The sequence below is a fragment of the Gymnodraco acuticeps genome, unplaced genomic scaffold (genome assembly GCF_902827175.1).
Source record: "Gymnodraco acuticeps unplaced genomic scaffold, fGymAcu1.1, whole genome shotgun sequence".
In the NCBI taxonomy this organism is placed as follows: domain Eukaryota; kingdom Metazoa; phylum Chordata; class Actinopteri; order Perciformes; family Bathydraconidae; genus Gymnodraco; species Gymnodraco acuticeps.
The window spans coordinates 558,703-630,791 of NW_022991739.1; the positions used below are offsets into that span (position 1 = coordinate 558,703).

Sequence of the window (72,089 nt, forward strand, 5' to 3'; positions counted from 1 at the left end):
CACCACTTCCTCAAAGCTGTGTAAGTAGATCCGGGCAAAGGAATGGTCCTATTAGCGCCAGCCAGTAGCACCCATGGGAGCCGGAAGGAAAAGTGTCCCACCACTCCGCCCGGCACCATAACATTACTCATGAAACATTCACATCCTTATGTGGCCAGGATGATCACGCCAGCCTCCCATTGGTGGAGACCGGATCGGCCCAGAACAGGAGATGAGGTTCTATTGGTGTGGTGGGAGAGAGGAGAGAGATGGTGGGAGGCGGGTGAGGTTATCACATCGATCGATCCGTCCTCAGCCCACACAGACGAGGGCAAGGACAGCAGACTTTCTGAAGATTGTTATACTTGTGTGAGTTGCAACAGTTAGAGGTCAAGTTAGATCTTGATGTGAAAAATAACTACTTTTAAGGGATGACAAACACATAAGAAATGTAGATTAATAAGCTAAGCAGAGCTAAATGTACTTTTGCCACAGCAGCATTACATTGCATTTAGCTGACGCTTTTATCCAAGAGACTTACAATAAGTGCATTCGACCAAGAAGATACAAACTTGAAGAAATCATATAAGTACATCAGGTTTCATAGAGCCAAACATTTCAAGTGCTACTCAACTGGCTTTAGATAAACCAGTCCTTTGTTAGTATATAAGTGCTTTGTTAGTAATTCTATCGCTCGAAGTGGAGTCGAAAGAGATGAGTTTTCAGTCTGCGCCGGAAGGTGTGTAAGCTATCTGCTGTCCTGATGTCAATGGGGAGCTCATTCCACCATCTTGGAGCCAGGATAGCAAACCCACGTGTTTTTGCTGATGGGAACTTGGGTCCCCCTCGCAGCGAAGGTGCAGCGAGCCGTTTGGCTGATGCAGAGCGGAGTGCAGCCATTGAGACATTTTTGGTTGAATTTACCCCCGTTTTAGATATGCTTGTCTAATATGTTCTCCTCTATTGTGACGTGTTTTTTTAGCATTTTCTGAACATTTGTCGTCCATGTTTAGAATACACTAAAGAGTAGGCAAGATATGAAATATGATCTCATGTAGCATTTTCAATCAAGTTTTTCTAATTTATTATAATATTTCCAACAATCACTCTGCTTTTGATTCTGTTTTTGATCTCTATCAACCTCTTAATGATTCCTTAACTGCTCAATGCTAGTTGCTGATTGTGTTAGCAGTGTGTGGTAAAACATCAACCTGGTGAAGTTTGAAATTAGGTTCTTAAGAGTGGTTAGACTGAATCGAAACAGTACAAGAGACGTAAACATTATTTTTGAGCTGCAGATAGAGTGAGGTTATAATTATCAGTATTTTTTTTAGCAAACTCAAGTTTTACATTCATTTAATACATTTTTAGTATTAAAACATGATTTACTCAAGCTTTAAGGCATGATTGGTGACATGGCAGTAAACTGTCGTCAAAAGATGGTATGTTTTCAATTTGTATCATAAAGTAAAGGTCTTTAATGACATCCACTTAAAACAGACAGGGCAGAACTTCAGTGTTAGTATTATTAGATCTCAGTGCTGCGTTTGACACTGTTGACCACAGCATATTACTAGACCGACTGGAAAACTGGGTGGGACTTTCGGAAACAGTTCTACATTGGTTTGAATCCTACTTAAAGGACAGAAACAACTTTGTTTCTATAGGTAAATACACATCTGAGTTGACAAATATGATATGTGGGGTACCTCAAGGCTCCATCTTGGGGCCTCTTCTCTTTAACGTCTACATGCTACCACTGGCTCAGATAATGAAAAACAACAAAATAAGTTACCATAGCTATGCAGATGACACACAAATTTACGTAACAATTTCACCAGGAGACTATGCTCCAATTCAAACACTGAGTAAGTGCATTGAACAAATCAATGACTGGATGTGTCAGAACTTTCTCCAATTAAACAAAGATAAAACTGAGGTAATGGTTTTTGGAGCCAAGTCAGAACGTATAAAAGTTAGCGCTGAGCTACAGTGTGCAATGTTCAAAACAACAGAGAAAGCCAGAAATCTAGGTGTAGTCATGGACTCTGACCTGAGTTTCAACAGTCACATTAAAACAGTTACTAAATCAGCCTACTATCACCTAAAGAATATATCTAGGATTAAAAGACTAATGTCACAGCAGGATTTTGAAAAACTTGTCCATGCTTTTATCTTCAGTAGACTCGACTACTGCAATGGTGTCTTCACAGGTCTCACTAAAAAATCTATTAGGAAGCTGCAGCTGATTCAGAACGCCGCTGCTCGAGTCCTCACTAATACTAAGAAAGTGGATCACTCCTGTTCTGAAGTCTTTACACTGGCTTCCTGTGTGTCAAAGAATAGATTTAAAAAATATTGCTACTGGTTTATAAAGCACTGAATGGTTTAGGCCCAAAATACATTACTGACCTCCTGCTAAATTATGAACCATCCAGATCTCTCAGGTCTTCAGGGACTGGTCAGCTTTCTGTCCCCAGAGTCAGAACTAAACATGGAGAAGCAGCGTTCAGTTATTATGCTCCAATATCTGGAACAAACTCCCAGAAACCTGCAGGTCCGCTGCAACTCTGACTACTTTTAAATCCAGGCTGAAGACTTTTCTTTTGTCGCTGTATTTTTTCTTTTAATGTTTATTTTATTAGCTTTTCTTTTTAATGACTGATTTTAAATGCCCTTTTCTTAATGTCTTTCATTTTTTGTAAAGCACTTTGAATTGCCTTGTGTTGAAAAGTGCTATATAATAAACTTGCCTTGCCTTACACAATGTATGTGTTGTGTTTATTAACATTACCACCAAGTAATGTTGGACTAAGCTACCGCTGATGAAAGTGATCCGATATGGTCAAAAGTGCCAGCATAAGTAAGTGGAAACTAAATATAACAAGCGTGATCAAGATGTGTCAAAACTGGTTTAATAAATAACTGGGATGATTATTTAGAACCATGAACACTCCACTAAAGAATGGAAACCTTTGTATAAAATTAACGTATGTCCCTTGTAGAATAAAATGTATACAATATGCATATTCAGCTTTTAACACCAGCAGTGATGCATCTTTAATTCTTTATTTTGCTGTGTCCCATTTACAGAAAATACGATGCCTTTTTGAGACAGTGACAAGATATGAAAAACGGGTCATTTTGAACTGAGTTGGTAACTTAAAAAAAAACCCACACCTGCACGGTAGAAAACAAAAACTGCAAATATTGTTCCCTTCATTAAAGCCATGTAACCAAACATGAAGCTAATGCATGATTCAACAATTGAACTACTGACATCCACATGCATGACACTCCAGAGTCATGGTGGACCGCTTAATTTTTTTAACCTCCATCCATCAAGTGTTTTATTCCAGAAATCTCTGTGATAGCAAAGCGACACAAGGAGAGCACTTTACTCAGGCGAATAAAACACGCCACTATACACCACACAACGTTTTAAAGAGTTACTTTCCTTAATATTGAAAACAAACCAACAACATAAAAAGATGACCATTGATACACAAATAACATTAAGGCACCTGAAACAAAAGGGTTTGTGACGGTTTAGAAACAGTTGAGGACTTTTTAAGGCTATAAATATTGGCAGTTTTGCAACACTGCCTGCCTAAAACTCTGAATTTTCTTTATACCAAATCATGATTTAACAACCAAAATCAGTGATACATCTTGTATTAGAAAAGGGGAAAAAATTACTAAAGTAAAAGTAATAATAGAATCAAACTAATAATTTAGAAGTTTAAATGGGCAGAAAATTAACTTTCCATCAATAAAAAGCAGTGACATGTTTTTTTGCCCTTTTTGACTACCAGTTCAAATATGACAGGGTTCAAATTCTATTTTGCAATGCAATTATGAAATATTAGGAACCGGAACAATCATTTATACATCTTCCTGTTCCTAATAAAGGTTTCCTTCAATAGAGAAAGTTAAGTGCACCATTTCTAAACCCTTCAGAAAGTCCTTCATAGGTGGTACCTCACTGTAAAGGTTCTTAACTGTGGGACTCTGGATATGAAGTGTTATAAAACTTTCCTATTTCGACTGGCATAAATAAAAGGAATGACGTTGTAAAAAAAAATAAAAATAATATTAAATCGTAATAATAACAATAATAATAATAATAAAAATGTGTGACTTGTCTTTAAGTTACTTATTTCAAATATACACAGCGACTCCTTTAGTATTTATTTACACATATATACAGAGTATTCATTTCTGTTTTGATCAAATACCTCGAATGGTGTTGCTGTGAAATTGAACTCTCTCGATGTACACTTATATCCCTTTGAGATTTGAGAACATGGAGGTCAAACTGGGCAGCGCGACTCGGAGCCTCAACACGGCGGCTCTTGAAAAGGCACTTGCTACCAACTCAAATACTGCAAAAAATCCTCAAACAGAGCTTTCAGCCAAGACAACTGAGAGACCGAACAAAAATGGAAGGCCACATAGTAGGCACTGGGGTTTCTGTCCCCTCTCCCCTCCAGGCCAAGTGTTTTGGTAAGGCTGGCGCATGACGGCCACAGGTGGATCGGCGGGCAAAGCCGGGAAGAGACAGAGCAAAGGAGGGTTTCTCTGTTACTGTGGCTGCAACAGTCCGTTTCCCTCAAAAACGTTGCTTTACTGTCCCTTTAAAGTGTATCTGCCCCACCACAGACACTGAATAGGAGCCCGCTGACAATTAAACAAAATCATATTCTGTAAACAAAAAAAAGTCTTTATACAGGTTTCTTTTTTTCTCCTTTCCGATGATTCATCGTTTCATAAATGGTATAACTCCATAAACAAAAAATGCAGGAAGCTTCTTTTGCCTCCTGAAAAAGTGTTACATTTCAGCTCCTTCTGTACATAATCAAAGAAAAATAAATGAACAGAAGCAAATTAGGATGTTCACTGTGCTCTAGCTTCCTGAAGCAAAACTAATTTCAGGTGACAGTGAAAAAAAAAACATGAAAATAAATCAAAGAAAGACTTATAAAAACACAAAGCCTTTTTTCTTTCAAAAATAAGTCCGAAAATAAGAATAGCCGCTGCCTTGCTGCTTCTCTCGCTTCCACATCACGAGTCCTTTGTTTAAATGTCTAATACACAATGGTCTTTGAGGTCTTTTTGACCAGTCAAGACGGCACTGACATTTTTCCAGCGGTTGTCTTTGGGGTTGTAGCCTGGGGTCCGGTGGGGCGCTTTGAGGGATGAGCTGGAGCTGTGCATGGTACAGATCACTTCCCCACTGGACTGCGATGCAGTCTTAGAGTACTTATAAACTGGCTGCTTCCCCGCCTCTGCTCCACCACACTCCTCTTCGAGTTCAAGCTCGCCTTCCGTCTCTTCCTCCTCCGCCTCCTCCCCCTCGCCACATGTCCGATAGGAGGGGCCCATGAGCTTTTTGCGCTCCTGCTCGGTGTCCCTGTTGTTTTCCTTCAGCGCCTGCTGCTGCTGCTGACGTCCAACAACGAGCCGAAGCGGCTGCCATTGGTTGTTCACGTTATCATCGGAGGCTGTGTTCCTCTCACGCTCTTTTCTCCGTTTGCGCGTCCACCAAACAGATACGATGATGCAGAAGAGGCAGAGCAAGCAGAAGATCCCACATAGAATAGGCACCAGGTAATCTGTTGACATGAGGATGTACAAGGGATGAGTACATAGAATAGAAATCAGTAGAAAGTAGTGATAAGACACTGATGAGAAACTAATGGGACCCACAACAAACCCCTGTGGGACACCTTTGTTAATTATTACTCACCCACTGAGGGGGGCATGACTGGTGTTTCCACTTTGACCTCAATGACAGCCAACATTACGGTGCTGTTGTGCCGCTTGGACAACGTGCCCACTATAGCGCTGGCTGCCTCCCGGATAAGACTGTGGTCTGGAAGATCCTCTGGATGGAAAGACTGGAAAACCAAACCAGAGAACATTTAAGAACTGAGGACCTCAAACACTCAATCAAAATGGGGTTGTTTTGATATAATTGTACAAAGTAAAGAGTATAGTGGACAGTGGGTCATGCCAAGAAAGGCATAACATAAGAACTTGGATCATTGACTTACTATAGCCACCTCTACAGCATCCTGATTCGACTGAGAGAGGTCACACAGCAGGAGAAGGAAGTGGTCCTTTGCCAAACCTCGGGTATCAGGAAGATACCTTAGCTCATGGCATATGTTCTCCACTGTTGTTCCCTGCAAGTTCACATAGATACTTTTAAGGAACAATACAAAAGACACTGCTCCTTTAAAATGTAGCTTCAACAAGAAAATATTTTACATGAAGACATGACTCACTGTTGGTACTTTGTCTTGTTGAAAATGAGTGTTATGCGGCCACAGCTGTTATCCAAATGCCCGGTGTTTGGCTGGCACTTGGTTGCTTTTGGAGGTGAGGCTCCTGCCATGGAGCAAACCCCCCACTGATGGCAAGGGGGGGAGAAGCAGGTGAGGTAGCTGTGCTCCAGACACTGGCGTCCAGCCGGGCAGGACTGATGTCTCTGGTCTGAGTCTGAAGTCTGGAGCCGGCAGGGGACGACGACCACACAGCACCTGGTCACACGCAATACATCTTCACATACATGTAACCACACACTTATAATGGTTTTCTGCATGTTGAGTTTTAATAACAGCCAACAAATGTTAGGCATGATCTAATTTAAAGATATTACACTGTGGACTGTATTATTGTTGAAGCCATTTTCTCAATAAATGTAATGATTAGTTTATCTTTGAATCTTTCAGAAAATAGTGAAAAAAAGTCCATCGCAATTAACAAGTTGTCAAAACAAAATATGTTCACTATCATTTAAGCCTTAGGCAAAGAATATCAGCAAAACCATTCAATATTTGTTATTTTGACTTAAACAAATGATGTATTGTGAGTTGAATTTTAAACTAATTGAGTTATTGTTTCGCCTTTTAACTCTTTTTTTCTCAGAGCATGATTGCTTGCTGTCGTTTGTGTTTGTAATTGAGATGTAGCAGATATTTGCTGGCGCTGTATTTTAGTAGGGATGTTATTTAAGTAGGGCTAGTTACCTTTGTACATTCCACTTTGCCATTGATGCAATGGCAGCTGTTGCAGTCCTCCTCCCAGTGACTGCCATGTGGAAACTGCAGCCCAGCATAGCGGCAAGTCTTCCCAATACCTATAACTACAGACAGACAGGGACATGTTCAACTTCTGTAGCAGTAATAAGCGCATATATTACAGATTAAGATCAAATTAGGTACAATGGGTACAAATGTTGACTCTATAAATCTTTTGATGGAGTGAATTATAACAGTAGATTGAAGATGTACGCTTACACTCTTGGCATCGGGCTCCTGTTCTACCGAGTGGACAGATGCAGCGGAAACCGTTGATCTCGTCCACACAGGAGGCACCGTAGGCACAGGGCGAAGACTGGCACTCGTTTATGTCTGTGAAGGTAAGAGGAGCATTACATTTAAGTTGAACACAAGGTAATGGATTCTAACATTTTAACTTATTTTAAAGACAAGTAAACACCCGGTCAAACCAGAAAGAGGAATGGCTAAATTTGTCTTTGCATGTCTATGAACTTGGCAACGTAGGAATTGTCTTATAGGGCTTGTAAATTATCTGCTGTAGCTAACTAGAAAACAGCTAACATGCTAGCATTAGTCATTTATGTGGCCTCTTTCTATATTACTGAGTCATACAAAATTGTCAAGTTACAGTTAGCTCGTTAGCTAAAGGGATTATAGGTTGACAAAATGTATGCAAACATATTTAAGCCACCACATCAACCACATTGACATTGTTTTCTGACGGAAGAGGTTAAAAATGGATGTTCCTCCATTTTTGATTTAGCCACCCGCTTTAAAAAGGTCAAAATGAACTTGCTAATAGTGAACTGGGCAAATTGATGTGCCAGCAAATCCACAATACACTGTTTTTTTAAAGGAAATGTACTGATTTTGTTGCATAACTTTGCATTTTAACCAAATAAACTACAATTCTGCATGCATGTTTAAGCCTCTTTCTAGCAATTATGTGAATCATCTCATGAACACTCATAACGGGTCAAGACCATGACGTTTCAGTTTGTGCAAATTAAATCACAAAGCCAAATATTTAGAACATACAGTAGTTTGTCTGAGACCGACAACATAAATGAGTAAATTGTGTATGTTGGACTATGAACACATCTGCTATATAAGAAGCTCTTTGAACGACACATATCAATTGTCCCTTCCCATAGAAATCACTGGGAACCGCTGCCATTGTCACCCAGATTCCACATGAACGCAGTCGGGATGAGGATTCTCAAATTCAAGCCTGACAGAAAAGGTGAACGCTATCCGGCCGAAACAAAGGAGCAGAGAAGAAGAATTTCAGGGTCACTGAGTAATTTGTCTTCCGTGTGTTTGTGTGACTGTGTGAGTATGGAGGAGGGACGGCCTCTGACCCCTGAGGCGTTAAAGGACCGAGAAAAAGGGAGAGGGCGGCGTCCTGGTCTTGCATTTAGGTGTCAATGTGTCCATCTCCTGCTGGTCCCCCCTTTTCCTTTCCTCTCTCCACCTATCCATCCTCCTAATCATACTATGGCTGTTAGGGTCTTGTGCACTATACGTCTGCTGTTTGCCCGTTGCAGTACAAATAAAGGAATTTGATTCAAACAGCATTGAAGTGTTGGGAAAATACTGAATGTTCTCTTCCAATATCAGAGGTGCACATGATAACACAGGCCCTACGTAGCTGTGTACGTAACAGGATGTCTGATTACCTAGAAGAGCATCAGGGCTGTTTGAGGCATATGATAGCTCAGCCCACTCTCTTCAATCTGCGTACAAATGACACGACTTTGCAAAGACGTGCAATAGATACGCAGAAGTCCGATTTTGCGTACTCCCACGTTACGTTTGTTATGAACGTATCTTAAATGCGTTTATTTTCTACATATCTTTGCCATTTATTTAACCCTAACCATAACCCAATAAGCTGCTGTGTCGTTTATTGCACCGCAAACATTAAAACTGTCATTGGAACGGCGATCAAGCCTGAAGCCACAGAGCTCTTTGTTTTAATGTTTGAGGTGCAATATCAGCGTATCATATGAACGCAAAATCGGACTTCTGCGTATCTATTACACGCCTTTGCAAAGTCGTGTCATTTGTACGCAGACTGCGAGACCGGGTTGGATAGCTATGTGATTAACGTGATGATTCAGCCTCTATGGAGAGAGACATATGACAAGCATGATCATTTCTGACGTGGAGCTAATCTGAAGTAAACATTGAATACTGCTTTCTATTCCTCCATCTTGTGACTAACTCCCTCTCTTGGATATCAGCATGTGAAGGACACTGTTCAGGAACTAGCTGATGCTCTGTATGTGATGACTACTTCCATTCTGGAGAGGATCACAAACACATGGATCCTGAGACTGAAGCTCAAGCCGGGGACGAGTGATATTTTTTCAACATGAAGTAACCTCATGTCTTCTTTACTCACTGATTCTGCAGTCTGGTCCGGCGAACCCAGGGGCGCACTCACACCGAAACCAGTTGACTCCGTCCACACAAATACCGCCATTGTAACTGAAGAGAGGAAAAGAAAAAAACGATTACTACAACAGTATTTTATTTAACTGTACAATATTTAAATGTGCATTCTGTTCTGTCACTTACAACATTCTCTGCATTATTTAGCTTATTATATTTATTTATTTTCTGACATGTATATAGTTTACTTCATCTGCATTACTTGCACATGCACTATTTTATTCTAGTCCACTCTGTTTCTTCTAACACTATTTTTACGTTTTATTGATTTATGTCTTATTATGTTGCATTGTTGGAGTAGCCTGGGACTTAAGATTTTCATTGTCATATCTACACTTTAGCTACTGTGCACGTGAAGAAAAAAGCCTTTGAATCTTTGAGTACAGGAGCCACATCCTTTCCAGCTGCAACAAAGCACATATTTTCTGTGTGTGTGATGGTGGAGATGGGGGGGGTCACAAGGCTCAATTCAACTCATCAATACAAGCCTCCACCTTTCAGATGCTAATTGGCGTGTCCAGCGACTCCCCTCCCTCCTCTCATCATGCTTCTCCTTCCATTCCTCCTCAAAGCCCGACTCCCCCCCAGGTCGAACGGGAAGAATGGACACGTACGCCCTCCCCCCAACACCCCCCCGCCACTCCACCCCCACCTGCATTCACCATGGGGTAGGTGGGACTGTTGTCCTCCTCCCTAAAAAAAAACCTCTCTCGCCACCTTTCTCTGTCCCATTGAATATCGAAGACCCCCCTCCTCTGAGAGATGCCCCTTTGAGGCTTGATTTAAAGACAACTTCCACTGCTGTTAGCGGCCCTTCACCCCTCCAGCCTGCAAGCTCTGTGTGAAGTGTGGAGATGAGGGAGAGAAAGGGGTGTGTAGGGTGGTGGGCGTTCATGATGTAGGAAACTGTACTCACCATGGATGAGGGTTGCAGTCGTTTATATCTGTTGAAGAGAACCACAAAGAGACACTTAGAGATAAGTTGTTACAGCACCATATTTGTGTAATTTTTCCATTGTCTTTATAACATTTTTGGATTATTATGGAAGATAAAACATCTACTATACAAGCATTTTTACTGCGTTGCTATTTGCAAGTCCTTAGATAATTATATTTAGCATGTTGCGCAAATAAAAATAACTGGGCATTTAGGCCTTAAAAAGGCATCATAAGTACATTTATAGCTGAAGTATGTCAGTTTCCTGCAAATCCACATAGAGAAAACTCACTCTGCTGGCCGCAGGGTGGGGCCTTCCCAGCCCTCTTTGCAGATGCAGGTGAAAGTGTCTCCTCCTCCGCACACAGGTCCCCACTGTTGGAGCAAGGACTGGGAGGCGCATGTGCTGTTTCTTGGCTGTGGGAAGAGAGGAGGCATTAGTCAAGGATCACATATCCAAAATACAGAAATAGTATACACGGTATGCTTGCACTTAAACTCAAATTAAGAGCATTTCAAATCTGGTCTGAATCCATAATATTGCAAAGAAACAATCCTGTCATTAAAATTAGGCTTGTAGGAGCAGCTGATAAACGGTATAGACATTACCTGGAGGAGCTGTATGTAGTGGTGCATGTGTGAAAGGGGGCTTGACATCAACTCATTCTAATATATGCTACAGTGACTACCAGTGGCCAGCACTCAATAACAAAATAAAAAGCTAAACTGTTACTGTGTTGTGTCCTTGAATATACTATCAGTACAAGTAGTTTAAGCAATCTATTAATATCTGATTTGAATAGGTTATGTAATAGAAGCAGTCCTCAGGCCTCACCTGTGTTGCAGGTGTTTCCTCCCCATCCAGGAGGGCAGGCACAGCGGAAAGCGTCTACGTGGTCGTAGCAGGTTCCTCCGTTACTGCAGGTGGTCGCGTCACACTGGCTCTCACCTGGTCAGGAACACAGAGAAACACTGAGGTCAGACACTTTGTATAACTATTCATAACATCAGTAAGAAAAGACACTTCTTATGCTTGTGTTGAGATACACTCATTACATTTAGTAAAGTACTGGTCTTAAGTACAACTTTGAAGAGCTAGTAGTTAAGCTGAACATTACGAATTCCATGCTACTCCACTACAATTCAGAAGAAAATAAATTCTACATTTATGTGTAACTTTACTCAATTTCACGATTCATATATATGGGGGCGTGTGGTGCAGTGGGTTGTGCGTAGGTGTTCGGATCAGGGGTCACAGGTTCAAACCCCACTGCAGTCAGCATGTCGTTGTGTCCCTGGGGCAAGACACTTCACCCCAAATTGCTCCTGTGCCACATTATTGAGTATGTAAGTCACTTTGGATAAAAGCGTCTAACAAGTGACATGTAATATAATATTCAGATTAGTGATAAAAGAATAGAATAACAAATAATAAAACCCAACAGTATATGTAGTAGAAATATTTATCTCCTCCATTAACAACATTTTAATGCATCAAAAAGTCTAATCTATATTATTCTGAAAAGGGGCCTTTGCGCAGGTACTAAGGTACTTTGCTCAAGTAAAACATTTAATGCAGGACTTTTACTTGAGTTACACCAGTTATTCCTACGCTGCGGTAATAATACTTTCAGTTAAACAAAGATCTGAGTGCTCTGTCCACCTCTGTTCTTGAGATCAAATGTACTCATAACATACAAAGATGTGTAAGCATGGTGGCGTCTGTGCCTCAAAAGCCTACAGAACATAAACACACACATTAACACAGACTCGACATAACTCACGGGAATGGCAGGTCTTGCCCTTCCAGTTGTCGGCACACTCGCAGTAGAAGTCGTTCACCAGATCCACGCAGCGCCCGCCGTTCTTACACGGGTTGTGTCTGCACTCGTTGACATCTGGAGGAAGGAGGAAGGAATACATGATAATAAAAAAGCTTTATTTATATAGCTTTTCATACAACACATGCAGCTCAAAGTGCTTTACAAAATGACAAGTTAAAAATGAACAACAAGAAATTCCACTCAGATTATTTGTTAAGAACTTTAAGGTACATGCAGCAAAATATAACACGTTATCAGGTTAATAGAGAGGAGGTAAAATGTATGATAATACAAATAAAATAAATAACTGTCTCTCTGACAGATAGACAACTGATCGATGCAACAATATAAAACCCCATAAAACAAAATGAACATATAGGTACAACAGAAATACAAAAATAATAGTAATACAAATACCATTATTTTAATAAAGGTTTAAACGATTAGAAATAAAAAAGACCAACGTAAAAATAAATATTGCTATTGAAGCATGTTAGATTAATAAAATAAGATAACATCCTTTAAGAAAAAATATATATAAAGGTAGGTAAATAATAAAGACTAAAAGAACATTTAAAGTGGGGGGTTGCTATAAAAAGCTAATCTAAAAGACATGTCTTTAGCTGGTGATGATGAGACCTTTACCAAACTTGTCTTCCATTTAGAGGCAAATGAATACACAGAAGCTCTTCTGTAAACTATCTAAAATGCTGCGTGGTTGAAGGTAGCTGCAGTGAGTTATGTTGGCAGGCGATGAACTCACTGAGGTCACAGAGTCGACCCTCCCAACCATCGGGACAGACGCACTGAAACGAGTTCACTCCATCAATGCAGGTCCCTCCGTTCCCACAGGGGTTGCTGGTGCAGTCGTTGATATCTAAAAAGAGTCGAGGGGGAAGTTAGATGGATTCAACACTTTTGAAGTAGTAACATTCAGACCTAGATTACTAGTAACACTTTCAAACCCTCCCCGTTTAGAATTTATAACTGGTTCATAAACACGTCATAAATGTTTATTAAAGCTTATGCATCATGCCGTTTTTATTGGTTCACAATAGCTGTAAATCCTTATGGTATGGACAAAGCTTTGATATATTGTGTTCACATTTAAAATGATTTCAACACTTTAAAATACTTATTTCTGCTCATACCATTATTTAACATACATTTGAGTGTTTGACATTATACTTTGTTAGAAACTACCTATTGTTAATTTTCAATGATGAAGTTAAAAACATGTTACAGTCCCATCTTCATTTTTCAAATTTAAGTTGACACATTTTGTTTGTTAACCCTTATGTTATGTTCGGCTCTCCCGTGACCCGTTTCAAGTTAAAATTATATAATAACTACGCTCTAGTTTTTTTTATCGGAACAAGGCTTCATGATATCCTCCACAACAGCTAAATACTACAAAACAGATTGACCATTTTAGCCAAGTCTGAAGGTCTCTTAAAAAAGTGTATAATTTGGTGTTGGTGTCTGGGGAGACCTGGCAGAATTGTTGTGGGTGACTCAGGGTCAAATTTGGCCCAATCAAGATTCATCTTTGACTTTAGACACCCCTCCCCCTCCACCTTCATCCACTGTAACAAAAATCTTATTTTGGGGAGATTGTATTCTAATATTAGTCTACTATAGTCAGATAATGTAATGATCCACTGTCTTCACTATAGGAAATATAATGAGTGAATTGAATCACATGTTTAACTTAAATATGTGGTGTAATGTTTTTTGGATCGTACGGTTATGAATGTATAATAAGTTAGTTATGATGTAGTTAAAACAATATTGGATGAGTAATCATTATTTTTGAGTGTTTGGACTGAGATAAATCATGGGTCAAAATGTACCCGCGAACACCATGAACAGTAACAGCTTTTTGAACACAACACAAGGGTTAATAATTTAAGAAAATCTTTGCAGGAAGAACTACATGTTTAGTTTCAGTTGTAGGCATGATAGTATACAAAAGAGGTCGAAATCTCAATGCAAGAGTCTCTACGTACTCTCATGGCAGTAGATGCCGCTGAAGCCCGGGTCACAGAAGCAGGAGAAGTTTCCGGCGGGCTGGCTGATGCATCGTCCTCGTCGGCCCGCAGGACGTTTGAGGAGATGTGACGCACTCCGGCTGAGTCGTTTGTCGCCACAGCACAGTGCAGCTGTCAATCAACTGAGGATAAAAAGAAAAACAGTTAAAATTGCATAACTTTTCTATTGAGTAGTTTGTTACAGTCCGGGTATATCTATTGCAGACAGTTCAGTCACCTTGACACAGGGCCGTGTGGCAGTTCTCCTTCAGACGCTCACAGTGTTTTACCCTCGAAGCCTTCGGGGCAGGCGCAGTAGAAGTCCTGCTGCCATGCTGTGCACTGGCCTCGTTCTCACAGGGGTTTCGGATCACACGCATCTGAGGGGGTCCAGCCAGAGATCTGAGGAAACCAAGACGAGAGAAAGATTACTTTACAATAAGGGGGACACAAAGAAACAGACATTTCTTTAAAACTGCACAAACAAATATTTATATGACCTCTTTATTAAATGCCCTGTAGGTTCATCATCATGAGTGACACCGATTACCTAGTATTTAAGTGTATTTTGATTTTGGTTAGAAGGCAGACAAAGTGAGAAAGTAACTGCCTCTTTATCTGTTTATTACTTTCACGAGTTGGTGGAGACATAAACAGAACCAAAACGAGTGTAAATATTGAGACTCAGATTCACCAGGTGCTCAGAAACACAACTCCAAATGACGCTAATGTTAATCCACGTCTAATGGGTGTGAATTATCATATTTGTTCACCATAACATATCAATGTTGTGTCAAAACGTGTCAATAATCAATACATCTAGGCTTGATTTAGTATGATTAGGAAAGTAAGCCTTCCATTTTATATTTATTTCTATAAGAAAGTAGATCCAACCAATTGGACTATTAAACAGTTGAACTCCATCACTTCATTTCCAATTAGCAGTTCCACTAGATTAGTACGTTAACTTGCCAAAGGCCACTCACTGAAATGGTTCTTAACTAATTATTAAAACAAGTGAAGATGCAAGTAAAGCCAAATGAGCAGATGTTAAGTCTGTGCAGGTGACGGCTTAGCTTGGCTCGCGCCTCCGCCGCAGTTCAGAACAAATGGAAATTAAGTGGACGAGCAGAGTAAGCCTCAGAAACTGTCCCCAAGCTCATCAAGGGAATCTACGCTTTTGGTTTTACATCTGTGTGCCCCGCTAAATCTTGCAGGATTACTCTGAGACCTAAGCATGACAGAACAGAGAGAGCATGCATGAGAAAAAACAGCCCATTATGAGCGCAAATATTGACTCTGGTCCAACATGGTGCAGAGCCACAATGAAGATAAATCATCCGTCATACCACCGTGACACAGAAACTAGAGGCGGCAGTGACATATTTTCCCATTTCTACCTGCAGCAATACAGAGGTTGGAGTAAAAATCTCCCAGTTTATGTAAACAGAAGCCTACTGTGCATAAACTCTGTGTTGCACCCCTTCCCATTTAAGGCGCTGAACGTAGAGTTAGAGTAGGGTGAGGTCTGCGGTCACACACAGTTTATTTTACCTTAAGTGTTTTCGGGCCAGATACATTTTTTTCTTTGACTATTTGCCTGTGTGTGGTCAGGGGAGCGTGTCTGAGGGCAAGAGCATCTATAAATCTTCAGCACATTAACGCGACTGTTTGGACTATTCACAGCACAAGGGAGATTTCTCATTGCGGCAGACAGATCGAGGCTTTATTTATAGCAGAAAGCCACCAGGCAACGTCATATGAATTACTTGAGGTCAACTTAAACACATTCTGCAATAAAAAACAGACTTTTGATGGTCGATAGCAACATTAAATTGGCCTTACTCTTCTTTTACAAAGCAAATGGTCCTGGATATTTGAAACAAAACGTGTAAATCCATAAGGAAATAACTAGAATACTGCTTATTTAAGAAAGCAAATGCATGTTGGAGCAACTTTATCAAATGAGGTCCTTTTTTAACCTTTAAAAAAAAAAGAAGCAGTTCACATATCATTGTGAGGTCCATATAGTAATTCACCTGGAGCTCTTGATCACATCTCATCATTTTTAAAAGCATGGGTAATTCAATTTGTCATATCTATTTTTTTCCCTCAGCAGTTTTTAATACTTTCTGACAATTTCATGGACACTAATTGCAGTTAAAGATCATGTGATTTAATCGAAACCTCTAGAAATCATAGACAGTTCAGAAATAAAGCCGCTGGGTGGTTATTCCTACCCCTTAAAGGGGCCCTATTATGCTCATTTCATGTTTGTATTTTGTGTAAACAAGTGTGTGGGAGAGACATTCCCACTGGAGTTTTAACCTTTGCAGACCATTTACATGCACACAAATATATATACAACACATTACAGGAAAGGAGAACCCCCGAAAAAACATAATAGGGCCCCTTTAACCCTCCTATTGTCTTCGTGTTCCCCCCCTTACTTTGGTGTTCGGTCAAATTTGACTGGTACTGTTTTAACTGCTATTACATTAACACAAAAACCATTAATCACCAAATTTCATTTAACACCCTTTCAAACTGTAAATATTGTATCGGACTACTGGTACACATGAACATCTGCAGTACATATACAAAGAATAGACACTGAACATGTATTGTGTGTGCCAGGTGTGATCCATGTGGGGGGATGGGCACATAAGAGCGGGAAATGTGTCAAATTGTTCTGTGTGTGTGTGCCAGGTGTGATTCACATGGGGGGATTGGGCACATAAGGGGGGGGGGGGGGACACACACATCTAGAGTATGTGTGTTTTATCTGATCCGGATGGTTACTAATTCCTTTTCTTTATGGCGGTCATTTTTGACCGGGAACACCATGGGTTTTACAAAGTTGACTAAATCATCCAAAATTCAATGAAAGTGGTGATCAGCATTATCATATGTTCAAATGTCTACTGTGAAGGATATCATAAAGCCTTAATGCAATCGAATGTAAAACAAAAAAGTTATGATTGATGAAAGTAGTAAATCGGTCAGATTTGACCCGAAGACAACAGGAGGGTTAAACCTATACAATAAAGATAAAATGCATTACAAAGGATGTCACTTTCTTTGCAATGATGCTAACATTTTCTCATTTGCAGAACAGGACGAAAAAGATACCAGTAGGCATTATTCATAAATCAAAGTATTATAGTTTTGATCCAACTAGGTGAACTTGAATGTTTGTACCAAAGTAGAGTTTTTTTTTAAACAAAATGACTTCATAATTTCAATTTGTTGGTGGCGCAAAAAGAAAACACCAGGGCCAAAATCATTAGGATACATCATTTAGGGTTCATTACTATTGTGATATGCGAGTCTAAACCTCCATTAAGGAGGCTGTTTTTAACATTATTCAGACTCAGCTCTCTGAACTAAAGCTTCTTTTAAAATGTTGATAAAACCAAGGTAATGCTCTTTTCAAAAGCTAAAAAGACACCAGAGGCTGTTTTGGATATTGTAACTACGCAAGGAATAATACTTGAAGTGGTTGCCTGTTATAAATACCTTGGTATCAGGCTTGATGATTGTCTCACTTTTAAACTTCAGGTCAATAATCTGCTTAAAAAGCTGAGGGTTAGGCTAGGTTTCTTTTTCAGAAACAAGTCCTGTTTCTCTTTTGAGGCCAGGAAAAGGCTAGTCACTGTGACCTTTTTACCTGTGCTGGACTATGGTGATCTGATCTATATGAATGCACCTGCCTATTGCCTGAACAAGTTAGATGCCGCCTATCACAGCGCACTGAGATTTGTCACTAATTGTAAAGCACTTACTCATCACTGTACCCTGTATGCCAAGGCAGGTCTGCCATCACTTACTGTAAAGAGGCTCAGTCATTGGTACACGTTTATTTATAAAGCTTTGTTGGGTAAACTCCCGTATTATATCTGCTCTCTGATAACACAGAGAGTTGCAAGCAGCTATCGTCTGAGATCGCATGATGTAGTATTGTTAGATGTGCCAAGAGCAAGGACTGTCTTAGGTAAGACAGCTTTTATGTGCGCAGCTCCACTTGCTTAGAACAATTTACAGCAAGAATTGAAACTGAGCAATCTCATTCCTCTGCATGTTTTTAAAGCTAGTCTAAATGAAATGCTTTTTGATACCATGGGCACTTGTAAATGTCGATAACTATGTACTATGTAAATATAATGTATGATGTCCTTTATTGTTTTATGTTTGTTTCGTGTGGAACCTATTTGCTGCAGGTCTCCCTTGAGAAAGAGATATATGATCTCAAGGGACCAATCTGGTTAAATAAAGGTTTGAAATGAAATGAAAAAAAAGGTTATTGAGCCACCAATGCTGCCATCCATAGAGCCACAATGACCAAATAATTACACTTTTTCGGGTAAACAAAGGAATACATTCATAATCTGACTTTACATGATCAATACAGTCATATCACCTACAGTACTAAGAGAATAAGACACCGTTTACACGAGAACAAAACGGGTTGGATCCTAATAGTTTCTCTTGCGTATAGCCCTTTCATTTACACGAGGCCGTAACAAAACGATAGAAACGGACCCCACAAACGATAACGGGTCCCAAGGTGGATAGATTTGCAAACGAAATGCTCTGGGGGGGAAAACGGCTCCGTGTAATCGCCTCTATACGATCATTTCCTGAAAAAAATAACGATAACGACGCTGCTTTTGGTGTCGGAAGTTACAGCGCCAGTTACAGGCCCGGCATATGTACTACAGCGTGTCCAGCGTTCTCGTGTGAACAGACACGTCAAATGAAACGAATATGTGTGAACGGAAGACTTTTTTGAAAACGCATACTGTGCATAAACGCAAACGTTCCCGTGTGAGCAGCACCTAAGGGTTCTCTTTCCTGGAACTCCTCGTCTCTTCTAAAGAAATGAGTCAAGATTAGGAACGGGCAAAAACACAATCAAACTGTTCTGGACTTGAAAGGGGAAACTAAATCAGAGCAACACGGCGCAGGAGGCGTTTGTAGTTTTGGCACTGCAGGGCAGGAATGTACGCCGTGCCATAGCAGGCATCAGAGCTCTATAGTATGCAGGCAGAAATCCAGCGGCGCCTCATTCAGAGAGGCTCATATTTATAGTAGAGATGCTAAAACAGGATTGGCTCCTGACCAGCAATGTCCTCCATTCAGGGCCCAGGAGATGCAGTGGAGTGTCAGTTTCCTCCCTGCTAACCTACATTAGCTTCCAACACACACTTCCATTATAGAAAGGCTGCAGCAAGGACACCGATATGTCGTGTCTGCATGAAACTTAATGATCAATCACTACAGAAGCTTGCAGTGAAACCTTGGCTTAGTTTATTTGGCTGGAAACATTACACAACTTTTTGTGTTGGTAGTTGGATTACATAACTGTGCTGTAATGAATACTGCAGATTGAGTATTTGCACAGCACCACAAGCCACTTAACGTGTTTTCTAAATCAAAATAGCCGTCAAGTATGTATTAGTATTATATTCTTTTTACCATATCATCTTGGCTTGGATAATTTCCTTGGCATGTTTTGCCACATTCTGACTTTTGCCTATTGCATCCAAAGGGTATGAAAAAGGTTGTTGCTGAGCAGTTCACAGAAAACAGAAATCCCAAGGGCGAATCCTCGACTTAAGATATTGTTAAACAACAAACGCCATTTTGTCGACTACTTCATTTAATCAACAGATCTGTCAAACTGAATGTCTCCACAAAGAAGTCAACTTTAAATCTTGTGTTTACCAGAGATGTGTATGGAAATAAGTCGTTCAGCATGAAAAATAGCATTTCAAATCAACTAAAGAAAACCTAGTCGACTCAGAAGTAGACTAATCGATTAAGAGTGTGCAGCTCTAGACCTCCCACCAGTATTGACCTGTATGCAATTTAGTTTGGATTGTAGACTTTTATCACAAAAATACTTTCCTCTCCAGACATGTAAAGTGTCACTAATGAAGTCCTAAGGCTGTTCAAAACAAAGGCTAACACCAGTGTATAATCCGTCACTGTATCCTCAATGATCCAATGTGACCTGTGTAACACGAGACCCACCTCACACAGCTGTCCAGCAAACTGCGGTGGGCACTGACACACGAAGTCGTCCAGCACGGCGTGGCACTGTCCTCCGTTCTGACACGGTCTGCTCTCACACTTGTTCCTCTGGATTTCACAGTGAGTGCCTACAAAGCCTGGAGGACACTGGCAGTGGTAACTCCTCTGGTGCTCCTACAGAAAACACAAAGAGATGAGTTAAAGGTCCCCTATTATACTGTTTTTCATCAATATATTATAGCTCTCAGATATATACAGAACATGTCTCTGAAGCGTTTGGCTCCAAACACCAAACAGATCATTGCAGCATTACCCATAATCCCCTCTGTTTCAGCCCTGTTTCCAAAGTGCTGATTCTTAGTCTGTTACTTTAGATGAAAATAAGGAGCCCCTCCCCACGCCCCTCTGAGAGAGATTTGGTTACAAAGAACACAATGGAGCTCTAGGAGGAGATTCAGGTGATAAGGTGTGGGGGGGGGGGGGGGGTTACCTTGGTTGGTGATTGGCTAATGGTGACACAAGCCAAAAAATCGTTATGATATCACAAAGTGGCCAAAATCTGATCGGCTAATTTTCAGACAGGTTTTTATAGAAATGGATCAGGACAAAAAGAGAGAATCTTTTTTCCTGAAACTTTCAGAGTCTCTTTACACAGAGGGGACACATGTTGATGTAGAAGAGGGGACACATGTTGATGTAGAAGAGACATGAAGAAGAGGGGACACATGTTGATGTAGAAGAGACATGAAGAAGAGGGGACACATGTTGATGTAGAAGAGACATGAAGAAGAGGGGACACATGTTGATGTAGAAGAGACGTGAAGAAGAGGGGACACATGTTGATGTAGAAGAGACATGGAGAAGAGGGGACACATGTTGATGTAGAAGAGACATGGAGAAGAGGGGACACATGTTGATGTAGAAGAGACACGGAGAAGAGGGGACACATGTTGATGTAGAAGAGACGTGAAGAAGAGGGGACACATGTTGATGTAGAAGAGACGTGAAGAAGAGGGGACACATGTTGATGTAGAAGAGACGTGAAGAAGAGGGGACACATGTTGATGTAGAAGAGACGTGAAGAAGAGGGGGACACATGTTGATGTAGAAGAGACATGAAGAAGAGGGGACACATGTTGATGTAGAAGAGACGTGAAGAAGAGGGGACACATGTTGATGTAGAAGAGACGTGAAGAAGAGGGGACACATGTTGATGTAGAAGAGACATGTGGATTTTGCACAATAGGTGACCTTTAAAGATGCAACGACAAACACAAGGTTGAGGAGCGGAGGTGGAATATACATTTAATTAAAAAACATCCATACCTTGCATGTTGCTCCGTTCTGGCACTGATCATGGCAGCCGTTGATGTCTGAACAGGAGGCAAAAGTTACATTTCATTATAAAACATTATGAATAACATGTTTTATTAACTTTTCCACCAACCTACAATGTGGGATGTGCACGGATTATCAGAATTTGAAAAAGAAATCACTAGTGAAGCCAAGAGAGTGCCAAAAAGACCTTGTATAGGTTGTAACTGGGCATGCATTGGATTCAGAAAGAGGGACTGGTCATGCATATTCGAATATGATTGGTTTGCCAAGACGGGAAAGCAAACGGGTTACCACATGTGGGAAAGGGAGTGACGCTAAGCTACACCTATGTTGTGAGTCCAGGAAGTGAGAGGTAGCCAGAAGAGGAGGACGCCAGTGGAAGGGCAGACATTTAAGAAGTGACTTTTAGACGAGGTAAATACTGACTGATGTCACAGTTTTGTCCGGACCATCCCCGAAAACAGTCGCAGTGATAGCCGCCAATCAAATTTTTGCAATAAGCGTTCACGCAGGGCTTTCCTGCACACTCATTTGCATCTGTGAAGGCAGGAAGTAAAGGGAGACCGAGTCCATCAATTGAAAACAAACCAAAGGAGAGGTCAACGAGAAAGAAAAGAGACCAGAAACCCAACCTTAGAAACCCTGACGGTGTCATCAAGGTTATTTGGTTAGTTAGGTCGGCTGGGAGACTGAAATATTCAACAGAAAGCTTTGTGTGGCAGAAGAGACATTTTGTATACAGCGAAATGTAGGACCCTGTGTTGTTTAGCCTTTATTTGGGAGTAAATAATGAAACCTTTACAAAAATAAATACAATTTAAATAAAGTAATAAAACACAATAATTTGGAAACAATTACAATAATAAAATAGTTATAGTCCCACAATATATACATCTATGAATTTGTTTGCGGGTTTTATTGATAAATCGATAAAATGCCAAAATGGGACCCTCTCATGTCCTTAGAGTCGGTGGTGACCGTACAAGTCTGAATACTCAGATATATCATTTGCAACACCCAGAAACACACAGAAGTAGCACCTTTTAAAATATCTAAGTAGCTGAACACAGAATTTCTTGCAGCTTTGGGAAAAAAGTCAAAGCTTCCTAAGGCATTAAAATAGAAGTAACGCGTGACGTGGTGTTGGACGTTTGTATGTGTTATACCCCTCGTTTTCACTCCACAGTAATTGCTGCCTTTGTTTAATGTGAGCTTACCCCACAATAAGAACAAATAGAATTCTGTCTACAAATAAATCTATTAATTTGACCTATTAATTGAATTTGAATGAAACGTGTCCCGTTATGGAAGCAGTCACATTAGACTGAAACTGAATTTAATTGGACCCAATCAGTTTGGATTCCCAGACCTCCCGCAGTAAAGCTTCAAAGTCACAACAGCTGACGCATTCATTTTTCATTTGTTCGAAATGAATATAATGAGAGAAAAGTCTTCAGTTTCCCTCAAAACCTTCAAAGACATCAAAAGTGTTACAACAAAGAAAAGCAACGCTGCTCAAATATTCACAGGAATGGAGGGGGTTGGGGGGGGCAATCTGCAGGGAGTCCTGCTGTGCTCCCTCACACACACCTGTCCTCTCTCTGAAACCCTAAACTCTATATACACACACACAAACACACACACAATCGCCAGGTAAGACAGGAGGCCAATGGCCGCCTGTAAGCTGAGATCTGAGCTGGTAAGATGACACTGAACTCTTGGGATCTCTTTCCTACCTTCCGACATACACTCACCCCAACTTGTTTACCAGTCGTAATCCATTTCCTGGCTTCACGCCGGTCACGTCCGCTTTCAGAGACAGGAGCGCAGTGTTTCCCCTATATACAAATAGTGTAGGCGCAGCGCCGCCGCTGAAATATGTGCACCGCTGCTAGGGGGCGCCAGCCGGGTACCCAAAAAAATTAATATATTTTTGTTTTACTTTTAATTTTTTTATTAAAATAATAAGTGGCGACCCTTTTTAATTTTTGATTGTTTGTTATGTGGATTTGTAGTATTTGTGTTACTGTATGTTCAATAAAGGTGTATTTTTGCTAAATCTTGAGGCATTGCCACTGTATGTACTGGCAGGGCCGATTTTTGGCGTAGGCGACACAAGCGGTCGCCTAGGGTGCCAGATCTGGGGGACGCTGCGCTGGTAGCTCTGGGAGGGGAAAAAACATTTTTGGCCGTTGGCGCTCATCCTAATTTTTGGCCTTGATGTAACAACATTCATCATTAAGTAAATGTAACACCCTTTTCACCCCAGCTACACTTTTCATTTGCCCTGTACGATGGGCGCTGTAAGTGATGAAAGTGCGGGATGTTGGCTTATCAGGCGCCCGCAGCTCACAGCCAAAGTGCGAGCGTGGGGACGTGGGAGCGAGAGAGCGAGCGAGGGAGAGAGAGAGGGCGCACCGGTACCGGCGCTGTTGTTATTAGAATCTGGTGCTAGCTGCGCTAACAGATATAAGAAGTAGATGTTTCTACAACCAGGGTGGAGGAGAGCTCTCCTGTCAGACTGAGAGGCTCAGTGAGGTAAAGGACTCTGAGTGTTTAGATAAGTTAATTTTAGTCTAAGTTATCTCAGTGGGTCTCAAACGGTTTGACCACAAATTATGTAAACACATATTTCCAAGGCACTCCTTTATAATTATTAGGATAAATACAAACCGGTTTGAAATCATTCCAATGTATACTATAGGACAGTAATCCAAAAATATCGTTTAAAGTTGGAGAGATACAATAATATGCATAAATAAATCAATGTTAACTAGGTAAAATAAGATATGAATGAACAACAAAAATAAAATAAGTTAAAAAATATATTTTGTATTGGCTATGGTAGGTGATTGGTTATGTTCACATACTTGTTTGATTATTAGAATGTAAACCGATCTTTTTCATATGGGTGTTTTCGAGTTGTACCCCCTAGATCTAGTCTCTAGTAATTGTGTGCTCAAAGTGCACCAGATTGAAGCATCCCGGACCCCCCTAGAGGATGTGACGTCCACCCCCCAATTCAAACGTGTTCATACAATAATGAATACATTTGAATCCATTTTGACGTATATTACCTATGTCAATAAGTTTCTGTTTTTGTAGTGTATTTGTCTTTTGTAGAGATTTTTCATTTATTCTTTATAAAATCTCACGAGGGCAGCAAATTGTCTAGAACCGGCCCTGGTACTAGGCCTCAAGAGCCTTTCTTGTGCTGGCAGACACATAGAAACAAATTGGCGGGGGCACTTCGCACGTGCACACACTAAACAATTCCACGCGCTCCACGCTCACATTATGCTGGGCCCACGTGCCTTAGCACCACTGCTATGACTCCATCCTAGGGGAAACACTGAGGAGCGATATAAAAAACCGATGCCACCAGCAGCAGCAAACAGCCGGATATAGACACACTAGTAGCTCATAAAGTCATTGAGAAAAAAGAGCTGTGCAGCTGCCCAGGATATCAACAGCGTGCAGCGAGGCTCAGGTTGCCAATTTTTATTCTAAAACATATATCCTGAGCTCTGTGCCGAAGTCTCAGAGGCCATTTCATTTGTTTTACGGCACAAACAGGAAAGAAACGGCTACAAAAACACGTCTCCCTGTAGAAATAAAGAGTTTGTTTGCCAAAAAAGCTAAAACACAGGAAATCTTATACTTCTTTTTTTTGTGTGCTTCTCACCAGAGGCTGTTTGAGATACTGTGTGAAAGCATGAATCTCACCTATCTGGCAGGTCTTTCCCTCCCACTGTGGAGGGCACACACACTCAAAGCCGTCCTCCAGGTCGACACAGGTTCCTCCCTGAGCACATGGACTGGACGCACACTCGTCCAAATCTGAGAAGAAAACACTCTTAAACTACATGCAACATTCAAACAAAGTGTTGGAGTTGAGTTAGACTTTAGGCACGTTTAAGAACATAGTGAAAAAGGACATGGAGAGGTGAAGAGGGTTGTGTTAAGAGAGCCTTGATATATTGAGAAGTTAACCTTCAGTTAGTAGGAGTGAGTGTTTGGAAAACAAGTTACAGACGTGTCTGGGAGTAAAAGATGTAACTGCAAGGATCAGCATTCAAAAAAAGATCATTTAAATGTACACCAGTTACTCACTGTTGGCACAGGTCAGACCCTCCCAGCCTGGTGGACAGCGGCACTCGAACCCTGAAGGAACCTCGTGGCATGAACCGCCGTTAGCGCAAGGATTGGAAACACAGGCGTGCTCAGCTGGAGGGTTTAAAACAGAACAACAAAATTAACATTTCCTTAAAGATTCAGAGATTTAAGGCATTTTCTTCACTTATTCCCAGTACATATTAGAAATATTGCATATAGCATGTTCCACTAGTATCTATATATGAGTGCTTAAGTAATTGATGGGGTTGTAACTATGGATTGTTTTCATTCTTGATTATTCATCATTAAAATAAACAGCACGAGTCCAGAGCACAAGATGACGTCTTAAAATTGCTTGTTTTATTTAACTAACAATCCACAACCCTATATGGCAAAAAATGCAGCAAATATTCACATTTGAGAAGCACTGTTTTGGATGTTCTTGCTGTAGGAATCGCCTAATAAAAAGGACTTCCTTATCGTACTGAGCTTGTACCACAAAGGGAACAAAGCGGAAAGATGAAATGTTGTACATGACAGAAGAACGAGCCTGATTGAACAAAAACAAAAGTGTGTGAATGTCCTTTTTCAAAGACAGCAGTAGCGTGGTTTCTCTCTCACCGATCTGACAGGTCTTGCCGGAGTATCCTTGAGGACAGGAGCAGTGGAACTCGTCTGGTTCTGTGTTCATGCAGGTTCCTCCGTTCACACAAGGGTGGTGCCGACCGCAGTAATTCAGATCTGGAGGAAGACGCACACGGACAGATTTGAGCATTTCTGAAGTGCAAAAAGATTATTCTGCAGGAAGGACTGACTGATGTTTCCTGGCACTGAAAACTGAGCCTTGTTACCATGCTGTACCAAGAGCAAATTCTACAGTCTCTGGTTGAGTAATGATAATTCATTTAAAGGTGGGGTAGGACATTTTGTAGAAACCAGCTCGAGTGCGCTTGAATTTGAAAATACACAGCCGGAAAAAAATCTGCCACTTCCTTACAGAGCCCCTCCTCCAACACACACGAACGCACACATGACCAATGAGGGTACAAGATAAGTTTGTGCACAGATGGAAGGCTGACAGGCAGGTAGGCCATCCAGTTACTTTAGCCGGGCCGGCTCAGATGATTGGTCGTGCTTTTTACAGCGCCACGGCTTCCACAGATGACTTTTTTTAATGTATTTTTTGTCAAAGCACTGAAGATATTCATTGCTATCGGGATGTTAAGAGCATTCCATGGAATATAACAAAAAGTGTCTCTCGAGCCGGTTTCTCAAACTTACCTACCCCACCTTTAATCTGAAGATTTACTTTAGTCAAAATTTGTCAAGTTTTTTAATGTGTATTTTTTGGGGGGGGATGACATAGACGTCATAAATCTCATTCAAATATTTAAATGTTAAAAATAAGGGATTGTATACACCCCCCCATATACATTTTGTTCCACGTTTTTATTTGAGGAGTGTTATAGCCTCCTCATGACTCCACACCTTCTGTGTTAATTGGATCGACCCCGTGAGATCACTCTTTGTCCGTTTCACCATCCTATCGGAGTTCCCAGAAAGCTCGTCGGGATCTTCACTCGGTTCAGACCACCAGCTGTCAGCTCTGACAGGAAGCTCCGAGTGTTTTCACACATACTCTGCTGCACTGCATCATGATTGAGCCTTTACAGTATTTACAGATTACAAAGCCTCCTAGATGTACCTTTATGGTTATTTTTTACATGTGCAGAAGAAACTCAACAAGCCCCCCCATCTGATCCCTGCCTCAAGGTCTAAAGCTGGTGAATAAGAGCAGGATCTGTCTCCACCGGGGATCTTAGGACCATTCTCATCCCCCGAAGAACCCTCAGTGACGAAGGCATTCGGGGATCGAGTGTCCGTGCTGCTGCTCGGATCACACGGCAGTAAAACTATCCAGCTGAGAGAGAATTCAGACCTCATATGTAGGTATATTAAGGTACCTTTAAATGCAGTTTTTTAAAGTTTGGTCCATTCACGACTCTTAATATACAGAACAAAATATCACCATCATTACATCGCCCTCTTGATGGGACCACATCATACTTTGTGATATGATTGGCATTAACAATATTACGTTTTGTTATTGATTTCATATTTTTCTATTACAGTGACATTTATTTTCTCTCCATTTGTTGGCCCAACAAAAACAAAAAAGGGCTTTTAGTATAATTCCTTTTATTAAATCTGCCAAAAAGTGTTTGTAACTGAAACATTGTTCGATTTATAAGATGTCAAAACTGTGTCTGAAGAGACATTTAGAAGCCCAAAAATAAAGAAAATCTGTTTATTATTTCATAAAACAAAGAATCGTCATCAATGTAAACCTGCAACTAGGAACATTTGAGATAATACTAGCAATAAATCAAGATATCAATATAGTTGCCAAATATTATAATCAGGTAATTATGTATAAGATTAATCGACTGATCGTTTCAGCTCTAATAATAGTTTAAAATAACTTTCCATTTGACGGGAAGCTCAGGTTAAATGTTGGAAAATGTTAACAAATATGCCTTCACTGTACTTTAAAGAGCCAGAAAAGACATTTCAATTCCAGCTGCAAATGACTGAGCAGCATTATTTTTGCAGTTTTCTACATGGTCATATGTGGCTCCTTCAAAAGTATTTTTCTGTTGCACCTCTGCTCCGAGTAGCTCGCTCGTGTCTTACTCATCACACCCAGGCAGCTGTAGCTGGAGAGGACGTGCAGGACGAGAGCTGTGTGTGGGAGGCGATTAAAGAAAAGAAAACATGGACTTTTCCATACCTTTATCGCACAGCCGGCCGCCCCAGTTCCTCTCACAGCTGCACTGCCACGGGACGTTGCAGGTCCCGTGAACGCACCCCCGGGAAACAGCAAACATTCATCACAGAACTGCCCCTGCCAGCCGTAGTTACACCTGTCAAACACACACGCATAAATCAATCCACTCATCTAATCCCATTACCTGCTCTGAGGAATCCCTTCTTTCATTGGCTGTTGAAAGACGTTTATTTTTCAAAACAGTGTTGGTATTATAAATGTGATGATATTTCCCAAAGTGTTGAAAGGTCCCTATTGAACAAGCTTTAAATGAGACACAGCTTTTCAACTGTAGGATATACTCAAATGCATCTGATACCAATCTTAGGTAAAGATATAGCACTTCAAAAAGATGACAAATACATATATAAATGGTTATTTTATATTCATATCTTTTTATATGTTGTACTTGGGGGAAACAAAAATCAAGTTGTTCTGTATGTTGTGGACATTTCCCACTTCTTGTGTGGATATATCCAAAAGAAAGTCAATGAAACCTGATGAACACACAATGTGTTACTCACTTAACATTAAGGATAAGCAGACCATCCTGACTTGTCAAAAAAGTTCTTTAAGACAAGTGACAGGCTGCCCCAAAAAGCCAAGTGTCCTCTAAACCAAAGCCATCACTGAAGTTGTTTATGCATGATTACATCATCATTACAAAGTCTGTAGGAAGAGGCTGATTCAGGACTCAAAGCACTGAGCAGCTAAATGCACACAAGAGTCAAAGACAGTGAACTTGTGTCTGCTTGAAGCAGTCGCGTGCAACCTGCCCACAGTGGAAACACCTAATATTGTATCTGCTCGTGTGTCAACCTATCCCACGGCCTTCTGCCAACTAATCTTAGTGGAGGGTAACATTCCAGGGCAGGAGGGTTAAGAATACTTCCAGCAGCTCCTGTGCTCGGGTTAGAGTCTGCCAGCTACGAGGGTTGGCACGGCCGTACTGAGAGCAAGCTGGAGACAACTGTGTGTATCCACAGTGTTGTGTGTTGTGTGTGTGTGTGTGTGTGTGGTGTGTGTGTGTGTAGGATCCTGCAGCTTCACAACAGCGCTTGGCTATTCCAAGGCTTCTGTGTCGTTCGGGCCAGCTGTCTCGTCAATTGACTGCTATTTTGAGTCTCCTGCAGACGGCACCGCTGTCTCTCTGAGAGACGAGGCCTTTCGGAAATCTCAGGCTGAGGGGGGGGCATTGGGGGAATACTTGGCATGCTTCTCCCACTGTATATGATTAGCTTCAGAGGGTCTGACAGCAATGTGGCAATAACACTAACTGGCAAGGAGACTTCCTTACAGCTCTTTACGCTTGGAGGTATAAAAAAAAAAAAGGTTTTTCTGTGGTTTAATTTTTGGCCACAATGATATCATCATTAGTCATGAAGCCCCTCGCGGCGTAGGCGTGATGTAGGACATTTGACATGTCAAAGTTTGCAAAGTGGGGGGAAATTGTGTTTACATTGCATAGCCAAGTGATTTTGTGAAAAGGCGAGCCTCTGACGGATATGTCAGAACAAGCCTAATGGTGTGCTAATAAAAAGCCTCAATGCAGCGGCGTCGTAACAACCGGCACGCTCCAGCAAACGAACAAAGCCCAAAAGCTATGATGAAATAGAGGCAATCAAAGGAGACAGCGAGGGATTGAATACCAGCTTTCTGCGTGACCTGAGGCTTCATTACATTCGTGCCACTGACAGGAAGAGTCTTTACTGCCGCTCTCTACATTCATGTCACTTTCCTGTTGACTGGGACTTGACATTTGGGAAGAATAAGCTGCTTCCCCCTGTTGTCTGTCTGTAAGCTGGACTAAGCATCGAGGCAGACACACAGAAATTCGAAGCGGTTTCCTAAAACTGGTCATCCCCCTGTCTTTCCTCGGCTCCGAGCCAAAGCCGTTTCCTAATAAAGGAAGAAGTGTCTCTTTCCATCTGGCAGGTGGGAGGAGGGGGTTTACAAATGACGACGGGATGCACCACATCCTGGAAACGTGGACCTATGGGGCCAGTCTACGTCACTTTATCTAACTGTCATTTCCACTTTCAGAAATGTACATAACACGGTGGGATATTCACTTCCCTTCCTTCAAGAAAGGACTGCAATGCGGATGGGGAGGGGATATGACAATTCCCAGCACGTTCACCAGTGGTCAAATTCACACACCGACGAGTTCCCTTTCTTCTGTCCGAGCAGCAGAGAGCTGATGAGATGCTTGGTATTCTGCGGAGGATTTCAGGTGGCTAAAAATACAAGAAGGCAGGCGCGGCTTTGCCCTTTTCTTTTGAACCGAGGTGAAGATGCCCACAAGGGAAGAGAAAGGCTGACACATAAGAAACACAGGCTACAACAAGTGAAGGCGCCTCCGTTTGGCATCTAAAAAACATCATTCTTTTAAGAAGAACAAAGCAAAGAAATCAAACTGCATTGTGAACATCAGAAAGAAAGAAAAATCCTGAAGAAGAAGGTCACATTTCTGTGTATGAATCCCGCTAATCTACTTGCATTCCCCTGGACGGAGCAGCTGCCATGTAACAGGTCGCAGCCTTGCTTGCAGATTGCTGAGAAAAAAAAGACAGAGAAACAATTCAAAAGGTGCCGTTTGAACTCCATTGGAGACATTTTCACAGTAAATCACATTATTATTATCGTTGAAAGAAGGGCCAGAGAAGGTGGGGGGATAAGAATGGAGGCGACGACATGGAAGGTGGCGGAGGAGAAGCTTGTTTGTTTGCCGTCGCGCTAACGAGTGCAACAAGACGTGAGAATTCGTGGCACCCTGAGCGAGGAAGGGACAACTTTATAGCCTGCATGTACAACTCTTCCCCCTCTTAAAAACAACCCAGCCCCTCCTCCTTTCACCCTTCGTCTACTAAGGTCAGTTGGATGATTTATTGAGGCCCCCCACTATCTCTAGCACCACCCACAAGCAAGACACTAGTGCTGCTATTGTAACAATTTAAAATATTGCATTTCAACCATGAGTTTTGAAAATTGTACTTAAAAATGACTTAGGATTTACTTGAAAATATATTATGTTCATTTTAAAATTAGATTTTTGTGCAAGAAATGTAGTCAAATAAGTGCATCCATAATATTCATCTGTTTGCAACTTATATATATCAATATTCCAATTCCTTGTATATAGACTATTCTGCACTATTTCTATTATATTCTATTTTCTTGCACTATTATCGGTTTTATTGTTGTTGCACTGTTGGAGGAGCCTGTGACCTAAGATTGTCATAACTACACTGTAGCTATGCACACATGACAATAAAAGCTTCAAATCTTGAATCCTCTCACCTGTCCTGCAGTCTGAGCCCATCCAGCCGCCGAGGCACAGCTGGGCTCCCGACGGCTCGCAGCGGTAGTGTCCAAAGTAGTCGTCCCGAGGAACACACAGCTTGTTGCACTTGTTGCTGTAGTAGTTTTCGTCGCAGCGCACTCGGATGCGGTAGGCGATGCGAGCCACGGGTCCGTCGTGCAGGATGGTCTGCCAGGCGTCTCCGGGGTTGATCATACCGGTGTGGGTGCTGCGCTCGATCAGCAGCTCCTCATCATCAACTGAAACAAAGAGATGATGAAGGCAAATCAGTCACGTCAAAGTTGGGAATATATGTGTTCTCATTTGACCACAAAACAAAAGAAGATAAACATTTTAAAACACCCCCATCTCTCCTTACAAATCACCTGCAACCGAAGAAGACTGAAGAAAAGAATACCAGGATAAATGTTACAGAAAGGACTTGGGAGCATCAAGACTAATTCCTCAAACAACTAGGGGTGTACTGCTGTGGCTCAGGAGGTAGACCAATAAGAAGGTCAGTGGTTCAGTCCCGAGTCAGCATGTCGTTGGGTCCTTCGGCAAGATCCTTAACCCCAAATTGGTCCCGATGGCCAAAAGGTGTGTGAATGGTTTAATGGCGACTTGTATAAAAGCTCTTTGAAGCGAAAAATAAGTGTATGTCGATCGATTTACTATTTGACCAAATTGTTTCCCTAAGGATTTGGAAGAGACCAAAACAATTATAAAAAAGGGAAGAAATATTGGATGTCGTGAAGTGGACAAAAACACGACTCTAATTGATGGCTAATTTCATTCTGTAGCTGCTGGATGTGCAAGTAAACCACTATTCAATTTCAAGTGTCGAGTTGCTCACAAAAGGGCCAGGAAAAAGTGCTTCAGCTGTCAATGATGTAATAAATTCATCAGAAGATTATATACACTACGATCTGTGTGTGTTAGCATCTCAGCAATAAGACAATCAGTAGAAAATCCCACTAAAAGTCAACATCGAGCTTAACGTAATAAGCCTTCATAACTGTGTTTAGTCAGTCTTCCCAACAGGAGGAAAGCAAACACTCAAACAGACCTAAGAAGGCCCCCATCTGTCATTGCATTTAGTAAAAAATAGTTATTTGAAACACAGAAAACCGACAATGATGTGGAATCTCCCTTACTCTGATGTAAAGTCACTCCCTCACAAGACGAGTGGATTGGTATTCAGCAGAGGGAAGCTTTGATATCACATTATGTGGCTGTGTGAAAGTACCCCTGAATTTTAAGTACGCAATTGAAATTCATTGTCTGCAAATTGATCTATTTTCTGGTGACAGAACAGCGGTGCCTCTGAGCTGTCTGTATGTGCACCGTCATGTCGGGAGGTTGCTACCATTTAGCCTCCAGCTCGCCAACGCTCCCATTAAACATTGTTTGCCTCCGAGGGGCTCCGGCTCAAGAAAGAAAGCAATCTTTATCACAGTGGGATCGAAGCCGGCAAACAATCTCTGTGGAAATAGGGGGTCTGCGATTTCCTTTTTTTTTTGGTTCACTATGGCTTTGGACTGCAATGCACCATAGACATTTTGAAGCAGGAACACACACACATGCACCTTCCTCTGCTGAGGGACTGACACAATGTCAGACAGAATTAAGCAACAATAACAGAAATAACCCCCGGCAGTTGTCAGATAGAGAACAATGGGCTCCGGGCCCACAGTCCACTCGGTGTCTAAACACTGAGCCCGGCCGCCCAGTCCACTCCACTTCCTGCTCGATAACACAAGGAAAACAGCCGGCTGCCTTCCTGAGAACACAAGGGGTAACGGAGGGGTGGGGGGGGGGGGGGGAGGCGCACTGGAGGACGTGACGCCGGAGGAGAGGAATCTCACTGACAACACGCTGATGGGCTCTTACGTAGGACAAGACAATCAGGCCGGTGCTGACTCAGGATAAAGAACACGTTTCAGTGTCCCACAGATACACCGTCATGAATTTCAACATCTCACTTTGTTACAAATTCTTTTTGCAGGCATCACTGAAGGGTTTCTCACCAATTCCCATACTTTTGACTTGGGAGGGGATGGCGAGAAGGGGGATCAGAGAAAGATTGCATGCCCAAAATGTACCGTTGCTTGTAACAAAAATGAAAGCAGAGGCAACAGTAAAAACATTTCCATATAGATACAGATGTGCCAAGTGGTCACAAAACTACCCGATACGACTCCATGTCTACCAGCTGCAGTTCAGGATGATCAGAGAACTAAACTGCCTTTCGATGGATGCTTATCTTAAATAAAAGTAATTGGTGGTTCTATTGTAGAAACCGCCTTTGTAAATGCTTCCAACCTTGTTTTTTTTTTACAATTGTTTCATCAATATGTGGTTGGATGTGAGCCTGCAGATTCCTGTGTTGTCTGGATTTGTCCAACGGAAATAGGTGGAGATCCAGTTCTCAGTGCTAATAGGAAGTAAACTAAAAACCAAATTAGTGTTGTTGTCTGCATAATAGAAACAAGGCCATGTGAAATGTGACTGCTGGGAGTCTTAAAATGTCACAACATCAAGCTTTTCACGCGATCAAACGCCAGCTCTGTCAACAAGTAGCAGTTAAAACTAGGGCTGTCAAACGATTACAATTTTAAATCAGATTAATCACAGCTTAAAAATGAATTAATCATGAGTAATCACTATTCGATTTTCTATGTCCAAAATATGCCATTTCTTTATGTATATTGTTGTGGGAATGGAAAGATAAATGAAAGAAGGCGGATATATCCATTTAACATACAGTATGTATGTTTATTATAACATTGTTCTGTGTGTCAAAATGAAAGACAGCCCACACACCTATCATCATCAAACCGTGGGGTCTTAATTCATTACGTGTTGATTTCTATCAACACGTAATGTTGTATCGATGTATATAGAGGTGTAGGCTACTGTAGGCTTCCTGCAACAACACCACGCAGTTCTCTTGATTCTGATTGGCCAGAAGACATTATCAAAGACGTTCTATTGAGAAAACCGTTTCTAGTCTTCGGTATTTCCAGACAAGTGGCTACTGAAATCAATCTTACTAACTGCTGTCTGTGCAATTTACTCCGCACGAGTTGGCGGACTTTATTTTGCTTCCTTTAACATCATTTTTCATGGTGGGGCTAAAATGGGGCTAAGCCATTTCTTGGTATGGGTGTAGCCTACCCCAGCCATACCCTGGCGCTGCCACTGGTGGGATGTATGGGGCGGGCCATTCTGCACATGCGTAAATGCGTTAAATATTTGAACGCAATTAATTCAAAAAATGTATTACCCCGCCGATAATTTTGACAGCATAAGTTAAAACAAACCTATTCTACTATCACGCACTATGACTCTCTAAAAATGGGTTGTGGCTTCCTGAAAGTGTTAAATATGGTACAGTATTCCTTTAGAATCACCCAATAAATAACAAATAAGGTCTATCATGTTATATCTTGAGTATGTGTATTAAACCAAAGCAATTTTTTTTTACCTAAACCAAGTATTTGCTTTGATACCAAGGGACAATTAGGTGGCTTTCCTACACGTCTTTGTAACAAATTCGTCTTTGATCACAAACTGTGAAACTCAAGCTCTGATTTCTCAAATGAAATGTATGTGAAGTGATGCATGTGCCGTGACATTACATATTAAAGTGTGAAAACAAATCAAAAATAACATAATGAGTGTGACCTGCAGGACAAAGGCTACAATCGCTCCTGCGACTCGCTGCGACCCTGCAGACGTTTCCCACTTCAAGCAGACGCCACTTGTGATCTCTCAGTGAGGTTGAAAGGAGCATTTGTTCCAGACGCTTGTGTTTCTTGAACCCATGACATTAAGGTTAAAGTCAGCTGATGTCTGCGACCTGACAGCAGCCTCAGTGGTGAGTCTAAAAAAAAAAATTGTTTTAAATCACATAATTCTTACTTTGATTAAAAGCAAAGAGGGAACGAGTTTCCTTTCTAATCTTATGCCAGTGAATTGAATCAAAGCAGGCATTTATTTTGCTACCTTAAAGCAATTTGAGACTGAAGTGCGAGTGGCAGAAAATCAATTGGACGGCTTCTTAAGCAACATTAAGGGCCTTACATCCATCACAAACATCTACACTACACAACTACACAAGGAATTGCAACCGTCTAATCAAGCGCTATGATGTCAAATCTATTTCTTCTCCATTGGTCTGCGTCCGCGAGTGGAAGTGCGTTTGAAGTTGTGGACAAAACAGGATTAATGACCTCATATAAATAAAATGGCAGCATGTTTAGACTAGAAAAACAGTATGGAATATAAATACATTCATGTACATATTTCAATGTACAGAACGCTTGAGACCCGTGAAAAATGTCACCGCGTCCACGGATCAAAGCTACATCCATTCCATACACACAGACATTTCAGTCCTCAATGGGTCCTCTTCCTCCCAGACTAGGCTACTGCTCAGACGGGAAAAGGGGTTATACAGGAGTCCACCCAGCGGACATAACTGAAGGAAAAACAGGATACAGCTGGAGCCGAGGAGAACCAAGACGTGAAGTCTATATGAATCGTCTGAGGGGCTACAGTATACGGTTTCAACATGTTTTCACCTCTACCTACTAAAGGCTTAAGCAAACACTTCATTTACAATAAAACATGAAATACACATTGTGTGATTTAAAGAAGTGAACAGGAAGTGTCATAACACTCGTAATTTCTGATGCGGGGGGTTTCATTCAAGATTATTTTCAATTCGTCTAAAGATTATTTGACTTATTTTTCAATGGAAATTCAGAAAATAAAGAAAGAAACTTCTCTTATAATACTCCAAGAACTAGCTAACATATTCAATGTGTTATGTCTGAGACCAACAGTCAAAGAAACAACATGTTTCAGATACCTTCATATGCAGATCTAGGAAGCATTAATATTCTCATCCTAGCGGCAGCCATTATTGATGTTTTGAGGCATTTTGCTTGAAATTATCGATTCAAATCTTAAAAAGCAACCAGCATCACCGCTTCCTCCGCTCTCCTTCACTGGCTTCCGGTAACTGCTAGAATCCACTTCAAGACACTGGTACTTGCTTACCATGCTGCGAATGGATCTGGCCCTTCCTACATCCAGGACATGGTTAAACCGTACACCCCAGCGCGTGCACTCCGCTCTGCATCAGCCAAACAACTCGCTGCGCCCTCGCTGCGAGGGGGACCCAAGTTCCCATCGGCGAAAACAACGTGGGTTTGCTGTCCTGGCTGCTCCAAAATGGTGGAATGAGCTCCCCATTGACATCAGGACAGCAGATAGCTTACACACCTTCCGGCGCAGACTGAAAACTCATCTCTTTCGACTCCACTTCGAGCGATAGATTTATTAACGAAGCACTTTATACTAATAAAGGACTGGCTTATCTAAAGCCAGTTGAGTAGCACTTGAAATGTTTGGCTCTATGAAACCTGATGTACTTTATGATTCTGTTTTCTTCAAGGTTGTGTCTTCCCTGGTCGAATGTACTTATTGTAAGTCGCTTTGGATAAAAGCGTCAGCTAAAATGCAATGTAATGTAATGTAATCACATAGTCAATGCTGCTTAACATATTTCAAACGATGGCATGCCCGCACAAGTCCTTTTAGAAATCTTACTTAAAATCCTTTAAAACCACATCCATATATTTCTCTGTTAATCACAGTTAATGAAAGCAACAGCAGTTCGAGGTGTGTGAAGACTTACTGTTGCGTGTGCCGTTGTCCCAGTCCCAGGCTGCTACGATCACCGTGAACGTCCGCTGGAGAGGAAGGAAGAAGAAGAAGTGAGTCAGGTGAACATCTTGACAAAAAAGCATCAGTTTTTACTTCATATCCCCAACACATAGAGCAAGAGCTACTTTCTGTGCACGTACTGAGCGATGAGACTGATGTCCTTTGGAGTAGCAATGCCTCAAGTTGCATCTAGAGCGAATGCATGGTGCAAATAATATTATAAAACAGCTGTATTATCAAATATTCTCGATTTGAAGTCTCCTTTTCTTTCAATGAGCACTAGAATTAGTCAAAGCCCACTTAAAGTCTGACATTTTAAACATGATCATTTTAGTATTTAATTATAATATGTTTTTGTAAATACTAGAATAATCCCATGACATCAAATTAGGCATGAAGTCTCGTCTACTCTTCACAGTAAAAAGGGAACATTTAGAACAGCATTTGTTATGTTGTTCCCAAATGGACTAATAAGTAAACATGACCTTTTATCACAATGTCCCTCTTATAGAGAGAATAATGTGGATGATCTTTTTGGCGATGGTCACACAACTCTTCTACAAGCTTCAGCTCACACGCACACAAACACGATGCATAATCGATTTCACTGCTACTACAGAGTCTCGTATGAAACTTGGCCCCGTTACTCCGAGGTGCGCTTGAGTTACACCGTCAATGAAACCCAATGATAGAAAGATAAGGAGCAACATACGGTAAGTACAACTGTGGGAAGAAGCCAAGAGAAGCTGCAAGAGTGAGATGTGGAGAGGACATAAGAGAACGGCAAACTGCCTGCACACTTTCCTCTAGGTCAGAATGCGGTGTGGTGGAGCTGCAAAAACCCTGGGAACAAATGCTATAATGTGTCATTGAGTTCAACGGACATCAATGCAGACACAATCTGCAAAAACAAGTAGCAGAAAAGAGTTACGTGAGAAGAGTAATGCAACTCTGTATGGATAGCATGAAGCCAATTAACAGCTAGTTTTTAACTTCTACACTTTTTTCATGTCAACATTTCAAACACCAATATACAGTATAATGTACTGATAATTGTGTATGATAATATTTGGTTTTGTGTATGTATTTCACATCTAAATTGTATTTTTATATAAGCCATAAAGGGTATACCACACCCTAACACATACTTTTTTTCATGTGATCGGTATTTGTGTGAAACAAATACACATCAATAGCTTTTTGTGTGTATTAGAATTATTTAATCGGAACAAAAACTGAAGTATAAAAACGACAACTTTTCTGAAATTCCACCAGGACTGTTTTACATTTTTTTTAAAAAGCAGGTCACCATGTTTTTAGGAAAAATAAAGCCTCAGCATGTTTGATGTACATTAAGAAGGTGACTTTGCCAATATTCGCTGTCTGAGATGAACGCTGCCTGGCTTTGTCCTTGCTTGTCAGACAGAGAAGTAAATCAGCAGCTAAGGGGATTATCACTATAACAGTTGACCAGTAAAACAGTAGTGGGGCAATGATGAAAGCCTTTTAGTCTGTAATGAAATGAATTACTTTATTAATCAATTAGTGGATAATCAGAAATGGTATGAACAAGAAGGGGATCCATTGCATAATGAAGCAGAAATGTCAATTAGGGGGATTTTATATAGTTTTATGGAATTTGGTTTTAATTGTTATGTGAAGATGTTGGCTTGAGCTCTTGTAAAATAGGATAGCTACTATTCATTATTGTCTGACTTATTGGACTATATAAACAAACAGATTATAAATGTGTGACCCAAGTTTTATCTGGGACACCATTTACTAATGCACGCATCAGTGCCCCAAAAAACAGTTTTGATTTATTTAGCAATATAACAAATATTATTTCATTTGAAATATTCCATGTTGTCAATTTAGGTAAACACTTTAACTGATATTTGATGGTTGTTTGGAGGGATTGTTCCGACTAATTATTTGCAATGACGTAGCAAAAAACATGAGCCGACGCTGGTTTGAGTAAACATGAACACACAGACGGAAACCAAACGAGCTAACCAGCATCAGAAGAGTAATCTAGCTGGTGTGCTGCAGGGCACACTGCTAGGCAACCAGCTGACCTAAATAACAGTCATTACGTCACCACCAGTGACAGTTGTAGTAGCCACAGAGTGACTGCTGTGACCTCTACTGTAATGTCATTGATAGGACGTTGGCCTGGGGGGTGGGGGTACAAAAAAAAAGCATAAGGCAAGTATTTGAGGGACTTCAATGCTTCAATGAAGCGGGGAAGAGAAATCCCAGGGAGGGGGATTGGATGTGTGTGTCAGTCTGTGTTGTTGATCTGGGGGACCAACAAGCTGGTAGGCTGGTTGCTGCTGGGCTGTGGGATTAAGAAGGCTTGTCTGGCTGTGGGTGGTGGCGGGAGGAAGGGGAGGGGAGTGTTATTGTGGAAGACCATGGGTGACAAGAGAAGGGAATAGAAGATGACAGGAGAGGGGTGAGCTAAAGGGCTTGGGTCGGACCTTGGACAACGGAGGGGGGTACAACTGCATGAGACTGTAGCTACTGGAGAGACACAAGAGGCCACAACTAGGCTTTGGTTTGGGGAGGTGGGTGTGGACGAAAAGGGCTATGGAAGAAAGAAGTGAGTCTGGGGGTTTGGCGACACTCGTGCCGCAGTTTCTGGAAGCTCTGCCAACCCGTCCGACCGCAGACGCACAACAGATGCAGCCTCAAAGATGGATTATTTGACATGAACGTGATCATCCCACGACATGTAGCTCGGCTTCTGACCTTTCCACCCAATCCCCCTCCCCCCACCACAATAGGGTGGGCGAGCTGCCTCAGTCTGAGCATGTGGGTGGGTGTGTGCATATGCCAATGCATACAAGAGGGACTTTGAGTGGCAATGAATGAATTAGTGGCAGGAGATCTTCGGATGATGCCTGTATGGGACGACTGTGCAAGTTTTGCAGACAAACCTCGTCACAAAGCAGAATCAAAAGATCAAGGGAAGAACAGGTGGCCGTGTTGTGACCTCCAGCACCTAAAACCCTGCTCCCTTGCATGCCTACGTGTTGTAATTGTTTGGGTAAGTAGTTCCCAGAGTGAGTGCATGTTGGGTTGAGCAAAGCCACGGACTAGTCTGGTTTCCCACAGACCATCCCACTCTGTGATTAGCTGGATTAAGTGACAGCTGCCCAAATGGTTGGAACAAGATAGATGGATGGGCAGGGGGATAAAGGGGAGGTGTGGGGGAGGGAAGGGGGAAAGGCTACTGAACAAAGGCCCTTGTCCCAACATCATAACTCACCCCCATCCCAATCAAAACCATTGTCCACGAAGAGACACAGTCAGCACGAGGACAATTAGTGTCAGCATGTGTGCTGCTGAGCCTGGGCAGTCAGTCGCAGGGCAAAGTCAAAAAAGCTTCCAGTGGATCTCGCATGAGTCTTAATGTTTTTACCAATTACAAAATATCAGAGGTGTACCTTGATTTCATTACCAGCACTTTTTGATATACTCAAAAAACATGCGTCAGCTACATTTGACAGAGTGAACGACTTTATCCCAGACCACGTCCTCTGTCAGTCAAACCTCCAAAACCCAACCAGGCCTATCCCCTAATGGATAAGAGGATTTACTCACAGAAATCCTAGTTTTCAAGTCAAGAAGGGGGGCATGGTTAGAAAAAAGATGTTTATTTGTCTTGTTCTCAGTGAATTTGTGTCAAATGTTGTAACCCTCAAGTGCCCTCTTTGCATCACTAAGCACAAAATGGACCAAACGTCAGTGATGGATTAAATTCAGGTATTCAAGGCTTGTCTTGGGAGAGCCACAGGTGTAGGTTCCCACGCTAGATCAGGGGTGAATTTGTAAGTGGAAGGTGGCCATTGAAATACATTTTTAAAAAGGGACAGGGAACAGGGAGAGGTAGCAGTGGGAAGTGGAAGCCGGGGCAGGTTGGGGTCACTAAGCATGGGATCTGCACACTTCTTTTTCAAAAGAGGGGTCAGCCCTCTGCATGTGGGGCGATGTGCATGTTTGCATTTGAAGAATACTAAGAATGTGAGATCCAGGCCTGGTGTGTAATCCCATGGGAGATCCCAGTCTGCCAACAATTGGTATCAAGGGAAGGCTGCTTTGTAGATCTGTGGTTTGATTGACTTATTTCTGCCTCTTAGGGAAAGTGGGGACCTCAAATGTTGATTATTTCTAGGTTCTGTTCTTTAGGCAACTATAAGAATCACTGATGTTTACTCACAATAAAAACACACCAAGGTTGAGTTATTTTAGCACCCATGTCATGGATAGGTGACCTGAATTTTCACCTCCCTGTAACATCTGATTTATTGCCTTCTGATGGGACATGAGGTCATCACGATTCATCCCGTGGCCAGTAATCGCTGCATGTAATCTTCATTAATCTGTGATGTCAATCCCAGCTTTTGGTTTTTACTCGGGCTGAGTCTACACTATTCCAGTAAGGGCAATCGAGCTGCGCCATCTCTGCGCACAACACCATGCGATGCACCTTCTACCTTCTTCAGACACTCATCTTTGGAATTACTGGTCAAAATATAGAAAAGCAACCACAAATGGGCAGTAATTAGGAATTATAGAATGAAAGCCATCCCATAAAATGATCCTAATCTATTCTGAAAAGTCAGTTGCATCTTTCATTCTTATTAGCAGATAAGACTTACGGGAAGCGAAACAATTTGGTATAATTAACTCCCAATGATACCGAGGGTAATTAAAGAATTAGACAACAAAACAGGCTGAATGTCACAAAGTCTAGACACCCTCTGTGATTTCAAATGGGAGGGGGGATTGTTTGGGGGTTGGGGTAGCAGCGTCTTCCAATCAAGGCTGAAAAGTAGAAAAAGTAGATGTGTGCTGAACCATCTTCACATCACTTCTCCCTGGAGGGTGGACCCAAATGCAAATCTCTCTCAGTCTAGCTCCTCAATCTGTTCAGAGGCAAGGATCAAAGACCTCCAGCGGCAAAATCCTTGCAAATGTGAGGATGGTGTTGGCAGGCAGAGGAGTATAAGTTGGAAAGGTTTTGACCCTTTTTGTCATCTATACTAAACGTATCTGTATCTTGCATGTTCCAGGATAATATATTAACAAAAGTAGAGCACAACAAATTAGAGTTTTGCACAGGAACACATCTTCAAATCGTTTTGACCAAAAGCATCCAAAAAAGGGGTGAGTCATTAGTCGAGTGACTGATTGTTGTAACTACAGTACACTCAAGACTATTAAAGCCAGAGTGCTTCCACCAAACAAACAAGAACAGTCTGTATTTTAATTTACGTGCTCAACGAAATCCATCCCATTGTCTTCACCACGTTCCAGCGCCTCAAACAAAACATTTTGCAAGCCAACAGCACTTGTTTTTAAATACTGCTACGTGACAGAATATGTAGACAAACCAGATTCCATTTCCGGTTCTTTGACAAGCTCATCTGACCAATACCTTAAGACAATATGCATAAACACTATTATAACTACAGCATGGTGCATTCAGTCATGTCATTGCTGGGTGGAGAGTTTTAAGTTCTGCACACAAGTTTCTTGCCAGAGTCGTGGGCCAAGAGATGCAAGGCATTTGGCTGGCTAGTGTGTGTGTGTGTGTGTGTGTGTGTGTGTGTGTGTATGCTACTATGCCAACAGGGTCATTACCCATGCACTTCCAATACAACAAACCCCTCCCCTCCTGGTGCTAATTACCCAGCTTGATCCAAGAGTATGCAACACGTCAAACAAACCGCAACACATGTGCATTAGCATATATGATATCATAGGCAAACAATAGACATGTGCAAGTGAAGAATGTCAGTAATTAAATGTTAGACACAGAGTCAAAAACAAACGGGGTTAACTCCTGTTTGAACTTGTAAAGGATGCACAAACTGAGCTGAATGTCTGATATACTTCAAAATGGAAATGTCAGTAGAATAGAATTCAATGGAACAAAGGGCCTTGATTCATGCCTAAATCAATGACTAAGAGATGTGGTAACATTCTTAGTTTATTAGCAATATACAAATGTGTTAAAGAAGAATCGATAGGTTCATTGAATTGACACATCTGTTTCTGCAAAAAGAATCATGCAAATCTTTTCAGTGTCTCTGAAATAAGACATTCAGCAAGAAAAAAGGATTTAGAAAAATGACTATTCAGTAAAAGGAAATCTTAGTTTACTCGGACCGAAAGACCAATTAATTGACTAAGAAAATCTTAACACACAGCTCTCACTGCTCTCTAGGGAAAGCCACCTTGCAGAGCTACAAGTGTGACGACAGCAAAACGAGTGAGAAGTGTTTTGACCACATTTCTAGAGCCACAATGTCTTATCTATTTTTAAGTAAATGTAATTATTTGAATTATATTATAGAGACTGAGCAAGACCACGGTTAAAGTAACCTCGAACCAGTCTTATAACAGAGTTTGAAAAACAACATTTATGTCTATTTGATTGAGATTGTGTGCGGGAAAGATATAGGCAGATCAAACAAGACTTTATATTATATAGTACAATTATTTAGCAACCAACCGCTGAGTTGACAATATGCTTCCCGTTTACACTGGGCATGCCGCATTCATGACATTAAGGTCATGTGACACAAGTTTTCAGGTTAGTATGGAACGAAATCATCAGTGAGTAAATTGCAGTTTTTAAAACAAATAGGTGTGGAAGTAGCCTCGGAGCTCCTACAGCAGGGGGGTCAAACTCAAACACACAGTGGGCCAAAATAAAGAAATGGGTGCTAGTCGAGGGCCGGACTGGTTCAATGTTTATTGCAGAACTTATTGAAATGAAGTTATTGCACATATTAAACCTGGAACTAACAAAGCTTAAATGATTGCCTATAAAAACATGAAACATTAAATAATCAGTTGCATTCATTTCTTATGGCTCTATCTGCAGCTAAGAGTCATTTCTTATGATTACATTTTTCCACAGGCCAACAACAGCTTCAACAAAACTATTTCCCTCAAAGAGAAAACCAAACATGCCCTGTTGTCTCAAGAAAGAAAGTGCAGAAGGAAACATCCATGTAGACTCAGTGTGCTGCTCTGTGATGCTAGTTCAAGCAGATACTTGGCATCTCATCTTCGGAGCAAGGTCATCAATGTTTGGGGTCAGGCTCTGAGCTGAGGAGACCCTCAGGATGGAGTGAAGGTGTGCGTGCAATATACCGGCAGCCCAGATCTAATAGTAATTACAAATTATCCTGCGGGCCGAAATTAAATCCACCAAGGGCCTGATTTGGCCCCCGGGCCTCGAGTTTGACACATGTCCTACAGCAACAGACATGCTTCAGAAACAGAGTTATTCCTGATCCAAAGCAACAGGGAGCCTGACGGAGAGCAACACAGCACCGCCTCCAGCCGAGAGCCATTATCATTTCAAACAGGTTCACCAGTACAGTGACAATTTAACTGCCCATGTAACCACATGCTTTAATTACCCCCACAAGGAGCCTCTGGCACCTGCACACCGTTCGTTTAACAAGAGGAGGGGGCGCAGCGGGCAACAGCAACACGCAACCACCGTGTGTTCATACAATATAATCAATACAGACGAAATACACATTACTACGCAAATGTGTTGTGCAGAAACACCTCAGCAGCCAGCATGCAATACTTTGAGTTACGTTATCAGAGGCTACAACTGATGTTTCAAGTCATGCAAAAAATATAAAAATGAGTCAGATGTAAGGAAATGGTTTGAAGAGTGGACATGATTATAGGCGATGTGTTTTCATCGTTATTGTCACAAGCCACCCCCACCAATCAACAGCATTTGGAATCAAAAGGATGTTGTAGTGGCTTCCAGTCCTCTCAGCATTGATAACAGAAGATTCGAGTCAATATTATTTAGTCACAATTAACGTAGTGACAATGTATCACTGGTAACAAGCCTCCTCTACAGCAGAAGCAGCCTTTCTCAATCTAAATCTGTAAAGCTTTCACTTAAAGGGTTATGCTAATTGTCCGATGTATACTTGTGTGCGTTTCCAGTAAGACATGCTTTATGTGTAAAGAACACATTATCTCTCATATTGACTGTTTCAACATAGCTATATTTACAATCTATGGTGCACCTTTGAAAAAGTAGTTCTTATACAATGGGTGGAAATACTCTGATCTTTGATGAAAATGCATGAGAGGAAAGGGGAGCAAAATCTGAATGGCATGTTTCTAACCCAGTCAGGGTGTTCTCTTATTTGGTGCTAGGTAGGTTTTTGAAATACACAAATGTATGTTTGAAGCACTGAAAAGTAAGTCCTCTTACAGCTTGCCTAAACATACACACCTACATATTTCAACCACTACCAAAGTTATTTGTTACTTGGTATTCTTATTGATTGTTTTGGACTAATAGAAGTCTGAATATGTTTTACATTTCAGAAAACTGAAATCATATGAAGTTTTCCAGTGTAAAAGGACAAACATTGTGATTTCAGCCCCGACTCAATCCCAGTCAAAAGACCTCATATTGGCACATTGAACAGCCTTAGCTATATGTACAGTAGCTGATTTAAAAAACACTCATTTAGCCTTGGATACTGCAGATATAAACACGCAGTAGAGCTTTCTGAAGTGTCACATGAGCTTGGACCCAGGAGAGCACCCTAAGGAATACCTGCACCATCACAACAAAAGGACTCACGCAACATCCCATCGCCATAATGTTTGAAAGCGGTGCTATCCTTCCCTTCTTTCACCTGGTCGTATCATTGTGGGCTTGACTGCAGAGGATGTGGCACTATGGTTAAATAATGGGACCATATACAGGAAACCAGCACCTAGGACCAACTAGGTCCCTCTTGCATCATCTGTACACAGGGTCCTCGTGAAAAAACATTTACATAACCAGTTTGAATGCTGGTTAACAGTCAAACAGTGCAGTGGTTTGCTTAAACTTGCAATGAGGCCAAAGCATGAAGTTGAAGAGTGTATTCATACATTCTCGCTGCAGGATATGTTTAAACGATTTTGAATACCTAAGCTCTTAACAAGCTAAAGGGAACATACGTGATCTATGGCATACTCATGATGGCTCCACGTAAAACTTGACACCACACACTTATTTCCTTCATCCCCACCTTTCAGCCACATATCAGAATTACTTAAAGTATGAAAGCTAACAAGACAGTCCGTTTCTGCAGAGGTGATTTTATAACTTTAGGACAACTGTTGTGTTGATACAAATAAACTTCTGGATGTAGCTTTTCAAGATAACTGGGTAAGGAGGGCAGCACCAGAGGGACATCTGTGCATTTTGGCTCATGCAGAAATATGTCTGAAATGAGTGGAAAGCCAATGAAAACAGCTAAAAGCATCACAAAAAAATAATCAAGGCTCTTAGCATTGAATGAGAAACTTCCTCCACACAACAGCTACATTCCAAATTTGCCAGGTCCTAGTTTGAACTCGGTGTACGTTCAACATAATGGAGCAAGTTAAAACATCATCATCCCCCCCCCGAGGCACCGAGAAGGAACACAACTTCTAATTATTGGAGCCTTAAAGCAGCTACTTCCCACTCGTACATGCTGTACCTTTGGTGAAATCACAGAATGAACAAAACAAAGTGTTCTCAGAGGAAATCCTCGCTGCCTCCTTCACGACACCATAACACACACACACACACACACACACACACACACACACACACACACACACCACACACACACACACACACACACACACACACACACACACACACACACACACACACACACACACACACACACACACACACACACACACACACACACACACACACACACACACACACACACACACACACACACACACACACACACACACACACACACACACACACACACACTTATTATCGAGAATGTAGTCGGAGTCAGATGGCGCTGACAAGAGTTCAGTCCACGCGGGTTTCCACAGGGCAGCTGTCCAGATCACACAGTCAATACTACACTGCATCTTTGTTGATGAGCAACGCAACAACACCGATGTCTGTCAGGCGAGCAGGCCCTGACGACAGGCATCGGTACGCTAGATTTGTATGACACAAAGTGTGCCATGTCTAAGGAGGAAGGCCTGCTGGGAAGGAGTCAAGAGTAGGAGTGATAGTGGTTTTCATTTTACTCCTTTATAGGTGCAAATGAGTAGTTGAAGCAGCAGCTAAGAGGCTTATATTTACATTTGTAATGCTTGCAAGAAAGAGCATAAGACACCATTTTGACACTGCATACTGATTCTTTGAACCTTTACAGTTTCACATAATGCAACGCCTGTTAGGACTAAATGTCATTTCAAATAAATTAGGTTACATACAGTGAAGTTGAGCTACCTTGATCCTTTTCAATTGTAAGTTATACCCTGTAATCAAAAGCACTACAAGTAAAACACTACAAGTAATTCCAATATGGCATCACTCAAATAATAGTTTCTTTTTGAAACTTTGACCCATCAGTATACCCCAAAATAATGTCTAACACCAGATGCATGATTATTGATGAAAGAAAACAGATTTCTGTAAAAGAAAAATGTTTATTAAAATGGAAGTGTACTATTGGGAAAAGTGGACACATATTTCATTAAGTCTTTGTGACTTGTATCATTTTTCTTTATCCAAGCCATCACATTAATGTCACTTATTAGCAGTGTTGTGCTAGTTACTGATAACCAGTAACCATTACTAGTTACTTCATTTCAAAAGTAACTCAGTTACTTTACTAGTTACTTACACCCAAAAGTAATGCGTTACTGTGAAAAGTAACGTTTTAGTTACTTGAAAAAATGGCTCCCATTAATGCCCTTATAGCCTTCATTTCAGTACTGTTATTGCATTGGAGAATAATACAATCTGTTGATCAACTTGACATGCATTATATGCAATCTGGATTGCATCGATATTAGCTGGCTTTCCATTTTTATATATTCTTTCTCCAGGTAGTTGGAAAAAGTGTTCCGTCCCATATGCCGTGTGCCGCCCGGACATGCTATCATGCTAACTAGCTCCCTGAAAGCGGGTGACTCCACTGTAGCAATAGCCTGCATGTGTTCTACAACATACCGTGTAATGGCTTTATCGACTTTTCGCTGGATAGCAGTCCTTTGGTTAAAATCCAGCCGCTGTTGCTTAGGTGGAGGTGGAGTGGCGTCGGCTGAGTCTCTGTGGTCTTAGCTACTAGCTTCGTCCCAGCATGTTGTTTTTGCAGATGTTTTAAGATATTTGAATGACTGGTTTGGGCAGTAGATAGGATCTTTGACCCGCCAAGACACAACTTACATGTAACTAAAACGTTCTTTTCTTTGTGCTCGACAAAAGTGAAATAGTGAGAGTATCTCCAGGTGGAGAAACTAGACTTGAGCTCCGCCGCCGCCATGATAGTCTTGTTAGTAAACAACACAAACACGCCCACAGCCCGTCTCCGCATGTGACACAGGAAGTATCAAAGTACATTTACTCAAGTACTGTACTTAAGTACAGTTCTCATCTCTGTTCGCCTGGCTGTTGACTATATAAAAAAACTAACGGAGTAACGCATCATGTAGTAACGGTAACTGAGTTACTGAATTTAAAAAGTAATGCGTTAGAGTACTAGTTACTAACAAAAATAACGGCGTTACAGTAATGCGTTACTTGTAACGCGTTAGTCCCACCACTGCTTATAAGTGGACTACACTTTTAAATCATCCAGTTAGTGAGGATACATTCTGTTAATTCTGTCAATATTTGTCTGTGGTGCTCCACCCAAGTTCATAAAGTTCCAGGTTTTAACACACAAAGGTTAAATGGTAGCAAACACACAGACTCTGAAGCAAAGAAGAATCATCTTTAGTTCACCTATTTCTTCTGGTCATGTCAAACAAAAAGCTTTTGCCAAAGGTCACCAGAAAAAACACCAAAATGTAGGGCTTAAATTGATATTAGTCTACCTTGTTTATTTTTTACTACAGGGTATTAAATACAAGCTCAAAACACACACAAGGGGGAGGCACCACACTAAGGCTTATTAACTTGTTAGCCATGCCCAAGGTAAGGCTGATGTCTTGATTGCAGTAAATGCTCCAGATAGACACTTTGGTCGGCATTACTAAAAGACACTTTCACTGCACAAAATGTTGCATAAAGAAAAGGGGAATGCTATGTTTGCACTCAAGTTTAACAGCTGCTTGTCAGGAGAACATAAAAGAGTTAACTCAATGCACACATGTTGCTAATTTCTATTATTATTGTTGTCTTCTTAACAAGTAAAAAGCTGGGCTGAAGAAAACACCACTCAAGACACGCCGTCGTTTCACCTTGGGAGTTCAGATAATTATATAATCAATACGGAGCGGAGCTGAATCACAGGTGAGACCCCTGTGAGTGGTTTTCCACGCAGCAGCCCTGGGACCAGCAGGCGGACGGAGGGGGGAGGGAGCGGTAGAGAGGAAAGATAATTGTTTACAAGAGGCCTATGTAGCCGTCTCCTAGCAACAGCTCTGACAAGCTCCGCATCAGGTGTGGCTAACCACGGCAGCCTGCGTTAGCTTATGGGTCTGTGTGTGGGTGGGTGTGTGTGAATCCAAAATAAAGCTGACTGCGGTCTCAGGCAGAGGAGAGAGTCAAAGTGCCTGAATCAGATATAACTAGAGCCCCACTTCTATTTATTTCCAATTTTGATAGCACTACAGTGTCCCAGCTGGGATTCTCCCCTCACAGTTTTTCCTCATTGGCATGAAGACTGCCAGAGTGGAAGACAATAAGAAACAACCACAAAAAGAATCCAAGAGATCCCATATTAAAGTTTATCACAAAGGGGGCATTCACCTAAGAAAGCTAGCTTAACCACCGACAGTGTTGCTGGTTACTGTTTGCATTTCTTTCAAAATTGACAAACGATTTGGGTTTTATACTGGCATTTATGAACACGAATCCCAAACATAAAATAAATATTATGAACATACAGTTCTGTGCGGCCTATTATGTGCTGGTATAAAATGTGTTTGCACCTCAAAACATGTCAGTATTTATGACAACAAAAAAATACCTTAGGGACTAGGGAGTCAACACCTTGAATAACTTATAACACGTAAGACAACTACAAGAGACGTGCAGAACAAGGCTTGACAGCACCACTGTGTGCATTTGGAGAACACTTGGGCCGAGCACCAAGACAAGAACATGTAAATACTCTGGGTTTGTTCCAAGAAAAACAATCTTAGCAGGTCTGTGCAGATCAACCTGTTGTTAAAATGCGAATGAGATTGTCAATACCTCCCACTTTTTTTTTAGAAATGATCAGCCTCTTGAGACTGACAGCACGCCACACAAGGGAGTGCACGAGCAACAGACCAAACAAAGCAACTCGGTACACATACTTCATCTGTTCATCACAGACACTCTCAAGAGGCTGGGTGTCGTTTTTACAGAACTTTAAAAATGGTCTTGACTGTCTATTTGAAATAACACTTCAACACTTAATTCAGAACTGCCCTAGCTTCTTAATGAGGTTGCAGGTCTATTTACTAGCCGAGGGAGGTCTGATACACATCCAGGTTCAGAGCAGATACAGTTACAGGACGGCTCAAACGGACGTCCGGCTAATGTAGCTGGGGGGCAGGGAGGGGGGGAGAGAGAGGCAAAGAAATTCCACCGGCAATTTCATTAGTGATCAAATGGAAGTAAGACGTGGTGTCTCTCTCCCTCCATCTCTCTCCTGAAGTGCTCACACAGCACGGGTCATCAACATGGAAACTCAATCAGAAAGGCCAAAGAGCTAGAGGATGATCCACATGCTAGAGTGCTGACTCGTAAAATAAAAGCTTAAAGGGGACATATCATGCAAAATGCACTTTTGTACGTCTTTTATACATGAATATGTGTCCCCGGTGTGTCAGGGAACTCACCAAGTGTCAGAAAACACAACCCTGTCTCTTTTCCTCCATACCCAAATCTCTAAAAACGGGGCTGCAACGGATCTGATACAGACTGATCCAGATTTGAAATATCTCTGACGTCAGAAACAAGGAGCTCCGCCTATATGGGCAACTCTCCACCTATCAGGGGAATGAGAGGTTGCGTGGCATGGTAACAGCATGGTAACATGACACTCGTGCCTTTTACCCCCCTGCAAAGGAGGGGGCTGCAGCTCATTTGCCACAGCATCAGCCCTTGCAAAAACAGGGCTGGAATACAGCAAATAGAGCGAAATGAGGCATGGCTAAAATGCATGATCTGTTTGGTATGTTGAAAAAAAAGACTTCACAGACATGTTTTATATAGGTATGGCCCTACAATATATGTTTCAAATATAGCATGATAGGTCCACTTTAAATATTTTAGGAAATACACTTTACATGTCATATTAATATTGGTATAGTTTTGTTTACATAAACTGCAGAGCTGGACACAGGAAGGGATTATCCTAGCTTAGCATAAAGACAGGAAATGGAGGGAAACAGCTAGCATGATTTTATAAAGTCAAAAAATACAACTATAAAACTCAATATACTTTATCTGTTTCTTCTAAAAACTATTTGTGGTTTTAGGAAATGAAAAGCCAGGCGCAGCAACTGCCAGGAGTCGTGTTGTCACAGCAATGTTGCCAGGCAACAAGTGCAAGTTTCATTACTCAGCTAAATGTAAAAACCACAAATTATAATTGTTATATGTATGTGGAGGGAGCACAAACACATACATTTTTATTTGGGAGCTTAGAAAAAGGTGCTTATGGGCTTCTCAGCCTCATCTGTAGTGTAAAATTAGCATGCTAACATGCTACAGCAAGATGGGGAACATGCGTCATTATGTCAGCCATGTCTTTGTGAGCATGTTAGCATTTAGCTAAAAGCACCACTGTGTCAATGTTTAGCATCACTGCTAGGCTAGGCTAACTATATTCTCCTTCTGGTCTGTAAGCTACTTCAAAATGCAAGTTTTGCTATACAAACTCTAAAAGTTCAATTATATTATTTTAAGTCCATAGAATTGCCACATGACATGAGTCTTTCCTATAAAACGTCCTCAGCTTCAAAACGTTTGCTTATATTATCAATGACACCTATATAAATAAAAAAAATCAGAAGAGAAAGGAGAAGCAATGTGCATTTACTGTAAATGCAAGCCTGTGGGGAAGCACTGAGTGTAGGATGAGCTCAGAGGTGGCAGCAGCATCAATAGTCAGTCTCTACTGGCATGCTGGCAGGACGAGACAGAGCTGGAGAATCACTGGAAGACTTCCAAGGAATGGATAAGCATTGTGCAATCCGAGTCAAATCTGCCATTAGCGACTGCATCACAATGGTGTGGTGATAAGTTGGCCAATAAGACAAGAGCCTATTATGTCTCCATGCGTTAAAAGAGGAAGAAGGAACATTTCCTAGAGATACAGGATGATTTTCACTGTGTTGCATGAGACTCCACTGAAAGATACAAAGGGCTCTTTGAGAATTTTTTTAAGTGCCTATTTAGACAATTAAGGGCATCAAAGGGGTATTGTCACAACTCCGAATATAAAAACGTCCATTTGAAATGTACTGATTTGTAAGAAAGATATTCAAACCATGCAGCTTGATTCTATCCACAGATTTTAAGGAGTTATAAAAGACGTAATATTTCTGAATTTGGAGCAAACAGTTCAAAGAAACCTGCACTTTTCACATTTAATTTGCTAGATCTCAGTGTGACAGCATAGTCCACCCCTCATTGGTTCCCATCGGGGCTTGAAGTTGGCATTTGTCCCGATGACACAGCCAATAATACACTACATCTTTGTTTCTACAGTCAGAAGAACGACAACGCCAGAGCAAGTGACCCTGCAGAGTTGCTGTGACATCTGGCACTGGAATAGTGCACGTTATCAGCCAGGGCCACTTAACAGAAAGACAACACACCAGAATAGCCCTCTTCACCTCTGCCTCCAGGTGTCAGTCAATGAGTCCAATAAAGGAATAGCACTGCTTCGTGTTCTGTGTGATGCAGGCATGTAAGATATATTAACATATAGCTGTGGCACCTTGCTTAGCCTTGGGGGTAAATGCCGCCCATAACCCACCTTCCCTCCTGATGGTCTATTAAGTATATGGCTTTTACTGTGTGAAATCACACCTTTGCCATTTTCCCCTGAAGCTTAAAAACGTTAACAAAGGCGGCTGTTAATTCACTAAAAGGGGGACCGCCTTTGCTATAAACAGCTGCAGGAAACCCTGAAATAATTAAATTCACAAAGACCAACCCTGGATCAAACGTGTGATGCCTTCAACACAAAAGACGACAAAAACCAGCCGAGCTGTCAGGAGAAAGTGCTGCTGATTATTTGGAACTACCAATTATGGAAATCAAGTGTAAGGGATTTCTCTTTTAAAAAAGGGCTGCATGCAACTGATGTGTTTTTTAGATTAATTAATTGGTTTGTTTTATCTAACCTATCATCAAATACCCAAGAGATATTCAGTCCAAATCACAGAAGACACAGTCAACAGAAAATATTCACTTTTTTGATATTAAACAATCTAAGATGGCGCTGAAGAAAGCAATATTTTACCATTAGTTATTCTGCTAATAATTGATGAAACATTTAGTCAATAACCAACATTTCCCAAAGCCAACCGTGATGTTACCAATAATAAAAAGAAATTGAAAAAAAAGAAATACATCAAAATAGCCGAAACAAGTCAATTATAGCCTATTTTTTGCCTTAAAATAACCAATTAATCGTCAAAATAGTCGAAACAAGTAAATTATAGCCTATTCTTTGCCTTAAAATAACCAATTAATCGTCAAAATAGTCGAAACAAGTAAATTATAACCTATTCTTTGCCTTAAAATAACCAATTAATCGTCAAAATAGTTGCATTAATTGTACTGTCCATCATCAAAAGGACTATTCATCTCTACTTCCAAATAAAAAACAGAACAAGTCTGGTGTTTTATTCCCATTACAGTCTAGTTCCTTTGACCTCCATTGCATTACAAACCTGAACAAAAACAGGAAGTAACACAACAATAGCTTTATTCCTAAAAGCACTACTTTATAGCGTCACATTGTCCAAAACAATCAACAATATTTCCCCTCAAAGTCGATGGTATCAAGAATAGGTGATAAAAAACTTTGAGTGCTTCCCTCTTAACCAAACAGCTAAAGGTGTGTTCAGCGCTCTGGGACATCAGAAGCACACCTTAGTCGTGTTCCTAATCCATCAACTATCACTCATCTGCAGTCAGTGCAGCTTAATTGCCCTGGAGGGGCCACCAGGGGCCACCTGGCACCCACAGCAGGAGAGGAAGCTGTGGGGTGCAGAGGGGGGACAAGGTGTCAAAACCATCCAGCAGAAATCACCAAACCACTGCCCAGAGGCATTGAAACATAATTCACACTCATTCATCATTATAATAGGGAATTAATTGGGGCACCCATCCATTACATACAACCGAGCTGCACCTACAAACACAGTACATGCCATTTTCCTGCGTCACACCTGACTCCAGGGGTGATTCCATAGTTTATGTAGCCTTTACTTTAAAGTAAAAGTTAGATATCTTATGGAAGTCTAAACACAAACCAATTCTACCTTAAATCAACTTCTACTTTCCCTGAGGTTTCCCACAATCATCATACAGAAGTCGCAGGATTAACCATGTGGATCCAAGCGAAAAGTCCTAATAAATCAAATTCCGCTTGATGGATTGCCAGATGATAAGATTGAAGCACCCTCGTCAATCAGCAACATGTCAAGTTTCAGGAGGCAGCTTTGTCATAACCGTTTCTCCATGTAAGAGAGGTCCCCCTCCAGGGTCTACATATCAAAGCATTTCCCCCAGTCTAATTACCCTATCATGGGCTTGGCAGGTGCAAGCCGGTGGATTGGAACAAAGCCAACCCTCATATATCAGGGCAACTTTAAAACATGACCCAGATGACACTGTGAACCACTGTAGCTGCAATAGGATCCTCCAGAAGCATGCCCCCGTTTAACTGTGATGTGTGTCAATTCTCATAAGAACAGGATGCTGCAAATGACACTCAATATGGTCTGTCTTTCATTCACGTGAATCAATGGGTACAAAATCATTAAGGATTATTGGTCAATTTGCCATCAATGTGATGCATTAAGCTGTAGTTATTTGGATAGACGTGTAACTTTTAACAGGATCTTTCTGTGAAGCCTCCCACTGAAGAGCTGAAAGAGTTGAAAGGACTGGTCGACTAATCAATAAGTCACCTTTTAAGAACAGTCTTAAATTCAATGGTTGCAGGTTATGAAATGTCAGAATTTACTACTTTTCTTGGTTTAACATGATATTAAATGTAATTATTTTTGAGGGTTTTGGACTGCTCGTCTAACAAAAGAAGATTGTGATGGGTATTTCTCACCGTTTCTGATATGTTATAGACCAAATAATTAATGTAACCTACTTTGCAATGACAGGAAACAAACTCTGAATGGGAACTTGATATCAGTGCTGCTGTGATCAACTAAATTAATTCTGAATGGCAGAGTGGCTCCAATCCATTTTAACATGATTGTTTGACGTCCACAAGGCTTGTGTACAAACATATGCAACAAATAAACACTAAATTGCCCACGTTTTAAACGGTGAAGACATGAACATCTCAAGGAAACACTTAATTGCAGCAAGAAAACAGAACTCACCGGCCAGGCGAACTGGAAAGGGATCAAAATCTTGCCTCCTTCGTCGATCTTATTCGGATTATTCTTCGCTCCCTTAAAAGAAAACATATTTCCACCGAGAACTTGCGTAGATCCAGCTCCGAACGTGCACGTGCCGCTGGTGATGACCTCCATCTGGTACTCCTTCAGGCAGATCTTGAAGTAAGTGTCGCACTCGTCTCGGCTGCAGCGCAGGTCCATGGAGCTCCTGGAGCCATCACAGCACTCCCCGTCCGCCAACTCGCCGTTTACATTCTCCACGGAGATCAGCTGCAGCTCGAAATAGCCGGTTGACTGGGACACCTAGAAACAACATTTTTAAAAAGACCACATTTAAATATAGGCCTTAGTTAATGGACCAGCACCAGAGGCGTTCCCATACACACAGGCGTTGGAGCTGTTCTTCATGATATCCCAGAAGGATGAAGTGCTCTGATAAACAGTGCCATCTTTGCGCAAAATGATTATACAGGAATGAAAAGTCAATAAATAAACATATTGTTAAAACTTTTTTTTTTCTCCGCGCACCCCCACCTCCCCCGCCGCCGCCACCACCCGCCCAAGTATATTTCAGATCTGTGGGAAACACTGGCCTATATATTCGCATGCTACACGGCAGCATCGCTCAAATTGGTGCGTAAAATTGGGACAAGTGGCCAAACAAGTGCCTGACTGGGAAATTAAAACCGTTAAACCAAATTGGGTTTAATATTCCAAAATAATGTGTTGCATCATGAAGGGAGCACGTGAACAGCCTAGTTTGCATGCTGGGGATTTAGACAATCACGTTACTCTGACGGGGGGAAATTAACCGCTGCAGCAGCCTGATGCCATGCAACTTACAACTTATTGGTTCAGGCCTAATTCTCCTAAAAAAACGCACAGGGCTCTATATAATATAATAATATAAACAAAAATGGAGAGGAGCCTGTATCAATTCCTCAGAGTTCAATCTTGTCATGGTAACATGGTGCACCACTGACTGCTACGTAATTCAATTATCGATTAATGTGATGCGAATATGCAACACCGGAGAGCAAATACATCTGCCCACGCCCACCAACTTTTGACATTTGTAATTTTAAAAATATTTTATTTGTGAGGGAGCAGAAGAAAAAATATTTTTGAATTAAAACAAGAGCCTCCTTACCTCCGTCCATAACGTCAACAGCAGGCACACTATTGGGAAGCAATTCCTAATCCTTGTGCGATTCCACATGCCTCCGATTAATCCCCCTCTCCTGACATGCAAAAATAAAATATTCGCATGCGTGTTTTCTCCACCGTGTACGTCCAAATTTCACCGAGGCATTACATGGGTGTGTGTTCTCGCAGGCGGATTGCAGTGATGGTCCATGTACAGGAGTGTCCCACCGTCAAATCTCTCCACACAGCAACTGAAAGATTTCGTCCGCACAGCCAGCCTGGAGAGGCAATCTGCTTTGATTGGCAGTTCCGCAAACCACTTACAAATTGGCCTGCGGGCAGTCTCTGAGCCAACCGGATTAAGGGGCGGATAAGAGTACAATAACCCCCGCCAACCCTCCTCTTCCTCCCTCCCAAAACTTGAATTATGCTGGGTTTGTATTGAGATTCATTTGGGCAAACCGCATTACAGCATGCGAACAAAGCAGGGGTTGACTTTAATTAAAAGCACCCGAAAATATGTCATGATGAGCAGGGCTATTATTTCAAGTTAGGAACTCATCTTGAATTTATTTAAGAGACCAGACAATTAAAAATGTGCTTTTATAAAAAAAAATATCAGGCTTCATTTTCACACAATTATTTAGAGTATAATTTATTACCAAACTTTCATAGAAGCCCCACATAGACTGAATGTTTTAGGTCAATGTGGACTGAAATCTGGTGACTGACACGTGATTTGATTATGATAATTTGATTACAGCTAACATTAAATTAACAGTTTACACGGAACATTGGTTCTGAAGGCCTCTTAGTGTGTTTTTTATTTTAAACCTCGCATCCAAATGGATTTTTCCACTTGATCTAATTGTATTTAATCATAATAATGCTCCCTAAACAACATTTACGTTAGACTAATGTATAATTTTCTTTGATTCGAAAGATTAATATCAATTTATTCAACCCTCTTGCCAAAAACATGTTTGCAGTGCACCCATCTGTTTCTGCAGTATTCATGGCTGCTGAAAGTCAAACTGCACCTAAAACACATCACTCCTCCAGTAACGAGACTCGGAGCTTCTCCATGGCTTCTCCTCAATTCAACCCCACACATTGCAGCAGTTTAGAGCGCCCTCTACTGTCAAACATTAGACAAATAGACACACACAAATTGGATATGCAAGGATGTCTTACAATAGGAATTTCTTGGATATTGAATGTATCTTGATAGGCAGCAAATGCAACAACAAATATATTGTGTGTTTTGCCCTTTCTTTAAATTAAATGCTTATTTTATCCTGCTACCATCTGCTGCTGCATCATATTGCAAATTCACAATGTTGATCATACACCATACATATGCCCTTCTTCCTCCTATACACACAGATGTAATCATTTCCGCCCATGCTTGTCCTAGTTTAAAATATTTCTATTGCCTGCATTGTGGTCATGTGATCAGATTCTTGTTCACAGATGTTAAATGTGTCTTAAACCTATAAAAACGTTATGTTCTGCCTCCTTTACCTGGCCCGTTACTCTCTTGGTCTTCACATTTTAAACCTTAAAAGTGCCAAATTAGAAATAGGTGCCATAACTTTGTATATAGGTGGACTAGGACTCATATTGAAAGTGCATTATCCTCCTTGTATCTAAAGTTAATCTGCAGACATTTGTATTGCTTCCTTAGCAGAAGACTCTTCCAAAGGACTAACATGTGCTCACTGACCCCATAAGCTCCTGTGACCTGTTGTTTATCAGTTTTGTCTCTATAAATAAAGCTTTTGTTTGAAGTTTTAAGAAATGCAATCAATTCAATATGATGATGAAGAGTTGAATGAGAAGCCTGTAAACTCTGGCTGGTGACAGTAAGTCCAAGTCTGTCCAAAAACTGGATTTTCTCTGTAATGTCACCACTCAGGTGTCAGTGACATGCAACATGCCACCACTAAAATCCCCTCACTTAGTTTCTCACAAGACAAGCAAGAGAGAGAAGCTGCCAATCACAGTGTGTGTGACAGCACCCCCCCTCTCCTGCCCTCCATGTCTCTGTCTCCTTCTCATCAGGCGACTGCCAGCCCAGCAGATAGGCCTTAAAGGAGGCAGCCGATAGCCCGAGCCACTGCAGCCGCTTTGACTGGAACATTTCACACGCTGTCACAAGTACATGTGAGTGCCTTAAGTTGGATCACACCTAGTAAAGGGCCTCGGGTGGTGAAGGAGCAGTGTGTGTGTGTCTTTAAGTGTCTAACAAGTTGGTTTTTTAAAGCTATGCTATATGGGGTGGCTGTAGAGATGGTAATGTTGGTCAGTCTGTTGAACATACAGACATGTATAGTGTATGACTCCATGTATTACTGTCTAAGTAGCTGCGACTACTAACTGTGTTCATTGGTTAGCGCTGTACCCATAGACTGTATATATGGCTGTACCACATGATTGTGATGTCACTACCTGGGGTATAAAAGCGTTGGAAGGCACGCCCCTTCTCTCTCTGTCCTCAAGTCTCTTGAGATGTGTGCCTATAATAAATAACGCCGTGATGAATGGCTAAACTTGAACTGCTGAGATTATTCACCTTTCTGCTGCAGGAGACAAAAGGTATAAGTCTAAATCTGCTAACACAGTCAGATCATGAAATGTTTCAACAACTACTGGATGGATGGCTAAGAAATGTGCACAAACATGAGTGTTTCCTATAAGGATAAGTCCAACCAACTTAAGTAACCTTACAACGGTTTATCTTGCACCGTTAGCAATTTAGTGTTTCTGATTTTGAGTAAAACACATCATGGTTTCAATAGGATTAACATATTTTATGGAAATATGTAACATTAGATTGTCTGTGTCTTATACATTCAAATGTTAGCTTGCAAACACTACACTAAGCTGGTGAACATTAAGCATTACACCTGCTAGCATGTTAGCATTGTCCATGAGCCTGTTAGCATTTAGCACTGAGTGTAGCCTCAGTGACATGCTGGTTTATACTAAGCCGTAAATATAGGCCACGTTCTAACTAATATGTTGTGCTGAACTATATTTAAAGTATATTTGTATTGTTCATGGCCAAATAGTTAAAAACAGTCAGTGCGTATGTCATAACCGTTTTTGTGTTAAGGTGGAAATGCCTCTGTGAAAGTATTTAGAGTAGACCTTAATCATTTACTAATATGAGCCTCAGCATTGAAACCGTGACTAATGAAATTGGCTAAGCTTCTCCCTAAGCCTCAGATACCTCATTCACACCAACGGTGTTTCAGGGCCGGTTCGCAGCTGGAGCTTGAAAAGCACCGGGGTTTCCTCTTCACACCGCAGCGGATCAACTCCTGAACAACAACAAAAAGCCCGCGTTTTATCCAGTTTGTACCATAGGTTTGTACACAACGATGGAGAAACTTAACAAGAGTATCAGAGTTTCAGTGTTTCTGCCATAGACTGTATATATAAAGGTTTCTGCTCATGATGAAGCAACGTGTCTGCGTGTTAAGGTGGAACCTGAGCATTCACGTTGATCACCTCTCATTATAAATCTATAAACCTATAAATATTCATCTTTACTTCACGTGTTCATTTGAGAACAGCTGTTACATACCTGGGTGAAGGTTACAGTTCATTTAAATGAAAGATACAACGTTACTCCACACTCATGGTTCAGTCCACCTTAAGAAATAAGACCGACCTAGGAAGCAGTTGTGTTTTTAAAAAAACTTTATTGACACGAGTACACTTTTTATAAGAATATAACTAAACCACAGAAATGACTCCGGAAAAGCTGCAGATAGAGCCATAAGAAATGAATGCAACTGATTTCATCCTCGCGGTTTGGCTTTATGAAGCAGGCACGCAAACGGTTACGTCATGACGCAACGACGCATTACCAGTCGGACCCTGGGCGGTGTGAAAAGAGCCAGAGCTAAACCGAAGAACTGGTTCTGAACCTGAAAAGCTCTAGCACGGAGCTTGAACCGGAGTTGCGTTGGTGTGAATGAGGTAAGAGACTCACCAGAGGAACCTCTCTAAATTTTGCATTTAAAATGAAACTATAAAAAGCCTAAAAAAGCAATAGAAAATATGGAAAATAACAACAAAAGATTGAAGATATGATTTTAAACAATTGTTAGAAGCTGTGATTCTATCATAAAACGCTGATGTGAATCCAACATAGCGCCAAACTATAGTATCACTGAATACTAATACCCACCAAAGGGCCTCGGGGGGTGCGTGCCTACCTTGTATTCCTGTTTGCATACGTGTGTGTGCGCGCGCGCTTGTGCAGGAGGAGAAGGGATTATGAGTGGGAGCGCTGTGGGGGGTTTGCCAGCCTCCAGGGGGGAGGTGAAGTGGATTTCTTCTCTCATCCATTTTTCATGGTTTTTCTCCTTTCAGATCTCCGGTCTCTGTACATACGGCTGACGGGTCGATTCTCTTTTATCTTTAAGCATCTTTTGGGGACTCAGTGAGCGTCTGGTGGCGTTTGAGGAGGGGGTTGATGGTGGTGGGATGGGTCAAGGTTGAGACATGCTGTTTTTCCTCAAACTAATGACTATCTCACCACAGTGGCTGCTAAAATTCTGCTAATTTGCTGATTTATTCTGGGTTTTAATGGATCATTTCAGTAGTTTTCCTTCTAATGTTTTAGTCAAAAGATACTCAATTAAATGAATTTAATGAAGACAGTGAGGATCTTGATGTTTTTTCTACGCTGCAGAAGGATGAATGGATGTGGTTATCTCATAGGAATATAATGGAGGTCAGTCCATATAAACAGTGCTGTTTAATAGCAGTTTATTTCCCATGTGGATTGATTCAAACACATATGTCTTTTAAAAGGGGGTTTTGAATAATTAATGACCTCTTTTTGTGACCCAGAGGGTTAATCATGATTGACCGAACTGCCCTCCACCCTCCCCTTGAAGCAGCTTTTAACTTGCACAAATAATTACCATCATTTTATAGTGGTTATTAAATGCAAAGGTTCAACAGAGATATCTAATAAAAGTCACAATGCAAAATACTGGAATAATATCGCTGCAATTACGTCTTTTTAGCCTCCAGGAAAATGTCAATCATTCCACGTTCAAGTGATTTAAAAAAGCTTAAACAGAATATTAGATGTTTTCTATTCTTTGCTTTATGGTTTGGATCGGTGGACAACTAATTGGTGGATTAAAGTTATCATCTGTATTGAGTTGGACAGGTGCTCACTCCCACTGATAATGACTCATTGTGTGTTTAATCGTAATTATAATTTTATTTTGGGGAAAGCTTTCAACCATGATGCTTCGCACCGTTCTCCTTTTTACCTGAAATTCCATTAATATGTCCTTAACCTAACCAAAACTAACCCCATCTGTCATCTAGCTAATTTATAGAACATATAGACATAACGTGTGTCTTCATAGGTGACATTCTGAACAAGGTCAATGAGGTTTATCATGAATCAGAAATCCTGTTCTGTTGCATTGTCAACCTATAAAGGGGACATTCATGAATATTAGTTTAATGCTACCCTATTCTCTTTTTTTGTTGCATTTTTTGTCTTGAAAATGTAACCAAGGACGTCATCGTTTGTTTTCTAACTTTAAACAAATCAAGATGTTAGACACCAGTAGTGCAGGTAAGATAATACTTCCCCCTTACATGCTCACACCTTACAGCATATCATCACTGTTGTAGAGGGGAGTTAAGAATGGGGAAACTACATTATGCACTTCACAAAGGCTGGAATCGAGGCTGGCAGAGGAATGTAGCTTTTCCAGCAGACTGTAGGACAGTTGGCAAATGTAAGCGAGTCTTAAACATTATTAATATATCCTGTAAGCAGCACAATAATGCATAAGTCAAAATGTAAAGTGCCTGGCAGCAGAAGAGAGGAATGAAATGTAAGTGAGGACAAAAATATTGAACAGTTTGAACAAGCAATAACATTTTACTGGCTTACATGTGATCATATACCAAATATAGTTAGCTTATCTCATTGTTAAATTAAAGGATAAGCTAGCACAACCTAAGCTTATCTCATTGTTAGCTTAAAGGTGGGGTAGGTAAGTTTCAGAAACCGACTCGAGTGCACTAAAATTTGAAAGTACACAGCCGAAAAGAATCCGCCCCTTCCTTCAGACTTCCTTACAGAGCACCTCCTCCAACACACATGAACGCGCACATGACGTCAGCAGACTGGTGAAAGTGGCCGCCTGTTGCTGGCGAGTCATTGAAGTACTGCTGCAATGCACGCCCAATAGGCGCTTTCACACTGCGGTACTTTTCCCACAAAGGTTCATGTGAACTTAGTTCATGTGAACTCTTTTGTCGCGTTCACACCAAAAACAGCCGGTACTAAAATTAGTTCATGTGAACCTTTTTACCCCCTCGAAAGTCCCTGCTAGAGAGCAGGGACTTTCGAGCGGCTCTTTTGTGAGAAAAGAGCTATATTTCTGATTGGCTGGAAGGATTGCAAACCACGCCCCGTAAAACTCCCAAAACGTTTTGTGAAGTCGCCATTTTATTATCCTCGCATTAGCATTATTAGCATTAGCCCAGCGCAGAAACGCAGAGAGACTAACTTATGGCAACACAAAATAAAACATGGGAGTGGTGGAGATGAGGAGGTGTCGGCGTTCTGGCGATTTACTCGGAAGGCTTCAGTAGAAGCTGCTGGGAGTCCCAGCAGCTTCTACTGAAGCCAGTCCCTAACTCCGGGGACTTCCGGCCGGGGACTTTGGGCGGCAGTATACGCCGTGAAGTGGTTTGCGGCCTGCCAGTAAACCCAAAGCAGAAGAAGAACAAGTGACGTCAGTGGCTTCATTTGCCTAATCCACCCCTAGGGACTTTTTCCAGTGTGAACGCGATCTGTATTTAGTTCATGAGAACTAAAGAGTTCTCATGAACTAAGTTCACATGAACCTTTGTGGGAAAAGTACCGCAGTGTGAAAGCGCCTAATGAGGGCACGAGATACATTTGTGCGTGCACGAGATGGAAGGCTGACAGACAGGGCGGCAATCCAATCCGTTTAGCCGGGCCGGCTAATACTTTTTACAGTATTACGGCTTCCACAGATGACATTTTTTTATGGATTTTTTGTCAAAGCACTTAAGATATTCATTGCTACCGGGATGTTAAGAGCATTCCATGGCATATAACCAAAAGTGTATCTCGAGCCGGTTTCTGAAACTTACCTACCCCACCTTTAAAGGAGAAGCTAGCACAACCTAGCTGATTAGCTTCTCCTTTTAAAGCTAACTAACCTTTTTGAAAAGATAGCTAACTTGCTAACCATTATAGGTAGTGACGACACACAGGAACAACCAAGATGGAAAATTCTAACCCACCTGAATGGCTCATTCCTCGTGAAAAACATAATGTCAGGTGACTGTAAAGTAACACAAATGCAAGGTTAAATCCAGCAAAGAAAACTATCATTAGCCTGATCTTTTTGCCTGTGTCGAGATTTTATGCTAATGATAATTTTTGTGAAATATGTTTACAATGTCCCTTGTAAAATGTCTGCAGTACTTCATTACCTCTGCCAATGTTTCTGGATAGGTTTGTCTATTGTCTGTCTGTCAACAGAATTACAGAAAAAATGCAAGCCAACATTTCTTGAAACTTGATTGAAGAATATTAGGGAAAATGGGTTACCGACTGGAAAAAATGCGTATGAACTCCCCCTCAAGTCTGTAAAAAAAAGTTGATACAAATGTAATGGTTCACTTCTTCACATAAACTAGTTGTCATGATTTAACCTACCTTCTTTTACAAATACACTACAACACAGATGATAACAGTGGATTATTAATTACAAACAACAGATTTACCAGCTGGTTTTTTAATAAGGTCATCAATCTTCACTGTAAATAAGGTCTCTTCAGCGATTTAAGGTAACCCAGTTTGTTTTCCTTTAGTTCCCATGGTTGACTGAACCATCAAGTGTGTTTAAAGGGCATTTCCGCTGCGATAAGATGAGATATGTACTGTACCTCTATCATACCCTTATGTTCTGCTCTGCTGAGAGTACTGAATGCATTCATGTTTTCTCAGGCAGAGAGCTCAGATTTCATGCCAGTCTTTATGACAGCTGACTGTGTCCAGCAAAGAGGAAAAGTGACAGACATTTCCCAACTAACTGGAAATGCATAGTTGGGTTTCATAACAGTGGGCGAACAGGGAAACGGTTTACCCATAAAACATGTTTTTGTGAATGGAAAAACCACGGTTACATTGTTAACCAGTCGGGCAAGTTGATGACATTTCACACTGTATGTCTTGATTTTCCTGTTAATGCTTTGGAGCTGATTTATATAGTAGCAGTCCCAATTTAACCTTTTTAGATAATTGACAATGAAATAAACTTGGGTAGAGTTACGTTGTCTTTTTGTGATGGCCTGGCACCACTAAATACTACACTGCTTATGTTCTGTCATTAAAAATAACGTCCTGTAGGAGAAGATATATGATGCTCAGCAGATTACCTAAATGCTGCCTGCCATGCTCCCTAGTCCCTGAATCACTAAGACTAAAGATGATATTTGGTATGTTGTTCAGAGTTATTTCTTGTCAGTGTTAACATGGTAGATAAGACTTCTTCTACATGTGGAGATAGCTAAAGGGCTAAGACTTGCTTTATTCCTCCGATCTTTCCCAGCTTGCACAGCACGGGACGTCGTAAATATACCTCACTGATAAGGACTCCCAATGTGCAGCAAGAACTTTATGGCCAGCTTGATTTCAGCCCTTTTAAACAGAAACAGGTTGTGGATATCACCTGGTTCCTGTCAATGGTCATCTGTTTGAGCCCTCTGCTTCTCCTCAAAGCATAACCTCATGTTAATCCAAGGTTATGACCTGACTGTTCAGAAGTTAGGAGCAGAAGAAGAAGAGCAGCACATCTTGCAGTTATTGGAAGCACAGGTTTGGTAAAAAAAAGTAGATAAGAAACAATGGATAATTTGATCTGGTCAGGAAATTAAATTGTATTTGATCATTCTTAAGGCAGTGGAGCCTATTAAAGGGTAACAGGATCAATTGTAATGGTCATGAAATTACTAAAAAAGGGTTCATATTCAGAAAACAAACCCACTTTTTAAAGACATTTTAAGTGCGTTCAAGCGTTCAAGTTCTAGCATCAAATTAAAATAACTCATGCAGAATGGCAAAATGTATAACAAATAATATCATACAATAAATGATTAATTAATGTGTACATATTTGTCATGTTGCAGCTGGTAATTGAGGGCCTTAATCCACAATTATATAGCATATTTTTTAAATGTATTCATTTTTCTATCCATAATATTATTCTGCGAAGTAACTGATGTTGGGAAATCAATGTAATGGAGTAAAAAAAATACAATATTTTACTCAAAAATGTAGTGGAAACTTAAGTATAATGCAGCATTTAATTGTAATATTTGACAAAAGTACAGCACCTGAGTAAATATACATCCCACCACTTGTAACCGGTGTATCACCTAACTAGAAATAAAATATTTCTCCTAAAGCGAGTGTATTGAATATAAACGGTAGAAAACTATAGTTCATGAACACGACTAATGTCTACAGAAGATGTATTAGAGTTGTTAAGATAGAGAGATTGATAAAGGTTAGAAAGCAAGCCTCCTGCACATATGGTGAAGATCTCATTTGCATACAGATGGAGAGTGCGTCGGCGTGTGTTGGAATCACTCGGGTGTTGTGCACATCAGTGAGTCCTCTGACTGCAGCGCTGCATCTTGTCTTCCCTTCAAAGGGCAGGTTTTAGCTCCCACCTGTGAATAGAGTGCATTCAGAGAGAGAGGGGTGGGAGTCCATCTGCTGTCGAACCACACGCACACACACAGAGACACACACACACATCCAGATGGTCTCTGGAGAACAGTGGCGTCCCATGTGTCCAGTTACAACATGAAAGCAACAGGGAAGCAGTTTAAGCACCCATCCCAATCACCCTTTTAAAGACGGGGAGGATGCTTTCATAATTGTTGTCATACACACAGTGTCTGTAGAAAGGACATCAATTAGGGAAGTGAACACACTTGTGTGCAATTTGGGGATAACAATAGCTTGGGGTAAAACTGGAAGAAGCCGGTGTGTCTTTTCTAAGTTTAGAAATACACTTTAAAGCACCTGTAAAGTAAATGTTCACAATAGTTTAAAGGGAGTTCAAACCTTCTGAAGTGGGGTTGTATCCATAGTCAGAAGCATATATAAAGCAATGTACTGCTGAGGACAGGGCAGCAGCCAAAGATATTTCAGGGACCATAAAAAAAACGACTATTTAAAAAAATCAATACTAGTTTGTGTACGCTGTATTTAGAATGATTTTACTGCTTTACCATCCTGTCAGACAGCACTCTCCAAAGGGGAACTGAAGCCATTATATCACTATTTTTAAAGCCACTAGACTCCATGGATAAAACCGTAATTTTACCTTGCAGTACATTGTAGTCAATAGTCTTCCGCTAATCAAATGTACAACTCCACTTCAACACATCTTAACTATCTTTGATCTGTACACAAAGAGAGATGTTTGGTTTAAGATTGTATAACAGACAAGAGATTTCTGTACAGATTAAACAAATATGTTACAGTGTGTCTATGAGTCAGCTTTAGAGATAAACTTTGGTCTGAGCCAAGATAGCTGTTTCCACCATTCTTTGTGCTAAGCTAAGCTAAGCTAATTATCTCTCACACTACATTATACAAATGTGAGCGGCATTACAAATCTCCATAGCTCTCAGGAGCCTATCAGAATATGTTCTAAAATGTTGAGCTCTTGCTTAAAAACAAACAAACCTAACAACAAAAACATGAACCCAGAATCCTGTTGCCCTCTAGATCTCTTTCCATGATGTTCGCGTTAAACCTAAAAAAGAGTCGTGTACAAATCAAACTAAACGTGGATTGCTGGAGAGGAATGAAGCACAGCTGTGCACAGGGTATCTACATTTTTTAATAAAGCTGAACATGTTTTGAGCCGATAATTTGCATTTAACTCGACAAAAACATTATCTCAGCATAAAGCCACCTTCTGACTCGTGCTTTAAAACCACTCAGCAGATAAGAAGAGGGTCAAGCACTCCTCTATCAGTCTTTATGTTAACAAGGTCGAAAGCTAAGCATGAAAGTGAAATAAAAACCTGTCAAGTATCTATTCTAATGTTTCTATAGCGTGCTTCTTTGAAGTAAAAGTGGTTTGATACTGAAGAGGAGGCAGTATTTAAGCTTGACCTGTTGCCATTTTGTTCCCAAGCAACATGCTTTCACTGTAGCAGTGTTGGCATTTGGAAAAAAAGGATATAGAGTGGAAGTGATGCAGAAAGTCACGCTGAGATAGAGTTGAAATAAAAATGTGACGATTGAAAAGAAAACGATGAATAGTCATAATTGTTCTCTTTGTAAGAATGACTACAAGATGTTCTTCCTGTTTCCTTTTTACACACGCCTGCTAGATAAAATCATCTCTTCAGTACAAAAGCTTTTATTCTCTCTCTGCTTTCATTTCTGGGAAACCATATCTCAAGATGCCCATCAAGATCAGGGCTGCGGAGCTTACACTTGCTTCGGCTTATCTCTAATCAGGATGTGTTTCTCAAAGAGACATGATGTGAATAAACGTGCTGCTGACAGATTCAGGTGAAGCGCTTTGATCCCTGAATACTTGCTGATCTCTTTCAGTTTCCTGTGGAAGTCAAGTAAATTGTTTCACAGCTTTTTGCAGACATAACTAAAAGTCCCTCTTTCGGTTAATTATCACATCACATGTCACTTGTTAGACGCTTTTATCCAAAGCGACTTACATACTCAATACTGTGGACACACAGGAGCACTTTGGGGTGAAGTGTCTCAGGGAGACAAGACATGCTGACTGCAGTGGGGTTTGAACCTGTGCTCCCCTGATCCCAACACCAACGCACTAGCCCACTGCGCCACATGTTATCTTCATAGGTTAATGGTTTATATAACACTCAGTAATGTTGTTGTAAGCAGATATAACATTTGTTTCATGTCCTGTCTGTTTTTATACAGTTATTGATGTACAGCACTTTGTTCAACTCTGTTGTTTTTAAATGTGCTATCGAAATCAAATGGATTGGATATAAGGGCAAGGTTTTTTGCATGAATGTTTTTGTCAGTGATTATAACTTATTAAGATTTTCTTTTTAGAACATAACTTTAAATGCATTACTTTCTGTATAAAATACCAGAATACAGACATCTACATGTTGTCCATTTTCAGAAAAACTGATATAATAACAATGTTTTATGTGCTTACAACTTCATAATAGTCTGTTATAAAGCAATTCATTAATACAGATACTGTTTGTAAATGCTAAATAGATGGATTTAAAGTAGAGTGTTGCCAGATTTGAATATTTCTATATTAATGAAGGGAAATGTGCAAGACTTTAAAAGACACATTTAATTATTTACAATGAAAAATATATTTGCAATTCAATTTTAAGTTCAATTGAGTAAGGAAAAATTAAAGCAGCCTTTTTAATTATTCTGTAATTATTGAATATCATACCACTATAATCCAGTGATTGTGTTGATCTCTTACAAATAAGCAAAATAAATTATTAAATCATTTTCCAACAAAATAATTAACATTTTGGGCATCAAACCCATTTTATTTAACTTAATGCAGTTTAATCCAACACAGTTAGTGCACATGCAAAGTATCATATTTAAATATATATACTGTATGTTTGTACCAAGTGTCATGTTTAAAAGTTTTTAATATTTCAACATTTAGGTAATAAATTAACAAAATTGAAACTTTACTGAAAACACTGCGCACAATGAGTATACACTCTTAATAAAGCATAAAATACATGATACATTTGTATAACTTCCATGTTTGTACTTCTTTTTCAGAAAATATTTTCTTCAAAAACACAAAATCAGTGAAAGACATCCAAAAATAAAAAATAAAATCACAATTGGAAACATTTTTTTACGTCTTTACCATGAGAAAAATCTAAATACTTCCTTCACTTAAAGGTATTATGTGTAGGATTTCCCCTGAATATTACACTACCTAACAGAATAACATGTGCTACACGTTATAGTCAATTATAACAGCTTAAGGGCAGCAAATGTGATTACTTTTACCCGGTTGCTTCTGAATATTTAGCTACCAGTCTGCCATTAAAGAAGCTAAAACTTCATATAAAATCTGTGAGTTTGCCTTTTAAACAAACAAAGGAATATTGAGTAAATCACCAGAGGTCATTTTAAACTGCAACATCCATCGTCCAACTTAATCATTTAACAGTAATAAGAGAATACTACACATAGCACCTTTAAAAGCATGTTGATGAGTGACTGTTGCTCAGCTCATGATCATTAAAAATACAGTAAGAAATTGTCAAACAGTACACAAACCATTAAAGGTGGGGTAGGTAAGTTTCAGAAACCGGCTCGAGATACACTTTTTGTTATATTCCATGGAATGCTCTTAACATCCCGATAGCAATGGATATCTTAAGTGCTTTGACAAAAAATCCATTCAAAAATGTCATCTGTGGAAGCCGTGGTACTGTAAAAAGTACAACCTGTCTGTCAGCCTTCCATCTCGTGCACGCACAAATGTATCTCGTGCCCTCATTGGGCGTGCCGTCATTGGGCGTGCATTGCAGCAGTACTTCAATGACTCGCCAGCAACAGGCGGCCACTTTCACCAGTCTGCTGACGTCATGTGCGCGTTCATGTGTGTTGGAGGAGGTGCTCTGTAAGGAAGTCTGAAGGAAGGGGCGGATTCTTTTCGGCTGTGTACTTTCAAATTTTAGTGCACTCGAGCCGGTTTCTGAAACTTACCTACCCCACCTTTAACATAAGAAAAACAAATAAAACAAACGATCACAGTTGAAGAAGCAACTACAGCATAGCCATGGGGGTACATCTATAAAAAATCTGATACCGATGAATTAAGTTTTCTGTCACAGAGTGAGTGTTGACATTACTGACATGTTGCTGAGAATTTGATATGTCGGCGCCGTAAGAAGCAAGCGAACGAACACAAAGTATTTTCGTTATGTGCCTGAGTGATGGAGGTAGAAATATCCAATGCTGGGCTAATGGATAATATCCAGCATAGGCAAGAATGAATTATACAACCATTTACTTACCTCATATATTACGTTTATTTGTATGTAATAGAAGAAGCATATGGCTTACCAGTGGCACAGTCTGCAACCTCACTCTGGTCTGTCAAAAGTGCTTTTACTTTCGCCTAAGAGGTGAAGGTAACGCTTGTCATGGTGGGAAAATATAAATAATTCACCATTTCTCAAAACATGCTTATTTGCTGTCTTGCCAAGAGTTAGATGAGAAGAGTACTACCACTCTCATGGCTGTATAAGTAAATATAAAGCTACAGCAAAGGCTAGTTAGCTTAGCTTAGCACAGAAACTGAAAAGAGGCGGCAAAGTTAGCCAAAGCAAAAAGCTAACGCTAACTATTTGCCTCCTCCAAAGAGGGTTTCTGCCGTTTTGCAGTTTTGTATGTTAGTGGAATTACAGAAAAACTAGAGTTTGTACTTGTTTTATTTCTTGTAGTAACTTTTCACTTATGGAAACAGTAATTTTGTTGTTATTTATAAAGCTAAAGAATTGTTGATAGGCAGATTTTCTTACTATATGATGGAGCTAGGCTTAAGTGATTACTG

General features: G+C 40.8%; 1 protein-coding gene across 1 annotated transcript; it reads right to left on the reverse strand.

The window, feature by feature from the left end:
• Window positions 1-2,986: 2,986 nt before the first annotated feature.
• On the reverse strand, window positions 2,987-59,053 carry jag2b (jagged canonical Notch ligand 2b). Its single transcript, XM_034199117.1, is given in 33 exon segments — window positions 2,987-5,594; window positions 5,729-5,879; window positions 6,036-6,167; window positions 6,270-6,286; window positions 6,289-6,505; window positions 6,507-6,524; window positions 7,014-7,129; window positions 7,284-7,397; window positions 9,454-9,539; window positions 10,420-10,447; window positions 10,733-10,745; window positions 10,747-10,856; window positions 11,276-11,389; window positions 12,225-12,338; window positions 13,027-13,140; window positions 14,273-14,363; window positions 14,366-14,425; window positions 14,521-14,574; window positions 14,576-14,695; window positions 20,330-20,503; window positions 21,656-21,702; window positions 22,094-22,204; window positions 25,394-25,507; window positions 25,781-25,894; window positions 26,405-26,524; window positions 28,575-28,653; window positions 28,656-28,707; window positions 31,106-31,121; window positions 31,124-31,165; window positions 31,911-32,171; window positions 37,622-37,676; window positions 56,257-56,577; window positions 57,425-59,053. Coding segments are annotated over 33 exon segments (3,780 nt in total). The 5' UTR covers window positions 57,494-59,053; the 3' UTR covers window positions 2,987-5,058.
• Between the last annotated feature and the right edge of the window lie 13,036 nt (window positions 59,054-72,089).